Genomic DNA, 62095 nt, shown 5'->3' with positions numbered 1-62095 from the left:
TATGCGTGAGCATATATGATGCGTGAGCATATGTGATACGCGTGGGCATATGTGATACGCGTGGGCATATGTGATACGCGTGAGCATATGTGATATGCGCCACGTGCATAGGTTTTGGCTGTGTCTTCATGACATCCTGATTTCAAGCTTCTTGTCTATATCTTGTGGGTTGACCCGCCCTCCTCGATGTTAAGGCGAGTGCATACCTCTTCAAAGATTATGAAAGAAGTGATGCGTGCCTTCATACACTAGAAGATGAATAATCCATATTAATAATTTAGAAGAAACAAAAAGTTGTATAAATGGTATTATGGTAGTGACCTTGATTAGTATTTATCTTTATCTAACTAAACTAATAAAAGAAAATAATAAGGATGATGTGTCAATCCCACATTCATTCTTGGCATAATCTCTATTCTCATTCATTCTACCTATCAATGGGTTATGGAGCAAAACCATATTGACAAATGGGTTATAATTACCTTTCTAATTCTCTAATCTTTCATCTCATTCATCCTAACTATCCATTGGTCATGGGTCAAAATAATTTTGCCAAATGGGTTATAATTTAATTTCTAATTCTTTAATTTCTCATATTATTTATCCTACCTATCCATGGGTCATGGGACAAAACAATTTTGAGAAATGGGTCATAATTTATGTTCTAATTCTTTAATCTCTTATCTCATTATCATAGTTATCCACGGGTAATTGGTTAAAACAATTTTTGCAAATGTTGTATATAAGAAAAATCGAATTTGTAAATTTGAGATTCTATACTTCTTATTGTTTGTACTATATATTTTATCTTCTTTTTATCTATAATTTTGTTCATTCTTTCAGATAATGGATCTTTTTATCTTTATTATTTTACAAATCCCGTGTAATACACAGGTTCAAAAGCTAGTCAGGGATAAAATAGATAGAAAATCCCTACTAACATTATTTGAAGCGAAAACTAATCTCTAACTTTTAAAGGAAAAATAGATCTACCATGCGTCATGCGGATGTTCTTATGTTTGGCTGGGCGGGGGGTAAGCATGCGTGTGTTGACCTCACTGGGGTGTCCCCGTTAGTGGGGCTGAGAGACAGTGACTTCGTACCGGGACATGCGGTTTTGAGATCGGAATCTAGGAAGGTTGTTAAGCATGAGGCAGCGTGTTTGGAGAATCAGCACGTGTTCATTCCATTTGCCTTCGACACTTTTGGATCCCTAGCTCCCGAGGCGGTTTGTTTCTTGGAGCGGATGCAGAAGGTGGTCCACAGTTACTCGCAAAAGCCCGAGGAACCAATGATTTATATTTAGTAGAATAGGTTTTGCGATTCAAAAGGGGATAGCAGCGTAGCTTGTTACTCGCTTACCCATTATCTAGATGTAGCTCGATTTGTGTTATATATAAATTATTATTATCAAATAAAAAAATAAAAAAAATAGGGAAAACAACTTTCAACGACGGCCGTAATATATTAAGATGAAAAATTTAACACTTAATTTTCATAATCTTACACTTCTCATGAGGTTAAAATCAATAAAATTGGTTAAATAACTTTATAAAATAAGTATCAAATACAAAAACATATTATTTTGTCTCCAAGTTGTTACGTACGTGTATTTTCATTCAATAAAATAACGTATATATATATCATAGAATTGTAACTAAGTTTCAAAAGTGTTTCAATTAGGTCACTTATGCACATTTTTCTCAAATTAGGTCACTAAATCTTCAAATCGAGTCTCACCGATTTTTTTTGTGTAAAGAAAGAAATTAAGGATAAGATATGTGGGTCAGAATTTGCAATATATGTAGTTATATTTGAAAAATATTAAAAAAATTTAACTATTTTAAAATTCATAAATAAAAAATAAAATCCACGTCGCCACTCAACGTCAACACCAAATAAAAGATAAAAAAATTTCCTATTAGAAACAAAAAAGAAAAACGCTAAAAAAATATGTTAAAACCTTTAATTTAACAAAATATGATAATTGAGTGCTTAACTGAAACACTTTTTAAAATTAAGTGATTTAATTAGAACATTTTTAAAACTTGGTTATTATTATATAAAGTTGTCCCATTTATAAAATATAGAAATATGATCACCATTCAACATTCACCGATGCAATTATTAAAAGCAATAACTAAATATCAATAGTAGTTCATGGACCATTTTTGTAATTTATTCAATAAAAAAGTAAACTCGTCTAAAAGTATTGCATATATCACTTGTACGGTACAAGCTAACCGTTTATGTTTAGATACAAAAATGCAAAGTGGAGAATGAAAGCTTACTACTCTCTTCCTGTGACTAACACGCGCCTCACAAAGTCCTTGAAATATGCCGTTTATGGCGCGTTGGTTTACATCATACTATGTTCGAGCGAGTAGAGTAGCGTAAATGGGTAAAGCAAGCCTTTTTGCATATGAGTTGTACCGTACAGATGAATCCAACGCCTCAAAAATCGAGTTATGTCAACGTCACTCTATACATGTACCTTACGCAATTGCGTTGGTACCATCAACTCCCGACCAATTTGATAATAATTCAATAAAATAATAAAACTTATAATAAAAAAATGAATAAACATATTGTTGTTTTATATATGGCTGTAAACGGATCCAACCGAATAGAACGAGGTATTGTCTGTGTTCATCCGTTAAGTTTTTGTCGGACAAACAAATGATTCACGAACACTCTGTCGAACGAAAATTCGTGTCTGTGTCCATCCATTAAGGAATTGAGTTTGTCCATGTCTGTTTGTGTTCGTTGTAAACGGATGCTAACGGGCAAACAGACACTAATGGGCTCCAATAAACACTAATGAACAAACGAATACACATATATTAATGAACACTAATAGATAAATTAACATTAACATGCACTAATAGACAAACATACATAAACGACTCTAATGACAACGAACATAAACGATCGGATTTTTATTTCAAAAAGCATAATCGTTGACGGATATTCACGAACACTATTGAACGAACAAGGTCTCTGTGCACGTTCGTTTGTTAAGCTTACTGAACGAAAGTTTTTTGTTCATGCTCGGTTCGTTACATAAACGAACAAACATAAACGAACTTATTACCAAACGGACGCCTGGTTCATTTACAACCATGTATATAAAATAGGATAGGATATGATCTACTATAAAGGTAACAATATCTAATTTTGAAAATGTGTAAAAAGTTATGGGTTTGGGTTTACTATAAGATGCACATTAGGGTATGGTTATTTTTATCACAAGTTTTATTATTTTGAGACTATTTTAACGATTAAGGTGCTGTTTGTTTTTTCAGAGTCGAAATGTCTGCAGTATGCGGATCACATCTGCAGACATCTATAGCAGAAGAGGTGGATCAAACCTCTACAATCTGCAAGAAGAAGATTGTTTGTTTTTTAACATATGCAGTCTGCTAAAACAACCATTCAACATAAACCAAAAGCATACAATGTCATCGATATCGATTCATGCAATGTAAACATAAACCAAACAACCATTCAACATAAACCAAATAAAGCAAAAGCATACGATATCAACATAGCAAAAAAAAATTTATAAACCCAAAAATAATTTTTGTAACAAATTATAATAAAAGTTAACTAATAAAAATTATAAACCCAAAAATAATTTATGTAACAAATTATAATAAAAGTTAACTAGTAAAAATTATAAACCCAAAAATAATTTATGTAACAAATTATAATAAAAGTTAACTAGTTTAACCCAAATCTAAAAGAAATGAATATACACATTATTAAATTGATAATCAATCACCAGCTACATATAAAAATCAATAACCCCCAAAATCAGCGACTAATGTTCAGTCGAAGTCAAACGCAATTCAAAACCCAAATCCCACAAAACCCATTTGACCTAAAAACCCAAATTCAACATCATCTTCATAAATTAGAAGCACACAATGATTCTTGTTTAAGGTTTATACAAACTTGGATTATGGAAGGGTGCGGCGGAGGAGCAGCGAGGTGGCCGGCGTAGGTTTGCGGCAGCGACGTGGACGGCGATGAACGACGAGGTTGTGTGGTGGCTGGAGGAAGCGCGGTGTGGGGCGGTGACGGGAAGAGAGGGGTGGAAGAGAAGGGTTGGTTGTAGTTTTGCTAGGGTTTGAAAATAATCAAATGTGAAAATGATGAAAAGAGGGTTGGAAGATGTGAGAAGTGGCTGGTCCAAGTCTGCGCGAAGGAGAGGCCGCTCAAACGTTTTTTAATGAAATGTCTTCCGAAAAACAAACAATCTGCAGACCTAAACATCTGCGCGCGTGGTCTGCGCCGCGCAGACAGAAGAGGTCCAGAAGAGCTTTTCTGAAAAAACAAACACCCCCTAAGGTAATGTGTGTGACAAAAGTGTTTAAACTTCTAGCACCCACTTGCCAAGAGCTGGGATCACTAGTCTAATTAGTCAGAGGTATGGCAAAACCAGTAAAATTCAATTATACACGTATACAAAAGGTTGGTCATTGTGTATCTCAAGAACATCTCATTGGGCTCGTAAAAATGGGTACGTGATTAGGGGTATTTAAGTGTGTTAAACCCATCAAACTATTTGGTGTGCTAAGGCCATTTTCCTACGTTTTTAATGGTGTTTTGTACAATAGTGATGGGATAATTGACCTAATGAGTAGGCATGCTCATGTGAGCCAAGTTGGTGGTGGGATCAATGTCACGGGGTGCCACGTATGTGGTATGAAGAGTTCGCTTGAAGGTTTGCCAAAAGGGTAATACACCATGTCGTGGATGAGTATTGGACATTGCAGGATGGAACTAGGTACCTAAAGGGGTAATGGCTTGGCTAATGTGATCAAATGGATTTTCATTAAGGATAGTGAGTGACTAATCGAGTGGAATATGGTACTTGAACGCATGTGAACTACTTTAGCCATGAAGCAAGTGTAAAGCCCAATAATTTGAGGTGTTGTCTGGTGAAGAGCATTTATGCGTAAAGGATCGAGCATGCTAAAGGTGATTTGCACAATTAACAAGGTTCATTTTCACTTGAAAACGTGTTTAACACATGGTTTATTGTTCAACAGATTTATACATTTTAATTATTGCTTTAATTATCATGCGTAATTTTTTAAAGATAATTTTTAGTTCATTTATAGAGACGATCACTTGTCATGTCCATCATTTTCTTCCCACATGCTACAATCAATGGGGACTTTTTACATATAGAAATGGTTTGTTGTGGTAACAAGTACACAAAGGAATTTTAAATGTCTAGGTATGTTAGCCTAACTATAGGACTTTGGTGTATATGTGGATTTTTGTTTTTACTTTGACGAGGATGAAACGCGATCGACATACTTACAAGACCTCTACTTAAGCTGATTGACTATAAATAAAAATAGACGTCAAAAGTATAAACGATATAATAACTTTAATAACAATATAAGTAATTTTGACCCAATAACATGATGTAATAATGTAATTAACCGTTAAAACCAATATTGTAACACGTATCAATCGTTGAGTAGCTGCCATATCCTTTCTAATGTATCAAAGCTAAGTAGCTTAATGGTAGATGATAAATAAGATGTAAGGCCATTTTGTGTTAGTGTAAGTGGTAAGTACCATTCATGTGCCTAACTTTGCAGTTCAACATAGTCACTTATTGCAATTAAGCAAATTAGGTCACTGGAAAGTCTATTCTGATCATCCCCAAATTGTCAATTTCTCTAATCAAATGGGTTTTAATGAGCACTTTTGCTTAATAACTCATGTGTGTTCTTGATCAAATTGGGGACATTTTGAAGATTGACATTTTCCCAATGATCACACGGAGGAGAAAAAATCGAGCTGGTGGTTAAACCGGCTCATAGGTAGAACGAAGAAGACGGTGACGGTTGACTGGCCTTACCCTTTTGTAGAAGGGAAGCTATTTGTTTTAACGCTTAGTGCCGGGTTAGAGGGTTATCATGTTAATGTCGATGGACGGCATATCACTTCGTTTCCTTATCGAACGGTTAGTAACCATTTTAAACAACTTTATTTGTATTTTAGAAAAAAAAAATCTTTAATTGGAATCAGTTGAGTTTGTTATAGGGCTTTGCGTTAGAAGATGCCACGGGTTTGGCTTTGAACGGGGACATTGACGTGAATGCTGTTTTTGCGGCTTCGTTACCGTCAACACATCCTAGTTTTGCCCCTCAACGACACCTGGAAATGTCGGATAAATGGCGGGCCCCGCCTTTTCCCGACGGGCCTGTTGATATGTTTATTGGTGTGTTATCAGCTGGGAATCATTTTGCTGAACGGATGGCTGTTAGGAAGTCTTGGATGCAGCATAGTCTTATTAAATCTTCACGTGTTGTTGCTCGTTTCTTTGTTGCATTGGTATGTGAAGACACAAATAACACGTTTAACGTTTTAATGTTGCTATTATTATTAATATTATTGTTCTTCACTTCTTTTAACCTTAAACGAGTTGCATTTTCCAGCATGCGAGAAAGGAAGTGAACATTGAGTTAAAGAAAGAGGCAGAATTCTTCGGGGACATTGTGATTGTGCCTTACATGGATAGCTATGATCTTGTCGTGTTAAAAACCGTTGCAATATGTGAATACGGGGTAAGTTATGATAAAATTGGTCTCGTTTCATATGCTAACAGGGTACTTAATTTTTTTTATTTTAATAAATTCAGGTTCGTACGGTATCTGCCAAATATATCATGAAGTGTGACGATGACACGTTTGTGAGAGTCGACTCATCTTTAAACGAAGCAAATAAAATAGGCGATGGCAAGAGCTTATATATTGGAAACATGAATTATTATCATAAACCTTTACGAAGCGGTAAATGGTCCGTCACATATGAGGTATTGATACTATTCTCTGTTCTTTTAATAAAAGTTTTATAACAGATGGTACACTTTTAAGATGATTTAAATATTGTTAATGTTATCAGGAATGGCCAGAAGAAGATTATCCACCGTATGCAAATGGGCCCGGCTACATTATATCATCCGACGTTGCTGATTTCATTGCAACCGAATTTGAGGAACGTAAACTGAAGCTATTCAAGATGGAAGATGTGAGTATGGGAATGTGGGTGGGACAATTCAACAGCACGAAGCGTGTTGAATACGTGCACAATTCGAAGTTTTGTCAGTTTGGTTGCATAGAAGATTATTATACCGCACACTATCAATCTCCGAGACAAATGTTATGTATGTGGCACAAGTTACAGATTTATGGCCGCCCTCAATGCTGCAACATGAGATGATGAGATGACACCCACCGTGACAAAGTGTGGGCCGATCAAGAAAAAATGTGCTCGTTTCGGGATTCTTTGATTATTTTATTTTTTAATATTATTCCCTTCTTTCTTAGATGGGTGTGTTAACTGTTTCGATCATACGTGTATGGGGAAGTTTTGGTACGGGTCGTTGTAATTTAATGTAGAACTTGTTGGATCTTAAATTAAGTACATCTTTCTCCTAGCACATGATTAAAATTGGTAGTTTTATTTACGGGCCAGTTTAATATATGCCGGGTTGGTTTGCGTGGATTTAGTGCGTCCCCAGTGTGACGGTTTTACCCGGTTTTAGGATGCTTAGGTGGCTGTTTTAGGCGATTCAGGGGTTCAACTGGTCATAGGAATTTGTACTCATAAGTTCTAGTTCCGTCACTGATAAGATTTATAACATTTACACGCTTGGTGACGAATTTTGCATAATTTTAGAAAGTAAGTGGTTATTTTATGAAAATTAAATTATAGATTACTTTCAAACATCAATATTTCCACAGTAAAAAGAGACGTCAGTTTGAGGTCAAAAACAAAAAATTACAGAAAAACTCACAAAATTTGATGATAATTTACTTGATAATAATACATTAATTAACATGAGTGTAAGATGTTATCATATAGCCTCTAAAAGCTCAACCCAATGAAAAGCAAGAGAAGCAACAACAGACTCGTGCACGAACCCTTCAACACGTTTGCGCCCGAACCACGAGGTGAAGTTGGAGATGGTGTCAAACCCGAACCCGCGGTCGTAGTTTCATATGCACACGTGTAACCACAACGGCTCGGGGGAACAACTCTATACACGCCACTAGAAGTTAACAAATACACATCCTTGTTATTGTCTTGACCGAACGAAAAAAGATAACCCAATGCAGGAATCTCACTCCCGGGTACAAGATCACATGGGACCGGAGAATCCTTAGCACAACCGAAAGTAATACCATTCGTTGTAAAGTTCCCGCTATTCACCGGTGTTTCGAACCCGGCCCACATATTATGCGCGTATAGATCCCCAAACAAGTAACTGAAAAACAAAAAACAGAAAACAAAAACCAACATTCAACATTTGTAACATTTGACTTTGAAAGTCAAAAAATTTCATCAAAAGTCAAACTTTAGTTTACCTTCCTTGTAAACACGGATCGGTTGTGGACCGATAAAAGAACCCGCCTGTAATGGAAGCCGAGCCTTCGTTCTTGTTTACATCCGAATGTTTATATCCCATCACCGAAAAAATAGGATTTATGGAGCTTGCAGATGTGTTTCCACCAGGAGTTCTTTCAGGAGTGTATATAGTTTTTCCTTCATAAACACGCCACCCGTAGTTCCCGTTTTTAGTTATCGTATTCACTTCTTCATATCCGTTCTTCGACAAATGAAACGATATTAATCGGCTTTTGTTTTTTAAAATTGTAGTGTTGTTTGATGAGAATGGTTTGAAAATTAAATACCTGGCCTACATCTCCACACATGAAATAAGATGGTCTTTCTGAGTCAAAGCTGCAACGCCACGGGTTTTGTAATCCTAAGGCCCAAATTTCGGGCAGTAAATCATTGTCTTCGGTATACGGATTGTCACTCGGGATAGAATAGTTTCCCCATAACCCGAGGCTCGTGACTTCTGATTCACCTGGATTTAAAGTATTAAGTTTTGATGATCTGCAGTATGCAAATTGTATAGTTTGACTTTTGAGGTCAAACTATTACTTTTGTTGACTCTAATTTGATGCTTTTTCATTATGACTATAAAAATTTATTTGTTTTTGCTTCAGTTTTAACTTATGTTTTATGCTCTTTATAAAAATTTACAAAATTGTAAACTTTAAGAATTCAATTTGAAGTCAAATGTTTGCCTGTTTGACTTTAAAAGTCAACTGTACATTTTAACTGTTCTGACTCATATTTGACTTACTGGGTATGTTATCAACATCAAATCTCATAATCTTGCCAAGCAGTGACTTCTTGTTCTGTGCAAAATTATACGGATCACCCGCACCACCATCCCCCATCATGAAATACAAGTACCCGTCCGGTCCAAACAGAATCTGTCCGGCGTGATGAGACGTGAACGGAAGTCCCATCGTAAATATCCTCCTCACCTCCACGGGCGAAGCCGTTGTAATCTTAAAAAAAAAAAACAAAAAAACGTATGCAGTAAAATCTCACTGACAGACAAACCATTTATTAACATAAGAATCCGTAAAAAGTAATATTACTTACTACGGAAGCGCGTGAGGATGACGTCACATTAGCCGAGTATTCGGCCACCACACTCTGATACTGGCACGGCTGAGCTGGAGTATCCGAACCCAGCTGCGACGGATCACAATTCACGTCCGAGTTGCACGCACACCGACCCGCGCAACTCGGCGTTTGCGTTTTATCGCAATTAAACGAAGCAAAAAAACGCCCGTTTTGCGCAAAATTCGGGTGCAAAGCAATCGACATCAACCCAAACTGAGTATCAAAATGAACCTCATCAGTCAAGTCAAGAAACGGGTTGGACTCGTCGAGATCCAACCCGCGTCCAGACCCGACATCCGGAATCGTAGCTAACCAAATTTGACCTTTCTGGTTCGAGAAAAACGCGCAGCTCGAACCATCAGTATGAGCCACCATATCCAAATAAGAACCATTGGCTATCTTTTCCAAACACATACCGGTTGGAGGCGATTTCGTGCTATTCGTAGTACTATTCAAGCTCACTTTTTCGCCATCAAAACAAACCGAATCATTTACCCGAGGCCCGCCAATTACGTTACAAAATTCGGACCCCGATGGCCAGATATCACTAAGTTTATTACTCGAATTCGACGACGAAAAAGGCGAATATTTTATAGATACATTTTGACATGTATCCCATACTTTTTCACAAAAACTATTATCATTTGAAACACTAGAGTTGCATAGGACAGGAACATGTGGTGCAACGGGTCGTGTCGTAAATAAGTCTGCTGAAAACGGGTCACATCGCTGAAAATGAATAAATGAAGTTTAATAAATCTTTGTTAAATTTTTTTTAGAACGACAGCTATATTATAAAAAAAATAGCTATGATACATAAATAAGACGGTCCCATAAGTCCATAACAATAATATATAAGTTTATACCGAGCAGAGGATGGATTTAAGGACAGAAGCACAGGCAGGTTGAGATATGTTCAAGGAATCAAACTGTTTCTTTATATTCGAGTCATCTGTCGAATCGCAGCATGAACTGCCATTGTAATTACAAAACACTAGTGGTGTCTTGGGTGTTAATGGTGCTTCTGTTACAATATACAAAATATACAAACAGTTTAATATTTGTTACATATAAAACTATAATCATCAAAATTTTAATAAAAACAACTCACTTGAATTTGTGCATAGTGAAAGTGAAAGAGCAGGGTTGATTATTAGTAGAAACAATGTTATAGATAAGAATATGTTTGTACTCATCATCATCATTGTGTTCAAGAATATCATATGATTCTAATGAGACATTTGACTAGTGTATATTTGTCAAAGAAAACAGAAAGATAAAGATGGGATGGTGATGGCATCAAAAGTTGAATCATGTAGGAGAGTTCATAGTTGACTTTTGCATTAATTCTTTTTGGTTGAATTTGATATTTGGTAGTTGGTATGGTTGCAAATTTCTTACTCTGTCTTGTTGACCATGGTACCTCATTTGTTTTTTGTTTTAAAAATATTAGTGATTATCATTTTCTTAATATCATCGATTTCAACTAACGAATTGACTGCTAACGGTTCTATCTTTTAACTTATTTGTTCTCAACGGTTTACAACTTACAGAATCCTAACGTCATTACTTGCAGGTCGCGGGAAAAACGTTTTTGGGCGGAAAAGTCACATTTTTTGCTGAAAAACTCAACATGAACATCACCTGAACACCGCCACCACCAACCATCCGCCACCAACTGATTCCGACGATGATTCTAGAGTTCCGGCGACCTCGATAATTGGGGTTTTACTAGAAAAAGGTTCCTAAAGTTTAAATCCATGGTTACAAAGATGTTTGGGACGAAAATGTTGAGTTTTCCGGGAAAACAATGTGAGTTTTTTGGCCAAAAACGTTTATCCGGCGACCTGCAACTAACAAAGTTAGAATTCTGTTAGTCATAAACCGTTGGGAACAAATATGATAAAAGGCAGGATCGTTATCAGACAATTCGCTAGTTGGGACCAGCAACAACCAAAATATAGTAGTTGAGATTAATAAAAAACAATACACAATTATTTTTTTTATCATTTGTCATAAATATTAAACTATTTTTTCTGTTAACAACACTAAATTATCTACGGCAGGATTTGAACCTCTCAACCTTCAAAGACGAAACACCTGTTAAGAGTTGTTCTTATAAAAGACATGTTAAGTGATTGAAATTTTTGTCTTAATATGTAACATTTGGTTATGGATAATATCGGACCAAAAAGTTGAAACAATGGGAAGTGTGAAAACACAAAGGATTAAGGAGATCTTGGTTGGTTTTTTGAGTCCTGTGACAGCATTCATTGTCTATACTTGCATATGGATAAAAGGTATTAAATAATAAAAACACCGGCGATATTCAACTCATTGAAGGAGACATCAAACATAAAGAAAACAGGTGAGATGAATTATGATGGTTGCAATAATTTATACAAATCTTTCTGTGTAAAATTCAACCCTTTGTTTTTTTGATAATTTGGATCATTTGTATTATTGTGAAGTTAAATATATTTTACATCTATAGTCATGATATACATAAGATAACACGCGATATTTATATAATCTCGCTTAGTTTACTTTTTTCTTAGTTTTTAAAAAATACATTGATGGAGTGATTTGGTAATCGCATTAAACAGCACATTTATAAACTATATTTTTTAACTAAACAATTCAACCATTTACGTTGAACATCCTTACCTTATGTTAACCTAAGTATTGAAGTTATTCTACCCAAAACCATTGTTTTTAACAACATAGTATATAACATACCTATGTTGAATATGTTGAATGTTTTACCGAAAGATCATGACATTGTGTATCTAGAACGCAAAACTAGACTTCCCCAACTCTTTTTTGTTAAGTGACATGTTCAGTCGCCCTCTTAAATTAAAACACTAACTATTCGTGTTATGACTGAATTACCGATATCAATAATAAGAGAGATACAGAGTCTCTAAATTGTAGGCGTGTGAAATGCATAATGAATTTGCGCGAATAAAAAAAAAGAGCGACTACCTCGTATTTGACTGGTTATTTTCCAGTTGACTTGACATACAAAGACATTTTTTAAACAAAATAGAAAATATTTATGAAAACCAAATACAAACATGTGTATTTACTGATACAGCTTTGTTAAAAAAATCACAAATGGGCATATTTGTAGCTTGTAAATAGATGTTCTGTTTTGAAATTAAAAAGGTTATCCATTTATTTTTGAAACAACAAAAATCTCCAGCTATGAAAATTAGACGTGAAACCAACTATGTATTAGTCATATCAATAGTGTCATAAATATGCCTAATAAACATGTCTAGTCATAGATATTTTAAAGCATGTCTTAACTTCACTGCATAATTAACAATTATAAGACCTTGTTAAAAGATTATTTTAATTTAATAACACAAACCAAAAACTAAATCTCAGTTGAACATAAAAACCATCTATGCGACTCGAAAGAGATGATTAAACCATAGTATAAAGTTTTGAAAACATAATGATAAGTCAAAATTTCAGAAAAAGAAAATAACTAACATTGGTGAATTTTCAACATAAACCAACTGAAAACCGAAGGCTACTTGCTATAGCAGTTAACACTCCTTAAGCTTCTGTGATAGGGTACTCAAACACAACATCTTTACCCGAAAGCTTCCTGTATAGCAGTTAACATTGGTGAACTTTCAACATAAACCAACTGAAAACCGAAGGCTACTTGCTAACATTGGTGAATTTTCAACATAAACCAACTGAAAACCGAAGGCTACTTGCTATAGCAGTTAACACTCCTTAAGCTTCTGTGATAGGGTACTCAAACACAACATCTTTACCCGAAAGCTTCCTGTAGACCCCGCTGAATGTCTCCAGCTTGTACTCGGTGTCATTCCTAGCCTTTGGGTCCAAGAAAACCTGCACAACGTATAACCACCGTCAATACAAAAACACGACAGATCACACGCAAATACACACAGCATTCTTGTATACTATATTAATATATCAAATTGAATAGCATATCACATCCACCTTAATGATTTTGGAACCATCGAGTCTGTAACGAGTACGTTTTCCCACAATCTCAGCAGGATGCACCACATCCTCCAGCATAGCATCATGGACCGCAGTGAGGGTACGGGATCGAGGTCTTTGAGCTGCAGAGCCTTTCTTTGGGGGCTTAACAATACGTCTGGTGGCAATGAAAACCACATCCTGTCACATGAGAATATATTATTATTTAACAAAATAAATTATATGTACTTGAGAAAAATGAAGACTGCAATAACAATATTTGATGAAAGTACCTTGCCACTGAACTTCTTCTCGAGCTCTCTAACAAGCTTAGTGTGGATCTTGCGGAAAGGTTTCCTCAATCGGTACGGAACGTAAACCACAACAGCCTTGCGGTTTCCAGACACATCAATTTGGCTGCATAAAAATCACAAAATAGATATTAACACAAAAAAGATCAAACAATATGTTCACTCAAAATAAATGGATATTTAGTAATTACTTTGCAGAGTTGATGTACAAGTCCTTCAAGTCACTCTTGAGCTCTTGGCGTGTGTTTTCCAAATCAAACAATGCCTGCAGTAACATCATATACACATATAAACAAAGTGAATACTAAAAATAATAAGAGCAATAATTGAAAGAATAAGAAAAGAAAGTAACCTGAGCAACACTCTGCTCAAACTCGGTGGGTTCGACGTCCTTATCCTTTTGGATCTTCTTCATTGAGGTATACATCTTGAAGATCTGTAACAAAAAAAGGAATTATTGTCATGAACATAATTGCAAGCTCTAAGTCTCTAACAATGTTAAATTATTAATTTTCATAAAATTACAATTTACAAAATCACAATAAAAGTATTATAAACACAATAGCAAAACATTTGGTTTTTCAAGTAAATGTAAGACTACAGGTATGTTTGGATGGTTTTTTTATGAGCTTCTAGCGTCAAGTTTTTTTTTTTTTAAAAAGCTCCTAGTCGATTAAAATCCTTGTTTGGTTGAAGGAGCCTGAAGCTTTTAGATCATGAGAAAAAACTTAAAGCTTAGCGTTTAGCGTTTAGAAAAAGCTACAAGCTTTTAGTAGTTTAAATTACTTAAATAACCTTCCAAAATAAATACATTTAATATTATTTTTTTTAGTTATGCTCGTTTTGGTCATTTTATACACTTTATTAAAAGCTCAAGCTACTATGCCCCAAGCATCTAAATATATCTAACATGCTACAGCTACCAGATGCCAGCTTCAAGCCACCCGCTAGTTTTGCCAAACATACCATATATCCACATAATGCAAATCAAAAGCCACTGAAAACACACAATTCATGTGTCCTATACAACCAAAAACTAATTTTTATTCCGGTTTTAATCAATTGCCATCTTGAGAGTAACAGTTACATGTATTGATATATGCCTTTAAACAAATAAATGAAAATAAGAAACAAATACTTCATTTTCAATAAATTAGGCATCTACTTAATGTACGGAACACTATGAGAAGAACAAAGCTTAAGGCTCAACCGTCCTTCACTCAAGGCTCCACAGCTAACAGCAATAATTAAAATCATATCACATAAACCAATAGCTAAACAAATATTACAAGAATCAAACACAAATGAATGAATGAATAATATTGTATTATTTAAGCTTAAAAATGAAGAAAACAAACAAAATGTGTGAATGATTTACGGAATTTGAATCTGAGATGATAAATAAAAACAATGAAAGCTTACGTTGAATCGTAGGGTGTGAGGAAACCCTAAGCAGCTTGGGGGAGTTGCGTTTGAGCGAAGAAGAAGGCTGCTGCTATAGGCACATAACAGAAGGGTTATGTATTGCCTGCCCTAGTTCAATTTTTAGGGTTACAGGCTTGGGCTTAAACTGTAGACTAGGCCCAGTTGTGTTTTCACAAGCCTAAACTATTAATATTATTTGTATTATACTGGGCTAAAAAAATTGTACAACCGGTTGAATTAGAGGTGCATAAATCAAGTTTTTCAAATACCCTGGTTCGGGTATGTAATCGGGTTCGAGTATGGTCGGATATTGGAAAATCGGGTATTGGCAATAACCGGGTCGGGTTCGGGTCCGGGTATTGTCTCTAAAAACCATACCTTATGTATCGGCTTCAGGTCGGGTATAGAAGCAGGTATTCTAAAACTGGGTATTGAAAAAAAACCTTATTTCGTTTTTTTTGGATTTGTTTAGGTATTTTTCGGATATATATTGGATTTTTTAAAGGGTTGCACCTTTTAGGATTATTTTTCCGGGTATTTTTCGGGTAATCGGGTATTTGAAAAACCCGGTTCCGGGAATTTGTAAAACCTAGTTCAGGCATGGAACCGGTTCGGGTTTTCGAGTATTACCGGGTACAAATCGGGTCTGGTTCCTAGTACGGGTTCGGGTATTAAAAACTCGGGTATAAAAACAACCGATTCCGGGTATTTTTCGGATCCGGTTCCAGGTTCGGGTTTTTTGTGCACCTTTAGGTTAAATAATTTATCTTATAGTTATCTATAAATGCAACTTCTAACTTCAAAAATAACACACATGTGATGCAACTTGTTAAAGGTAAATTACATTTTTTTTGTTTAGAGAAAGAAAATTATGTGTATTTTTAGTGGTCTGTCATATTAACTACCGCCTTGAAATTTGTAATGCTTTGCAACTTGTGACAATATCAGTGGTTTATATTATAAATAGTGTGGTTTTGTGAGACAACTATAAATATTAAATTGTTATTTAACACATATATAATATTTTTGTGGCATATATCTTGCATATATTATTATTATATTAGTTTAACACTTCTATATAAGAGATCGGCTCCTGCATAATAGTGCCAACTGCTAATAGTGGATATTTCTTCGTGTTGAGTGTATGGAGAGAGCCAGAGAGGGGGTGTAATTACCCAACACATCTTTATTATTACGCAACATATGCATAATAGTAATGCAGTTATGCAGAGTTATAAATGGTTCATCCGTTTTATCACAATTATTGTTTTATCAAGGGTTCAGGTCTACTTAATAGTTTGTCGTCATTTTCGAGTAACTTGAGATAGACGTGAACAAAAAACCGGTTTCGGAACCGAACCGGTGGAACCGACCCGGAACCGGTTCCAGTTCGTACCCGATGGACCAAATACCCGGTTTGGGTATTTTTCTACCCGAAAATCATACCCGGTTCCCCTATTTGTATTTCCCAATCGGTTCCTACCCGGTTCCTAATTGTACCCGGTCCGGTTCCTACCCGAAAAAACCGGTTCCGGCGGTTTTTTAAAAAAAAAGTCAAACACAGGTCAAACTAGCCATTGGAACCGGTTTTTGAGACACAAAAGAGCCGTTGTAACCGGTTCCAACGGTAATATAGCCGTTGGAACCGGTTCTTGATGCCCAAAACCTATATATAAGTTGTTTTACATTACTTGTTTCACCACCAAACTCAAAAACAAACTAAAATACTTCTCCTTTAGCAAACCCGACCATCCAACTAAATATTACTATGGCACCCATCAAAAAAACTAACAAGAAGGCTAAGAAGAGTGTTTTTATTGAACCCGTTCGTGCTATAGATGACCCAAATGTTCTTGCGGTCGTCACCCATAACCGCAACCAAGACATATGGAAGAATTGGGATTTGGTTGTCAATGTCGAAGGTGATCAAAAGGCTCGTTGCAAACTATGTGGAACACAATTAAAGCACGATTCCAACTCGACTTTGAGAAAGCATATCGAGAAGCCATATTGCAAGGTCTTGAAAGGGATTGGCACGACCGATCAAGTTGACTTGGGTAAAGATGGTACACTATTTCGTTACAACACGACTCAAGTTCAAGATAGAATGGCAAAGTTCATTATTCAACGAGGTTTGCCGTTTAACCACTTTGATGACCCGGATTTGACGTCGTTGATTCGAGAAACTCTACAACCGCGATACACACATGTAAGTCGTACTACCTTAAGACGTCATTGTATCAAGTTGTGGGAGTGTGCTAAAAAAGAGTTAATCGAGTTTTTTCATTCTTTACAAGCGATGGTTAGTTTAACTACCGATGTTTGGTCGGCACCACATGGGTTGCCCGAATCATACATATGTGTTACCGCTCATTGGGTTGATCCGGTGACATGGCAATTGATGAAACGAACCATCGCTTTTGAAAACTTCCCGTACACACGTACCGCCGAAAAATTGTTTGACTTGCTTGATGAGGTTATAACGACTTACAATTTGAGAAATAAAATATTTTCGATTTCGTTTGACAACGCATCAAATAATACCAAGGCGGCCGAAAAATTTATCATTAAATATTCACCGCCTTGTTTCGGGGATTTTTTTCATGTTCGATGTGTTGCACATATCATCAACTTGGTTATTCAAAAAGGTCTCGACAATGAAAACATTTGTGACGATTTAAAACATTTTAGACTTATGTTACAAGATGTCTTCAAAAGTGGTAAAAGAAGACATCTTGAATATAAGAATTATTGCAAGTCGGTTGAAAGAAAGTATTTGGGGCCGAATTGGGATGTTCCAACCCGTTGGAACTCAATTTGTCATATGCTCAAGTATGCGTTCGCCCAACGCCAAACTCTACAAAGTTTTCATAACAATCTTGTTGACGTACGAGAGGCCGATATGCTTCCGGAAAGTGTTTGGTTCAATGTCGGTTTTTTGTTGGGGTATCTTGACGTGTTCAAAAACTCAACAACAAAGTTATCGGGAGTCTATTACCCTACTAATTGTTGGGTTTTGCAAGAATTATACTACATGTCTTATACTTTTAAAGAGTTTGAGGAGAAGAACAAACTATTTAAGAATATTGTTGCGGTTATGAAGGAAAAGTTCTTAAAATATTTTGAAAACATACCGCCGGTCTTCACTTGTGCCGCCGCTTTAAACCCATATTGGAATGTTCATGGGGTTGAGAGAACGATCGAAGAAATATTCGACAACATGGGTATGCACGAGATCGACCCGAAGTTGTCGACGGAAGCGTGTGAAAAGTTTAACAAAAACCTTCAAGACCTTTATGACCATTATTTTCAACTTTATGGTCCAAGCACGAGATCGTCTTTTGTTAAAAAAACAACGACTAGTAGGCCGAGCAAGGACCTACTTATAAACTTGATGAATGGGATTCGTGAATAGGCATCTAAGAGGCAAAGAGGAAACACACCAACTAGCGAACTTGGTCGATATAGTGGAGCAAACTATGTTGAGGGTGCAACGGTCGACGAGGTTCGCAATATTGATTTGTTGGCTTGGTGGAAAGGAAAACGAAACGAATTTCCTATTCTATTCGCCATGGCTCGTGATTTGCTTGCCGTACAAGCCTCAACGGTTACTTCCGAATCGGTTTTTTCTCTTAGTGGGAGGGTATTATCAATGCGAATAACAAAATTAACTCCCGAGTCTCTAGAGGTTTGCATTTGCCTAAAGGACCATTTGGATGCGGTTGATCGTGTACAACACAAGGCGAATTTTGAAGAGAAATACCAATAGAGCGTCCTATTCATGATGAGGAGGCGGAGGACGGGCTTTCTTCCGATAACGAAGACGAGGGTGGAGACGAGAATGAAGACGAGGGTGAAGACGAAGAGGAGTTGTAATTTTTATTTGTTTTAGTAAAACTATTTGTAACAAGTTCAACTAATATGTAGTTTTGATTTGTTTAATAATAACTACTTTTATGTTGTTTATTTCTTATTAGTCATGATTAATTTTTTGTTACTTTTTTAATAACGACGAACATTTTATTTATTTAAACACTAACTATTACAAACATTATTAAAACATAAACGATACTAAACATAACAACTTAAACTTAAAAACAACGTTCGTCGTTTTAATCCGGCATTCTACAACGATTAAGCGTTGTCACCGGCGGTAGATGCTTGGGTTGTAGAGCCGGACAACTCTCCCACTTCCGCTTTTTTAGCATCCAAACTTCTTTTCTCTCGACAATACTTATTCGTATATTTTCGTAATGTCGAGTTGGACCCTGCTTTAAGAAACTTCGAGCAATATTTGCAACGAGCCATCTCTTGTGAGTCGGTCATGAGACACAAATCGTGATGAACCCAAACATCGGGGCATCTAGTTGTTTCGATCACCATAACAACGTCGTCATTAGTTGACATTTGTTGTCAGTTTAACCTTAATTGTGATTGAGAGCGTGTTATATAGTTTGGGAAGTGGTTTAACTAACAACATACAAGACATTGCTATTTATAGTATGTTTTCAAGCTTGATATAGTAAAAAAAACCGGTTCCAACGGTCAAAAACGGCTATATAGCCGTTGGAACCGGTTTGTAACGGCTAGTTTATTTGAATTTCAAAAAAAACCGGCGGAACCGGTTTTTACGTAATAACCGGTCCCGGTTCCTAATAGTTGGCATTTCGAAGCATCGGTTCGGGTCGGGAACCGAACCGGTTCCTGACTGGAACCGGTGCCATTCTCTACCCGGTGAGAAAAAACCAGGTTCCGGGTTTTCTAACACTACCTGATTTGTGCACGTCTAACTTGAGATATACACAAGATCATTAGAGCATTCACTTCTCATCCCCAATCCCTATCTCCGTCTTTAAAAATTAAGAAAATCACTTCCATAGTTCCATCCCATTCCTCGTCCCTATACTCAACCCCACAGTTTGAGGGAAAGCATGTCCCTCAAAGTTAAGGTTCACTATTCAATATTCATCCTCCAAACTCACCATATTCAATTAATTGTGACACATACATATTATTTAAGTTAAATGAAAAGAAATACAATAAATAATAAAAGAATAACTTAGGTATGGAGATGGGAAATAAGAATGAAAATTCATAAAAAAAAAAGTTCATATACATAACCACGAATTGAGTTGTTCAATTAAATCAGAAAAGTTGTTTGGACCAGCATCAGAAAAGACAGAAAACTAATTAAAAAAAATAAAATCCTTTTACAGTAAGTTTTTCTAGCTTAAAGTTTAGCCATGGTGTCTTGACATTTGATATAATTCCATTACAAATCAAGGAACCAGTTAAAAGCCTTAGATGACAAAGAGACAACAAAAAACATATCTCATCTCTAAAATCACCCCCACATAACCAAATATGTTGTGTCCGTCTATCAGTTGTCAAGTGCACCAAGAGCTTTCATGTCCTCCAAAAATGCCATGTAAGAATCATCTACACTCGGAGGCTTGGCAACCGATGAGGATGGTGGTTTCACAGTTGACGGTTTTAAAACAGTTGGAGTTGGTGCAGGCTGGGAAACAACAGTTACTGATGAAACAGATGGCTTTGGTTTTGCCTTTGGTGTGGTTGACTCTCTCCTCACCCGAACCGATGCTGGCACCTGTAATATATTTTAAATCAACTATAATAAAAACAAAAGATAAATAATAATAATAATAACTAATAAGTAGGAGATTGATTTAACTTACCATGGCGGTTAGTTGTGGTGTATGTTGAGCCAAAGGCCTCTTAACAACAGTGGATGCAGCAGATTTGACATATGAAGGTTTTTGAGGTACAGTTGGTCTATAAAACTCTTCCATTAGATGAGGTGGTGGTGGCCCGGGAGGAAGCGGCGGTCTCATCATTGGAGGGGGTCCGAACGGTGGCCTTGGCATCATTGGCGGCATCATTCCCATAGGAGGGGGTTGTTGGCCAGAAATTCCTAGCGGTGGTGGCCCTGGAGGAGGCGGCGGGAAATGAGCAATCCCTAGCGGTAGCACCTCTGTCGGCATAACCTGGACCATTCCCGGTCCTGGAACTGGCGGTGGTTGCCTCGGAGGAGGTGGCGGTGGAACCATTTTAGAAAAGTCCTTGGGTTCCGAACCACCTTCATTTCCGGTCAAATTTGGCGGCAGACCTGGCGGTGGAGGCGGTGGAGGAAGCTTAGTAGATGCCGGGTCATCTGACTGACTTTTCTCCCTGTCAGCTCCTGCCGTTCCAGGTGGCAGTGGAGGTTGTGGCATAGGAGGAGGTGGCGGTAACATATCCAGATCTGATGTGGCAGGCTTAGCTGGCATTGGAGGCGGTGGGGGTAAAGGAGGAGCATCTTCTATAGACTCTGATTCGCCGCCAGTTTGTGGCAGTGGTGGTGGTGGAGGTGGTGGCGGAACTGATGAGCCAACATCATCTGAGTCATCAAGCGCTCCAGCACCGCTTGATGAACCTTCCACTAATGGGATTATTGGCCCTAATGATGACTTGTACATAGGTGGCTTTCCGGGTGGTGGAGCACCAGTTGGATTCCATTGAGGATGATAATAAACAGAATCCTGCAAATTAAATTATTTAACTCGTGATGACATTAGCATATGATTTACTAACCAGAATCAAGGTAAAATTTACCTCAGGTTGTGGATGCTTAGCTCTTTCTTCTTCCTCTGCAGTCCGTCTTCGAGGAGGGCCGAGGTGACTGCAAGAACAAATTATAGACTTCAATTTAAAATTTAAAATATGTATAAGTTAAATAACTTTATATATAACTTTTATAATAGAAATGAGATCATGTATGACAAATTAACCTGAACATAACAGGAGCTTCGCCTTTTTCCTTCATTTTCTCTTCATATTCCTGTTGACAAATATAAAACAGACCATGTAGAACTTATAATTCGCTAAATTATGTAATGTAAAATAGTTACTGTAATGTTTTCAAATAATTATAATTTTGAACTTTTACCTTTCGTTTCTTGAGAACGAGATTCAATGTGTCCTCAAGTTGTCTCTTTTTATGTTTTCTGGCTTTGTCCAAAGCACCATCTGCCTCTGCACCAATCAATAGCAAGCAACTATGAGTCTTCAACTAGTGACCAAAGAATATATAATACCAAAAAAGTAACAGAAACATGTAAAAGAAATAATCAAGTTTGTTTCAACCGTATGACTCTGGCATTGTTGTTTTAATTGCAAAATAAAGATAATTGTATATATCACTAAGTCAAAGACCACAATATTAAATGGGAGAAGAAGAATATGAAAAAGATCAACAAACGCCTCAGTAACTATATATTTATAGTAAGAAACTACTGTCATGTCAAGATCCTGGTCAGAACGATTCAACCTGTTACTAAGTTCAACTACTTACATTACCCCATGAAACACTTCAAATCCAACTTTTAGCCAACCATTTTTTTATTAAGACCCTGATGTTATTATCCAATGTTAAACCAGTAACTAGCTAATATCGTTTTAGACAATGTGCATCAATTAATATATAAGCAACATTCAAATCTTTAACCAAAAACATCAGTTGAATTTGAACTTACTCATTGCTTCCAACTTGTCAATTTGCTCCTTGAGCGTTTCCGGATCCTTCTTCAGTATCCCCACCTCTCTTACCTTCTTCCTTTCCTTCTTGTTCTGGTATCAATAAGCACAACCGAAATCCACATTAACAAAAAGAAATCACAACAATGTAACAAGCATAAACCAAATTCCACAAAATCCTAAATATAAAATAATAATAATAATAAATTGCTGCTTCTAATCCTAACTTTTGTGGACTACAAATTTTCAACATTTTTATCACCAAAAAACAAATATAACTAAAGCAATCAATAAGCACTTATGTTAACCCTAGTTACCTCTATCCCTATGCAGTCAATCTCGGCAGTGGCAAAGCTTGGACTGAGGCACCGGGGGGGGGGGGGGGGGGGGCTCAAAATATATACAAAATTTCACAAACGAGGGGGGGCCGGACTCAAATTTTACGCCAAAAAAGGCTAAACTTACACTACGTATAAAAATTTTCGACCGAAAACGGGTGAATTTACACTACTGCGCAAAAAAACAGGGGGGGGGGGACCCCTGGCCCCAATGAAGATTCGCCCCTGAATCTCGGTGATATCTCGTTTATCGGTCCTCATGTGAAATATCGGTCAGAATATCGGTACCGATAATATCAACAATATTGACCGATATTCCCGATATCAGTGTTTTAAGTCTTAATTTTCAACTTTTAGTGTTTAGCGTTGGTGTTTTGAGTCCTAATCAGTTCCTACTTGCTACAATTGTTTTGCAAGTTGCAAAAGGATAATTTGTTAATAGTAGAAGAGTATACTGAATTGTTAGCGTTAAAGTGATATATATATATATATATATATAAATTACGCATGATATTAAAGTTACCGATATCCCACTGATATCTCAAATATCCGATATTTTTCCGCATTAACTGCTTAGCTCTATCCTATAGTGCACATCAATAAAGGAATAAAACTGATACATAAAGTAAAAAAAAAAAATCTTAACTTATGAATTAGGGCACAATAATATTATGACGCTGTAAATTAAATTAGGGCAATAAGAGGCAAGCACGAATCAATTACAATTAAAACATAAACAAATCAAAATACAGACTTACTCGTTTCAATTCTTTCTTACGAAGCTCCTTACGATAGGCATCGGTAGGGTTCATAACTTTGCCTCCTTTTGTCGTCTTCATTTTGATTATACAATTACAATCAAATTATAATTATATATCCGATTGAATGAGGCAAAGTAGAATAATCAAATAATATATTCGATTGTTTTCCGTCAATTATATAAATCAAAACCCTTGATCTGAACCCCTCTTTCGATCTTCACCTTCGTGTTTTGTTTTCTGTTTGTTTCTGGGTTTCGTTATCTTATTATTATTATTATTATTATTATATAGGGTGTGTATGGGATTCTTAATCAAGGCCAAAAGGAGTTTACAGCGAAAAGGAATTATAAACATTTGACTTTTTGAAAAAGAGTTTGTATAAAAGTGTTTGGATTAGCTTATGTTAATAAGTTGTTTTTTAAGGACTGTTTGATTTAGCTTATTCATGTAAAATAACCAAAAAGGACATTATTTTAAAAATTAATAAGATGTTTTTTTAAAAAGTGTTTGGGATTGCTCTATTATATATTTTTTTTCATCTCTAACATATTGAACAAAAAATACTAAAGATATAACATAGAACTCGTTTTCAAAAGTTTAATTTCTTGATTAGACCATAATAATATAACGTTCAGAATCTTAAAAAAACACCAAAATGCACAATAATAACTATAATAATGTCATGCTACATCACGCGTACGATTTCATTACTTCTTGCGCAATAACATCTCTTATCGCTGCCATAAGCATAGCATCATCACCCGTACGATTTGTAGCCGGAAAATCTTCATCGTCTTCATTACTAGCACCATCTTTTATGGGATTGTAAGATTCTTGTTTGGCCTTCCTAATAAAGTTATGAATCGCCATCGACGCTAACACAATACTCACTTGGTGATTGTATGTGTAATTAACGTGCATATCTCTCAATAATGCCCACCTAGCTCTCCACACTCCAAAAGTTCGTTCAATTATATTTCGCAAGGATGAGTGCATATAGTTAAATGTCTCTTTTGCTCCGCGAGGAGCACGCATAGCACTAGTTTGTCCACGTCGAAAATCCGGTATATGATAACGAATGTTCGCACCTTTGTATGGAGTAAGATACCCTTTAGTATTTGGGTATCCGACATCAACAACGTAATATTTATCTACAAATAAAACAATTGTTAGTCGTTTCAAACAAATATTAAGCACATACAAATTGCATTACTAAAATTATACTAACCACCCGTTGGATGTGGAAACTTAAGGGCAGGTCTCTGTAAGGCTTCATTGAAGATTCTCGTGTCATGTGCAGTCCCCTCCCATCCGGCCCATTCAAATGTAAAGCACATGTTAAAATCACAAACAGCCATTATATTTGTGTGGCATACCCCTTTCGACCAATGTACTTTGGTTGTTCGTTCAATCGAACCGATGCCCTCACGTGTGTCCCGACAATCGCGCCAATGCAATCCTATAAATACAACAAGATATCATGATTAAATCATTTGTAAAAAGAACTAGAACATTAAAAACATCGAACATTAGATAATACCTTGAAAATTGGATAATACCGATGATTATTTAATATATATGCGGGTACATCATCATTATAGTTTGCGTCAGGCTTGATGATTTCAGCACTCATCCTAAGCACGGCTTCCAAAACTTTACAGAAATGTCGATGAATGTTTTTCCCGGAATGATTAAAAGATTCTTGGACAAACCTATTAGTACACCCATGAGCTAAAGTCATCAAGAAAATTCCGACCGACTCCTCAGTAGACACATTACGGGTTTGTTTCAATCTGTATCTAGTGACAAGATCTACACATAGTTGTCTAAAAACGGTTTTTCTTTTGAATAAAAACATGCACTGCACGCAAATACCCATTAGAACCTTCTTCAAAGCCGGGAAAAGTGATGACAATGCTCATGCAATCTTCCATTGTTGGAAAGGAAGTATTTGGTAGAAAAGTTTGTATGCTTTTTGTTGATATGGACGGAAATCACTAGTGACGAACCGATATCTCGAATCTTGCTTGGATTAATTGAAACTAATTCAATAAACTAAACTATGATCCTATTACAACAATCTCTAAACTAAACCATTTTGCATGTTAACAACCTCTACATGAAAACAAACAGGTTATATATATTATCTATATTAATAATTATCAATGGAAATAACAAGCATGTTAATAATAAATAAAAACAAACCATTTTGCATCTTCATTAATATAACAAGCAGGTTAATAATATATAAAAACAAAAGAACTTACCTTTATTTTCTCATCCCACCACTCAGGCGATGCATCGATTGAGCTTCTCGTCCCACCGATTCCAGTTTCAAGCCTCATCGATTGTGTATATGGTTTATATATAGTGGGGGGTTAGGTGGTTGTTAATAGAGAATTAAAAGAGAGTGAAGAAACACTAAGTGACCCGGTACAGATTATAGATAATCTGGGGGTTAAGTAATGTTTCCCACGGATGAGGTCTAACTGAGAAGGCTGTTCTTCAGGAGACCTGCAAAACAAACACCGTAAGCTCGTCACTGAGAAGGGGGGAGTTCCTCCTTGTGACCACCCTCCGGCGTGAGAATCAGACTAGGTTGCTCTGAATATAAGTGTATATTAAGAGATTGCTAGATAACTGGATAGCAGATGATCTTACCATTCCAAGATATTGGAGTATTTATAGCCGAATGTAGGTTTCCAAGAAGGTACAGCCGGCTGAATAGTATTCCTGTTCAATCAGTGGACTATGCACAGGCCATACTGGTTGGTGGGTAGGTTACGGCCAACAGTAACAAAGTCGGCTGCACTATTCCACCAACTGTAGATTATGCACGTCCCACTTACTGTGGATTGTACGCAGGCCATGCTGGTTGGTGAATAGGTTACGGCCAACAGTAACACTATTCCACCAACTGTAGGCCGCGCATGCTCCTCAGTAAGGGTTGGTGAGTAGGCAGCGGCTAATAGTGACAAACAGTACTAGAGGGTGCTCCTCCTCGCCCTGTTGTCGATGAGCTGTCACCCTGTGATTGGCTCATGGGCTGTTCTGGTCAGATCGTCTGTCCTGTCCATACCTTGGTAGGCATGGTACAAAAGATCTTTCAGAATCAGACTGGCTCATTTAGGCGGGATTGTTCCCGCCTTGCTCATTCCTTCATGTGACTACTGAAGTAGCTAGTGTCTTGTGCGTGTAGCCCTGCTGTCTGCGGGTAGCCTTCCCTGATGGCTTGTATCCGCAACTGCGGGAACAGGCGGGGTACTTCACCATTGGGAGGCTTTCCCTGCGTGTTCAGCTTGTGTACTGCGCGTAAGATCCTATGAGCATGGTGGGTCCTGCGGGAGCAGATGGCCTTTGCGCAGACGTCCCTGTTCAAGGTGAGTCTTGCGGGACCAACTGGTCTCTGCTGGGACCTACCTCTTCAAGTCCCCTCAGTCCAATGTTCTTCTCCTGAATGTTTAATAAAGTGAGGTGAACTTTTGGACTTTAAGCAAGGGGTTTTGAAAAGGGTTTCTAGTTTTAAGGTTCTCCGTGGGGATTCTTCCCGCGGGTTTCCTAATGTCACTTGCAAAAATTCCCGATTTTTTTGCTTGATCTTTGGGTATGATGCGGGTAGGTATGTAACCTTCTCGCAAGTCAGGAGCGTTGAGTCTCACTTGTGTGGATTCTCCTTGAGGTTTTAGTGGTTTTGAACATAGTGATCAATTATGTTTAAACCACCAATTCCATCCTGGAGCCTCAAACAATGTATTTCTCGACGTTCCCGCTATGCGGGGATGTTATTTCCGTTTCCACAAGCATTGCCCAGAAGATCCTTCCTGGTTTCAATTCCCTGCCGGGCGCTAGGTATGTGAAGGGTTTTGCCTTAACACTGTACCCGCGCTCGTCTTACGGTTACTTTACTTTCAAGGTACTCCTGGCGTCAATTCCCTGCGGGTGCTAGGTACGTGAAGGGTTTTGCCTTAACACTGTATCCGCACCCGTCTTATAGTTACTTTGTTGCCGGGGTATTCTTGGCTTCAATTCCCTGCGGGTGCTAGGTATGTGGAAGGTTTTGCCTTAACACTGTACCCGCATCCGTCTTATGGTTACTTGGTTGCCAAGGTAAGGGGTATTTTCCCGCTTACCTTTGAATCTTTTTGAATTTTGAAATTCAAAAGGTTGGTGAGGATAAGAACAGTCCAAACATCTGAAACGTCGTGTGACGGTTTCTTCTGACTGTGTCAGGACGTGCAGGAAGTTATGGTGACGTGACAGAACATGGTCATTCCAGTTGCTTTTTCAGGCGCGTGGGCATGATTTTTCGGGCGCGTGGCCGCGAAATTACTGGCACACGTCCTTTCAACAGCCGTTGCCAGCTTGCTTTTTGCCACGTGTCATAGTTTCATTGCACCTTTGATTTCTCTCTCCTCCGCATTAAATTCACCGCATTAATTGCGATTACTATATAAAGGGGGAGAGGGTTATTTGCAATTCACACTTTTCACTCTTCTTCTTCTTCTTAGTGATTTCCGGCAAATACTCCCCTTTTTCAGGCAAGCATTTTCCCGAAATCACTCTTCTTTCTGCAATAATGTCCTCTCGTGATGCTGAAGCTATAGCTGACGACAAGGGTACTGCTGGTGAGTGCCAGTGTGCTCTGCCCGGCGATCAGTACCGGTATGTTGTCAGGAAGTTCATGCTCGATCATCTCGAGCCTGAGTTTCCTGAATCCCACCAGACCGTGTACGATGCCCCCAGTGGCAAGATCGGGGTTTATGCTGCATTTTTTGTCTATGGGAATCTTAGATTCCCATTGACAAAATTTGTTTACCGTGTCCTTGAGAGGCACGGTGTCCATTTGACCGAGCTGCACCCCATGGCGATCGCCAAGATTCGCCATTTTGAGTGGGTGTGCCGGATTTTGGGCATCGAGCCCCATGTGGACCGCCTGATGACCTTCTATACCTGGAGGTGCATCCAAGGGTGGTACACCCTGACGACCCGTATTAAGGGTCTGAAGATTTGCGACACCGAGCGCAGTCTTCGTGCGTGGAAGCAGGAATTCTTCTACATTTCTGCCCGCGCCATCCCCCTTGCCATGAAGTTTAAAAATGGCCAAGCGATACCGAGCCTTCACGCCCCCAACTACCAGGAGGCGGAATGGTTTTCGAAGATATCCCGGATCCAATCTCCGGTTTACCGGTTTGCGGAGTCCGGGATGGTCATGTTAGGGATGAGCCGGGTGTGGAAAGATGCATCTCTGGTTCCCATCCTCCTCGAATACGGTTTGAACTCTATTCCCTATGGTATGTCTTGTTTTTCTTTTTTGATACAAGTTTGTCTTCTAACTGTTTCTTTTCTTTCAGAGGGAAATGATTTGGAGTCGCTTCTGTTTCCGCTGGAAGCCGACGGTCCCGCGCGGATGGGTACTCGTGCTTTGGACGAGGGCGAGTTGCCCATCCTGGAGCAAACAGCGGATCGGTTTGTGGAGGTCTATCCGCTGGGCCACGAGATCCTGAGCCAACGGCGGCCAGGTAAGGCGATATTCCTTCCTCAACCCCTTAATGCTGTACCCGCTGTTGGAATTCTTGACCTGTCTTCTTCTGAGGAATCCTCAGATGCTCCTCCATTGGTGCGGAAGAAGAAAGCTGCTGCCGGCGGGAAAGGGAAGGAGAAGGCCTCCACGGCTGGTCCGGTGGTTCTATCTGACTCGGAGTCAGATAGTGAAGAGGTGGCGGGGAAGCCCGGTGGTGAGAAGACCACTGTTCCGGAGGCTACGACCGTTACCTCCGGAGAACCAACGAAGACGACGGTGACCGGTACCAAGAGGCCGGCTCCATCGTGTTCCTCCCCGCCCGTCCGTACGTTCAGGGTCAAGAAAACCCGTAAGTACAATCATAATATCTTTGCAGATTTATTACTTCTTAAATTTAACACTCTTTGTGCAGGCGTGTATGTTGACGCATTCCGGGGTGAAGCGCAGGGGAGTACCTCCCCGCCAATGACGGTAGGCTCGGTCAGCCTTCCTGAGGCGTCGACCCAGGCGCCTGCGTCTGCATCCGCTGGTCCAGTTGCTCGTTCCTTTGAGCCAACTGTTCCGGCCGAGATGACGTCGCCGCCGGCCGTGAGTGCGATTTTTACAGCATCCTTCACGGAGCCGGCGGTTACTGCTGCTGCTGAGGAGGCGGCGACCGCGGCGGCGACAACAACGGCGACCACGGCGGCTGCCACCATGCCCGCGCCACCGGCACCTACGGCCGGACCATCAGGTACGCGCAGGGCTTCCCACCGATCTTTGCCCTCTTCCCGTCTGCCTGACCTGTTGGATGGATTTCCTTTAGGTTCAGGTGATGGGTTTGGCGGCTATCGGCCTGTCATTGACCCTACAGGTGCGTAGGGTTCTTTTCTTTTTCCCTTATGTTTTTTATCTTTTCCTTACTGCCTTTGTTTCTTTTGCAGTGTCGGATTCCAATGAAGTGTATGTTCCGCGATGGAACATACGCCGAGGAACAACCCTTCGTACCCCTGTGGAGTGCGTGGACTGGGCTCGCCACGCTGCTCCTCATGGTGCGTTGGGGGAAGCCATGGCTAGCTACCAGGAGGGTAGGCTAACCAATGAGCTTCGGGTTCTCCAAGCCCGGATGCAGCCGCGCGTCGAGCTGCTTTGTCGTGAAAACGACAAGTTGAAAGCAGCTCGCGCCAAGGACGTATCTGAGGCGCGTGCTCTTCGGGAGGAGAACCAACAGCTGGCGGCAGCTGCCGCCGACAAGGAGAAGGCCTTCAAGGCCCTCGAGGTTGAAGTTCAGGCGCGACTCGAGGCCCGCTCCAAGGCTGCCCAAGCTGTGAATGAACAGCTTCGGCTGGCCAGGGAGACTGCGCGAAACGCAACCGAGAGGGCTGCCAAGGCTGAAGCCGTTGCTGAGCCTTTGCGTGTGGAGAATGAGGAGCTCAAGGCCAAATTAGAGGCTCTCCAACGCGCTCATGATGCCTTGGCAATGGAAGATGCCAAGAAACTCCAGGAAATCCTGGACCAGAGGGGGGTGCTTGACCACACCGAGCGGAAGCTTAAGGGCGTCGAAGAGGCTGCCGCAAAGGAAGTTTTACTTGCCAACCTTAACAAGAGCGAAGCCGAACGCGCCCATAACGAAGCTCAAGCTGCCCTCCAATGGCTTCTTCGAGAAGCGTTGCCTCAGGTATGTTTATCTTTATCTTCTCGCTTTTCTTTTGTAAGAAAAGGTTTTAATACTTGTATTTTTTCTTTGTAGGTTGTGCGTCGGGTCTTTTCAGAGACCTCTTACGATGATGCTATGACCGCAGCCCTCAACGCTTCTCATGAGGATGGGGAAAAGGCCGGCTTCCTGCTTGGTCTAGGGTTTGTTGAGAAAGGCGTCCCGCCTTCCAACTTCCCTTTGTTCGATGTGGATACCGAAGCCATTTATGACCAAGCATTGAACCAATACGCCGCCTTCCCGCATCCAGTGGTGGAAAAGGTGGACGAAGTAGCTGCTGCTGATGATGGGTTAGCTGTCCTCAAAGCGTTCCTCGAACCACCCCGTTCTTCTGACGGAGCGGGTCCAAGTGGAAGCGGCCCTGAAGCTTGATCCTGAAGACCCCTTTCCATTGCTAAGATAGACTTGTATAGATTTACTCTTTCAGGCGGGTAGTAACCCGGCCATTCTTGTAATATATCATTGAAATATAAATCTTTTTGCGGATAAGATTGTTATTTCCTTTGGATTCCTTGCTTTATAAGCTCATGACTTAGTTTAAGTTAGCAATTTTCCAAGTTTTTTAGAATAAGTTGACCTGTTGAACGTGGTTGATGATGGGTTAAAGTTTCGCTTCCTCCTTCGTGATTGTGCGGGTAGAACCGTCACTTGCACTTGGTAGGATGGCTAAATTTTAACCGTCATCTGACCTGCGTGTAGGTTTTCCTCATTTTTCCTCGAAATTTCTAAGTATTTAGGATAAGTTAACCTTTGAACGCGGTTGATAGTGGGTTAAAGTTTTGCTTCCTCTTTCGTGATTGTGCGGGTTGAACCGTCACTTGCACTTGGTAGGATGGCTAAACTTTACCCATACCTGACCTGCGTGTAGGTTTTCCTCATTTTTCCTCGAAATTTCTAAGTATTTAGGATAAGTTAACCTTTGAACGCGGTTGATAGTGGGTTAAAGTTTTGCTTCCTCTTTCGTGATTGTGCGGGTTGAACCGTCACTTGCACTTGGTAGGATGGCTAAACTTTACCCATACCTGACCTGCGTGTAGGTTTTCCTTATCCTTATTTCTAAGTATATATATTTTTTTTTTTTTAGGATAACCTTTGAACGTGGTAGATGATAGTTTGAAGTTTTGCTTCCTTATTTGTGATTGTGCGGATAAGACCGTCACTTGCACTTACAAAGATGGCTAAACTTTACTTACATCATACCTGCGTGTAGGTTTCCCTTATTTTTAACGTTGTGTTTATGCGGGTTTTGCCGCCTTCCACACGCAATGACTTACTTCTCCTCATTTATGCGGTAAATACCGGCACCAGTGGGGAGTTCATAAGGATAAAGGTAAACACATTATGAAAGGAGAATCATTTCCATTAGAAGTGGCTCTTGGCCTTTTCTTTACAAGTTTTGGAATTGATCTACATATAACATTTGCGTAATTGAGCTCCATTCCATGTTCTTGGGATGGGAGTGCCATCGAGCCTTTCGAGCCGGTATGCGCCCTTTCCCAGAACCTGTTTGATAACGTATGGCCCTTCCCAGATCGGGGCCAACTTTCCTGGGCGTTCTTGGTTCGAAGCCTCGTTGTTACGCAGTATGTAGTCTCCTTCCTTGAAGTTGCAGAGTTTTACCCGCGTGTTGTAGTACTTTTGCATTTGTCGTTTGTAGTTCTCTTCACGCACTGCGGCTAAGTCTCTGCGTTCCTCGGTTAGCATAAGATCCAACCGTCTTTCCGCATCATTGTCTTCTGGCTGACTCAAGACCCTTGGTGAGGGTAGACCAATTTCGACCGGGACCATGGCTTCAGTGCCATAAGTGAGGCTGAACGGGGTTTCTCCCGTACTGGCCTTCTTCAACGTTCTGTTTGCCCAAAGGACGTGCGGAAGCTCGTCCACCCAGCCGGATCTGTGTTTCAAGAGTCTTTTCTTTATTCCTTCGACGATGCTTTTATTTGCTCTTTCCACCTCACCATTTCCTTGCGGGTGTGCCACTGAGGTAAAGGTGTGGGTGATTTGAAGTTCTTTTAGCCATTGTTGTAGCTTTTTGTCAGCAAAGTTGGTGCCGTTATCGCTCACCAAATTCTGTGGAAGTCCAAAACGACAAATTATAAATTCCCAAATAAATTTTTTGATATGCTTTGCGGTTGTTTGGGCTAAAGGTTTTGCTTCTATCCACTTGGTGAAGTAGTCGATGGCTACCACTAGGAACTGAACATTTCCTGCTGCTGTAGGAAATGGGCCTGTCACATCGATGGCCCACTTCTGAAATGGCCACGAAGAAGTGACTGGAACCAGTTCGTTTTTCGGGCGATGCGTGTTAGGTGCGTAAAGCTGGCAAGACCTGCATTTTCTGATGTATGCCAGTGCATCCGTATGCATCCCTGGCCAAAAGTATCCCGCGTTGTTTAGCTTGGCTACAACAGCGCGGGGACCTGCGTGTACCCCACAGATGCCTTCGTGTACTTCCCTTAGGAGGTAGTTGGCATCTTGGTTGTCCACGCATCTCAAGAGTGGGCCAAGAAAGTTACGTCTGTAAAGGATGTCATTGACGAGTTGATAATTCAGTGCTTTACAGCGTAGTTTTCTTGCCTGTGTTTTTGACTCTGGTAGTATTCCTGCTGCAAGGTAATTTATTATTGGTGTCATCCACGTTTCTGTACTGGTTTGGATGACACAAATTTCCTTGTGCGGGACTGATGGCGCTTCGAGGAGTTCAATGCGGATGTCCTTTCCCAGGTGGGTGAAGGCTAGTGATGCAAGCTTGCTTAACGCATCCGCAGATTTGTTTTCGCTGCGCTTGACATGTATGACTTTACAATCACTAAAATCACGCATAAGGGTTTTTGCCTGGGCGAGGTACAGGGCTATGGTGTCGTTCACAGCCGTGTATGTTCCATTTATTTGGTTGGCCACCAGCATGGAATCCACATGGGCTTCCAAGTTTTTCACTCCCATCTTACGCGCAATTCTCAAACCGGCCAAGAATGCTTCATATTCGGCTTCGTTATTCGTACTTGGAAAGTCCAGCCGAATAGCGTAAGTATATTCTTGGCCCGCTGGGTTGGTTAATTTTAACCCTGCGCCTGAACCCTCGTTACTGGCTGCTCCATCAGTATAGAGTCGCCAGACATCATTGACGTCCTGTGCTAGGGAGGGTTGAGTCTCCTCCTGGCACTCTTTCTCCCGCGAAGCGGGGACTTCTGCAATAAAATCGGCCAGGACCTGGCCTTTTATGGCTAGTCTTGGCTTGTACTTAATTGCATATTCTCCCAATTCAATTGCCCATTTGGCTAGACGTCCCGATAATTCGGGTTTGCCTAGAACGTTTGAGAGTTTGAAGTTGGTGAGAATGGTGATTGGGTGGCCCTGGAAATATCGTCTTAACCTGCGTGAAGCATGTATAAGTGCTAAGACTAATTTTTCGAGGGTAGAGTACCGGGTTTCTACGTCTGTTAGTACACGGCTAACATAATAGATTGGCATCTGGACGCCCTTTCGTTCTACTAGCAGGACTGCCCCGGTTGCTCTATCTGTTGCGGAAAGGTATAGGATTAACTCCTCTCCCGCTTGTGGTGCTGTAAGTGTTGGGAGTTCGATCAGGCGTGACCGAATCTCCTGAAAAGCTGCTTCCGCTTCTGGTGTCCAGCGGAAGTGCGTTTTCTTCAAGCAGTTTCTCAATGTTGACACGAAAGGAAACGACTTATCTGCATGGTTTGCCAAGAAGCGATTAAGTGCGACTAGTCGTCCATTCAGTGTCTGAGCCTGTTTGATGGTGGTAGGTGATTCCATTTTAACAATGGCTTCGACCTTTTCAGGGTTCGCTCTAAAGCCATCTTTAGTAACAATGACTCCCAAGAACTTCCCTTCTTCCATCCCAAATGAACACTTGCTCGGGTTGAGCTTCATGTTTATCTTTCGGAGCATGTTGAAAGTTTCTTCAATGTCTTTCAACATCGCCTCAGGCTCGAGGCTTTTGATGACCAAATCATCCATATAGACTTCCAAGTTTCTGCCGATTTGGGCATGAAACTCTTTGTCCATTAGTCGTTGGTACGTGGACCCTGCATTCTTAAGTCCGAATAGCATCATTTTATAACAAAATGTACCATCGGGCGTCCGAAATGCGGTTTTGTCCTGGTCATCAATGGCCATGTGGATTTGGTGGTACCCCTTATACGCATCCAAGAAGCATTTAAGGCGGAATGGTGCCAACGAATCCACTTTGAGATCAATTTCTGGTAACGGATAACAATCTTTGGGGCATGCTTTGTTCAAATCTTTGAAATCTATGCACATGCGCCATTGTTTGTCATTCTTCGGTACCATTACGGGATTTGCAACCCATGTTTGATATCTACTAACGCGTACGATGCCTGCGTCAAGGAGTTCCTTGACTTGGGTTCTACACGCGTTAGTTTGTTCAGGCCCCATCACTCTGCGCTTTTGTACGATCGGCGTAACAGCCGGATCGCATTTGAGTTTATGCTCCGCCTTACTTCGGGGTACACCAGTCATGTCAGCTGGTGCCCACGCAAAGATGTCAGCGTTTTTCTGCAGTAAGCGTTTGAGTAAGGTGCGGGTGGGATCAACGATTGTTGGTCCAATGGTAACGGCCTGGTCGGGGTATTTGCCATTGAAGGCCCATTTTTCTGGTTCAGTGATGGTTGGTTTAGCCTTTTTCGGTTTGGGTTTAGATGAAACAGATGCAATGCATACCTGGGGAATGCCAGAGATCATTGCTACACCCTCAGCTGTTGGCCATCCCATCATGCCATGGACTGAAGATACCACGGCGTTGAATCTTGCCATCCCGTCTCTTCCGAATAGGATGTCGTACGTATGATGTGGCTTTTTCATTACGACAAAATCCACGTCTTCTGTGCGTGAATGATTCCCATCAGTAAGAGTAACGGGGAAAGATAGGATACCCAGGGGTGTTTCTGTACTTCCGTCAAACCCTTCCATTGAAGCGTAGACCGTTTCCAAGCGTTCTTTGTCTTCATCATCCAGCTTATCAAAGAACTGTCTGTACATCACTGTCGACGAAGCGCCGTTGTCAGCAAGAGTGCGTGAAGTGATGTAGTGCCCCAGCTGGCTTCTGATGACGATGGGGCCTTCTTTGCTGGGGCCTCCTGGCACTCGCGGGAAGCGCACCTCAGCTTCTTTCCACGCGCATGGTTCTGCCACCCGTCTTTTTCTTCCTCTGACCTTGCCATGAACCATGTTGATGCTGATATCGACGGGCTTTCGTCCGTTACCTCTGTACCGGTTGTCATTCCTTCCTCCCTTCCTGATCGATGCCACAAGATGTGCAAGCCTTCCGTCCTTGACAAATGTCTCAATAATATCCTTCAAGGATGTGCACTCTTCAGTACCATGACCCTTTGTCCCGTGGAAATCACAGGATTTGCTTTGATCCGCATTAGGTTTCTGCCGGATCAATGGGGCTTTAGGCCATGGCAATTTTTCCGTGGCAAATATCTCCGTGACGCTCTTCGTGAGTGGCGTCCACCGGTGTTTTCGGTTTGAAGGGTGTGTGTTGTCCCTTCCGCCAACAAGAGGGCGAGAGCTGGATGAGGTGTCAAAGTTTACCCTTGACTGCCAAATACCTAGCCTCCTCTTTTTGTTCTGCCGGGCGATCCGGACATTGTTCTCTCTGGTCCTCTGCGTGTAGAGGTGTGTACTCTGGGGAAGATCTCTTCCCAGTTGCTTTTCCGTCTCGGCAAAGCGCTTTGCCGCCGTCATGATGGCATCCCAAGTTGATGGCATGCCATCCTTACCCGTCAATGTGCGGATAAGTTCTGGGTATTCGGCGCCTTGGATGAAGGCGGCGCGAACCAGATCTTCACTTATGTTGCCGAGACTAAGCTTTTTGGAGTTGAAGCGAGTGATGAAGTCTAGTAGAGATTCATCCTCCTCTCTCACGCAGTTAAGGATCGTTCACTGCTCTTCAGTGTACTTCCTCTGTTGGCTGAAATGCTGGCTGAACTTGTTCTGAAAGTCCGCCCAGTCATATATGTGGTGGATCGGTAAACGATCGAACCATGCCCTGGCCGCTCCGACCAGAGTCATCTGGAACATGTAGCACCACGTGGGTTCCGTCCAGTTGCTGACGGTAGCCCCCGCAATGAACCTGTTCAAATGGTCGTCTGGGTCGGATAGACCATCGTAAGTGCCAATGTTGGACATTTGTTTGGCAATTCTCGGGGCGATTGCTTCCGCAATGTCCCTTGCGAACTTTGACTTCCCTGCATTTGTAGCAGTTGGTCTAAAGGTTTTGGAAAAGTCACGCGGGTTTCTCTCCACGATTGGTTTAAAGGCTTCCCCAAAATTCCTTTTTGGTTGGACGTCCGTTTCCTTACGCTTCCCTTTCGCCTTATGGCGAGGGTTCGCGTCGGTGTCGGACTCCAACTCGTCGTCTGAGTACTCGCAGTCACTGCTCATATTGAGGTGTTGGCGAGTACTGGCGAATTCGTCAGCCTGTTGAACTGAACGCAAGCGTTCGTCCAATTCGGCTTGGAATTCTCTTTGCCGTGCTTCGGCCCATGCCTTCACTTGATCTAGTGTTTGGCGAGGAACCTTCGTTCGTTTTTCCAGTTGGGTATCGGAGAACCCCAATGGAATATTTACTCCACTTGCCCCGGCTTGGGTAGTCGGGGTAGTGTTCGTAAGGATTGTATAACCGCCGGTGTTTCCCCCAGTTGCTGGGGTTGTTACCGGGGTTTCTTGGTCGGTTACTGGCCTTTGAACCGGAGTAACGTTAACCATTTCTTCAGAAATTGTGAAAAAACTAAAGTAGTTCTAGCTTTTATACACGGATGGCGCCAATGAAGAAACACTAAGTGACCCGGTACAGATTATAGATAATCTGGGGGTTAAGTAATGTTTCCCACGGATGAGGTCTAACTGAGAAGGCTGTTCTTCAGGAGACCTGCAAAACAAACACCGTAAGCTCGTCACTGAGAAGGGGGGAGTTCCTCCTTGTGACCACCCTCCGGCGTGAGAATCAGACTAGGTTGCTCTGAATATAAGTGTATATTAAGAGATTGCTAGATAACTGGATAGCAGATGATCTTACCATTCCAAGATATTGGAGTATTTATAGCCGAAGGTAGGTTTCCAAGAAGGTACAGCCGGCTGAATAGTATTCCTGTTCAATCAGTGGACTATGCACAGGCCATACTGGTTGGTGGGTAGGTTACGGCCAACAGTAACAAAGTCGGCTGCACTATTCCACCAACTGTAGATTATGCACGTCCCACTTACTGTGGATTGTACGCAGGCCATGCTGGTTGGTGAATAGGTTACGGCCAACAGTAACACTATTCCACCAACTGTAGGCCGCGCATGCTCCTCAGTAAGGGTTGGTGAGTAGGCAGCGGCTAATAGTGACAAACAGTACTAGAGGGTGCTCCTCCTCGCCCTGTTGTCGATGAGCTGTCACCCTGTGATTGGCTCATGGGCTGTTCTGGTCAGATCGTCTGTCCTGTCCATACCTTGGTAGGCATGGTACAAAAGATCTTTCAGAATCAGACTGGCTCATTTAGGCGGGATTGTTCCCGCCTTGCTCATTCCTTCATGTGACTACTGAAGTAGCTAGTGTCTTGTGCGTGTAGCCCTGCTGTCTGCGGGTAGCCTTCCCTGATGGCTTATATCCGCAACTGCGGGAACAGGCGGGGTACTTCACCATTGGGAGGCTTTCCCTGCGTGTTCAGCTTGTGTACTGCGCGTAAGATCCTATGAGCATGGTGGGTCCTGCGGGAGCAGATGGCCTTTGCGCAGACGTCCCTGTTCAAGGTGAGTCTTGCGGGACCAACTGGTCTCTGCTGGGACCTACCTCTTCAGAGAGAATTAAAGAGATTGAAGTTAAAGATGGTTGTTAATAGAGAATTAAAAGAGAGAATTAAAGAGATTGAAGTTATGATGCAGGTGGGAGATAAAAGTTAAAGATGCAGGTGGTCTCTGATTTATGAAGGTGGTCTGTGATTTGTGAAGGGTGTAATGGGAATGTTACACCCACTGGGAATCATAATTTTTCAAAACCCTCTTATTTTGTCTTGGCCAAAAGTTAAAAACCATAAGTCCTTATTGTTTGCCAAACACCTTTTACACATTATTAACTTTTTAAAAAGTTAATAAGTTATAAGTTGGTGCAAATAACAAATCCCAAACACCCATATAAAGCCCGGTTGTGGACTTGAACCCCGGGTTTTGGGCCGGTTCATGATTTGAAACTGGTTGGCACTTAAATGGTTGTAAAAGTCCCGTCAAGGCGCTGATTAGTTGCTAGTCGTTACTAGAGGTGTATAAAACTGGGTGTTTTTTTTACAAACCTAACCGGTTTGGTTTAGAAACCGGTTTAAGCATAGAAGTAATCAACCTGATCAAGGCCGGTTTGGGTCAGTTTTAAACCGATTTAACCGGTTTTGAAACTGATTTGATTGTAAAATACCCAAACCACTATACGAACCGGCGGTTTAGTTCGGTTTGAGAACCGTTTTGGTAGAAACAGGTTTTAGATACAGAGCGGTCCGGTTCGGTTTCCGGTTAACCGGTTTTTCTGTACACCTCTAGTCGTTACACTACAGACTAGTTGCTGTTTGATCATTATTTAGTCAAAATCGATACAAATTGAATATCTAAAATATAAAATTTGGTATAGACATGTATTTTTGAAAAATAACATATAAATTTAAATAGGATTAATCGTTAGTCGTTATCCCACCGCTCAGTTAGTGCCTAATGATTTCTACAACCCTGCTTAAAAACATTCTAATGTCTCAAAACTCTAAAACGATATCGATACAAAATGAATATTTAAAATATAAGTGTAATCAAATTCGAACTAGTGTGGATTATTCTCGTTCAAAAGGTTTGGATCCGAACTGGTTTGGGTTTAATAGGCTTTGACTTCGTTGATCAAATTTGAATATAACCGGTTTATCCACCTCTACTTGATGTACGACATGACTCGAAGCTAATGATCAATATTTCAATGGTCAAATAAACATAATTGGTTAGTTATAAATCAAACTTTTATTTTCAATCGTTAGGTTTATATTGGTTATTTAAATGTTATGTAAAGGTTTTACGATTCAAAATTGTATTGTAGTATGTATTAAAGATGCATTTTTGGGGTTTGTGCCAACAACAGTTTTAATATTACTAGATACAAAACAAAACATGATATGACTACTTTGTGGGCTAACGCCCCTCTACAAGTAGGAGTTTAACCTCTTGAAACACCATGTCGTGGGCATTAAAAGGGGCGTCGCGCCTTCAGTGGGGATGCCAGCCCGTTAACTAGCGTTAATAAGCGGGTGAGGTTCATGGAACCTCAATCGATTATCATTTTTTCCATCTCTCTTTTATTTAAGTTTTTAATTAGATGACGATGTGAAAGTTAAAAAGTGAGTTAGTTAAAAATCAGTGCATGCGTAACAGTGAGTAATTATTCTTTTTAGTTAAAACACAACATTTAGCATAATTGAGTGTAGATGATGATGGGTTTGCAAAATTTGGTGCCAATGTCTTGTTTAAGCAAGTCAACCACTTAACAGTAGGTAATATTAAACCAAGAGTAACACTTCATTTATTTTTACACAATACTCTTTACACTTTGATTCAACTACAACCTCCCATCTCTTCTAAGTACAACCTGTTCATAAAACCTTCTTGTCCGAAAAAACAACCCCATAGCAACCATAAACCCTAAAAACGTACTAAACGCCATAATAACAAACGATAACCGAAAACAATGAGTTCCACTACAGTACTCGGTCCCTCCACGAGCCGCTTCCCTATCATAAATATACCCAATCACCCTCACAGAGATAACATACGATCCAATCGGGCCCGCAATCGTAATCGTGTTAAATATCGTCCCAAAATGCAAAACCCCGAAAACCTCAGAAGCTATTGTCGGCATTAGCGACCACTGCGAACCGTAGCAAACACCCACCAAAACCGACCCCACATAAAGAGCTCCGGGCAAACCAGAACCAATCACACAGTGACCAACACTCATAAGCGCCAAAGTGATGGCAATGAAAACGGGCCGGGCCCATTTCTTATTATTAAGAAAGTAGTCCGACACATAGCCCCCACCAAACCGGCCCACAAAGTTCCAGATGCTCCATAACGAGACTAGCGTACTCGTTTCAAACGAGGTGTACCCGAGTGACTCGCCTACTTGGGCTAAGTTGTTTACAGTGGCTAGGCCCGTACCCATACCAGCTAAAGTTGTAACAAACAAACACCAAAAGTTAACCGTGCAAATCGCTTGCAATAGATTCTTATCATGTTCTTGATTACTCGAAACATTATTCAGTAATGGGGTTGTATCTGTATCCGCTTCTTCAAAGTTATGGGTTGACCGTGGTTTGACCGCAATATAGATAGGCGATGCTAGCAGAATAACAAGCAAGAAGAAGATAACCATGTTTGCTGGTAAACTTAAAGTAACTGCTTGCTTTATGATTATTATTGAGAAGAGATATGCTGCGACAATAATGGAAAAGAGCGATAAACCGTTGAGGTTTTTCTTTTCATCGACTTCATTTGTTTCATAGGGTCTCACACTAGACATAAACAGCAACGTGTTTATAAATGGGAGCAACGATAACATCAGAATGTAATGAGTTGGTCCAGCGTTGAAAACTGTTTGATATATTTGAAGCAGTATAGCTCCACTCAAGCCTAGAAAACCCTGTTCAGATAAAGAAAATGTAAGAAACCTAGAAAGTAGAAAGCTCTATGAGAATAATAATCAAACACTTGGTGTACATATCATATTGATTTTTGAGATCAGATGGCTCACACTTAACGTTAACATTCAGCCACATTGTTTGAAGCTTTCAAAGAAAAACTAACAAATATAAAAATGATACAAGTAGGTGCATAAACAAGTCGAGCCCGAGCTCGACTAGGCTCGTTTTGACTTACGAGAGCCCGGCTCACTGAGAACTCTTTTTCTAAATCTTGAACTAGCTCGTGAGTCATTTTCCAAGATCGAGCTCAGTTCATGAGTCGTATTTCAAACGCAGGCTCAGCTCGTGGGTTGTTTTTCAAGCTCGGGCTCAGCTCGTTTATTATTTTATATTAACTTTTATATATGTTTTTAATTATTTTGTTATGTTTTGAGAAACACCTTAAACGAGCCTAAGCTTAGATCGAGCTCATGTAAACGAGCCAACACTAGGATAGAGCTCGGTTTCGCAGTGCGAGATTCATACATAGAAGTTTAAAACACATGGCTACTTAAGGCTCAACGAGCCTAAACGAGCTTCCCATACAAGGCTCGAGCTCAGGCTCCATAACCAAACGAGCTTTGTTTGAGGTTTGGGCTCTGATCGAGCTCGAAAAAAGGTCGACTCGTTTTGACCTTTTTATGTATCTAATCACAAGAATCTCGCGAGCAGCTCATTCGCACCCCTAGCTACAATTATTAACTTAAAAAAGCAATTTCTTTAACCAAAAAGTTCTCTGAGTCAATTAATCAAACACTTGGTGTGCATAAACACAAACCTTCATAATGCCAACAATGGTACCACTATGATTAGTAAAATTAATAACCCCAGTAACCACATTCCCAGTATTCAAAAACGTGACTCCATGAGCAGTCAACAACATAAACAAACACATAACAATCACCGGCGGCCTATTAATCAAACCAACAACCGAACCCCACATCAAAAAGTAACCCACAAAGCACTGAACCGAACCAATCAGCAGAACCACCCACGGGCCACCAAAAGCAATGGAACTTGACGGGTGTGCAACCGCTGTGTAGGTTAGACCAGACAGAACACCAAAGTTTGCACCGATGTCTTTGAATACTGAGACTGTGTCCAGAGTTGACTGGTCGTAGCGTTGACTTGATTTGAGAGATGAAGAGTAGAATGAGAAGGTGTAGAGTGAGCCGCTGGTGCATTGGATCCAGATGCTGGCTACTGTTGACATCCATTTGTTCTTCACCGCCATGGTAGAAGATAACTGTTCTCAACATGATTCATTTCTTTGTGTTATGTGATTTGGTTCGGTTCGGTTAATAGCCTTGACTAGATTAACCGTTCGGTTTTTGGTTAATCAGTTCGGTTGGTTAATACCAAATTCAAATTTTTGGTTAAAACTTTACTTAGAAATACATAAAATGGATATATAAATATGTACGATGGCGGTATAAATACACAAAAATGGTGATATGAAACATTAAATATAGCATAATAATAAAAATTATATGAAGATATGAGTTGTTCGGTTTGATTCATTTCGGTTAACCGATGGTAAAAAAATTTAAATAAATGATAAGTGTTCATTGGTTAATTCGACTAATTTCATATTGGTTTCGTTGGTTTTTGGTTAGGTTAACAATTTGGTTATTGTTCACCCCTATTGTGCGGCGAGTTCCTTCGATTTGTGGTGAAAGATTCGGTTATTGTTCGCCCATATTGTGTGGTGAGTACCTTTGATTTGTGTTGGTGAGTCGACATGAATTTGGTTGGTATTAATTATGTTCGTTACGGTACCGGCAGTAAACCCAACAAATAAATTTCTCAAATTAACATATAAAAAATTAAAATTAGGGTTTTGTTGTTGAAAACTGATCGAGAAGACAACTGACCAAAAGTATTGATTTACGATTCGTCAATTTCAAAATCATTACAAACGAGCGATCGATTTTAGTGTTCTTAACTGGCCATGGATTTCAAGCGGTTAGTGGTGTACCGGTGTTTCAATTCAAATGAGCAAAGGTCCAAATTTTAAAACGACGTTTATTCAATCGGTAAAACTCGCATGTTGGTATAACTCGAGTGTTAACTCAAAGTTTAAATTCGGGCGTTGGTAAAGCTCAAGCGTTACAACGACGTGTCAACGTGAATTCAATCATTATCAGATATGTTCGTTAATGTATAAATAACATTTAAAAAATACACATAATTTGTAATGCGTGATCTTATAGAATGTTACAAACTAGGTGACTAACTCGGCGCGTTGCGCCGGGCTGGTGTTGTTTGGCAGTTATACATAGTGAATGTAGTTTTCGTGTATGTGTGTTCCAGCAGCGAGTCAATACGAATTCGGTCGGTATCGGGTTACGTAACTTAAACTAAACAAAAAAAATTAATTTGGTCGTTGAAACACCATATTTAAAACGCCGTTTATTTGGTCGCTGAAACACGGACGTTGCGGCATCGAATTGACGCGAATTCGATGGGTATCGAATAGGTTTGTTAAGTCAGTGAATTCAAAGAATGGAAAACAAACAAAAACAAGACATAAAAAACATAAAAAGAAACCAAGGAAAAACATAAAAAGAAACTAAGGAAAACATAAAAACATAAAAGGAATATATGAAATAAACATATTTAAACAAAAAAACAAATAAGAAAAGACAGAAAAAACATAAAAAGAATTCAAGGAATATATTCAAAGAATGGAGAACAGTTATCTTTAAAAATTTGCTTTAGATATACCTTGAACCTACATAAACTTTTGTTTAATTTTCTTAACTTTAATAAACTCATCAACAATCAACATGTCAAGAGGTCACAATTGATTACATGTCAAAATGATTAAGATAAAAATAAAACTAAACTAATAAAATAATTACAAAAAAACTTTTGTGGCATCAAACCTTTCAATTATACTAATTAGATAATGATCCGATGATGTAATAAATGACATGTAGGTTATTTTTTCGTAAAATGTTGTTAAATTAAAATATATTTAATATATGTCTTTGCTTTAGAGCATTCCCAATGGGTTCTTCATATCCATCTTCATTTCTAAAATTTAGAAAAAAAAATCTAAATAATCATTCCAACCCATTCTCTATCTCCAAACTTCATTTATAAATTTTAGTAAAATGATATAGGAAGCATTAAAATTTAGAGTGTTGTCACAATACTCTATTTCCAACTACCCTTCTATAAATATATATTATAAATCATTTTATATTGAAAATGATAATAAGACAAAAGAATATAGAGATGGTAATGGAGAATGGGTTTGGAAAAGGTTATTAGAAAATGATGTATAAATTAAAGAAATTATATTTTTTAGTTAAATAGATGGAGATAGAGAACCCATTGAAAATACTCTTAGACTGCAAATTTTACGTTTCAAAAAAAGAATGTACAATTATCACTAATTCACTTCTATGATTCATATATGCAAGTAAGCATACAATCATCGCTTTTTCATCAATGGCTTCCTTTACAATCATGGCTTCTTCTCGCTAGAGTCGGGCTGTAGTCGATGCATCTCCAACAACCTCTGATGGTCAAATTTTTTACCAAGATTATATACCCATGTCCCATTATGTCTTTTTTTCTTTTAAGCTTAAAAGATTTCATACTGATTTGTACGTTTAATCTCTACGAAATAGAGCTCGAAACGAGCCGACCCCAAACTCAAACCTAGTCCATGGATAAGTTCATGTTTGGTTTGGCTCATATATAAAACCAATAAAAAAGAGAGTTACAGACTCACTTGCACTGTTTACACACGTTGGTAGCTTTCTACGCGTTCCATGAACATCCAAGGACAATAATAATAATAATAATAATAATAATAATAATAATAATAATAATAATAATAATAATAATAATAAAATTTGATACTCCAATAACCATTCTTTGCACGCCCCAACAAGACATGCTCTTGGTTGGAGAGGGAAATTTTGGGTTTGGACACAACTTAGTGTAATATTTCGGGTTTTCATTTTTATATTCTTGTAATTATACCCGACCTGTTTAAGGGTTCGGGTCACTCATTTAATAAAACCGACACATTTATTGAGTATTTTTTATTGTTTTAGTTTTATTATTTAATAGTTTAAATATTCAAACTTACAAGAACTTGACAATTTCCACCCAAACTCAAACTATAACCCATTCTCGTTCCATCTATAAACTCTGGGGACCTAATATGTAAATTCTGGTATTAAAATAATATTTTAAAATAACCCTAACCCACCCCCTAGTCCGACCAGCCGATCCAAACCCCAAAAACCCGACCCGCGCCCCCCATTGTCTTCAAAACTTTCAATTCCCGCTCAATTGATCAAATCGAATATGGAATATAGCATATTCGGTCGTATAATCCATTAACCGACATCCAATTTTAGTAAACACGCGTTAATTCGTTCATAGTTTGATCAATTAACCATTTTATACCAAAACAAACCCTAATTTGTGATCTTATATAATACACTCGTTACGAATCAATTAAACTTGCAGAAACCACCTCCTCATCGTCTATAATAATTCCCCTAAGCTCAATTCCGTTTTAAATCCCAACCCGTCACCTAACTCAACCCCTTTTTGGCCGCAACTAGTTCGATCTATCTCACCATCTTAACCACTGTTATAATTCAATTAAAAGGTACGGCTAGAATCGAGTTTTGTCATAGATCAAAAGCCCTAACCTTGTTTGATCGAACATGGATCAGATTACCCAATTGGATAATCTAGGGTTCTTATGCTCTTTTAATTGTATTCTTATGTTTTCGTTTCTGTTATGTTAATTAACAAATGGATAATCTAGCTCAGTTGGTTGGTCCGCGGGTTTGAACCCGACCCAGCCCGTTTTTAACATTTTTTTTCTTCTTTTCTTCTTTCTTTGTTACTTTATTTCTTTTAACATTTATTTTTAAATATCGACTCAACTAAACATTAGAAACCAAGACTTTGAGCCATTTTTCCGTCATCTTAAAACCGGTTTTGTTAACTTTTATTATTACTATTAATATTTATTATTACAAGTATTATTAATATCACTATTATTACTTATAAATTATTATCATTATTATCACAATTATTATTATTATTTTTAATTTAAGATAACGACAACAACATTAACATTAATAAATATCCTTATAATTAACTAAAATATACCTAATAATATTTTAATCTTACACAACCTTATCGAATCTTAAACCCGTCATAAATCTTAGTATTTCGCTATGATTTTATCTAATTCTTATTATCATTAACAACTAGGAATATTTGTCTGTGAACCTAGAGGAGTTTGATCGCTTTCATCCTAGTTATTTTTCTTATTCTCTCTCCCCACTTAGTCCACTCATTAAACATAAGTAAATTCACATCCCCATTATTTTACAGCTTTACAATTGGGGGCGTTATGCGTTCAAAATCAATCTGTTGTTTTCACTACAATTCCGTTATATGCATAACTGAAATTGCTCGATTAGTTGTTATGTGCGAATATGACTATGTGTTTATTTATGTTGGTTGGTACCTCATCCTCATCCTCATTAGCATGATCATACGCCGTCGAAGTAAACTGTTATCAATGCGATTCGGTTGAAAAGACAACTTTTATTTATTGTTTACTAGTTGTAGTAATTTACGATTATTGCATGGTATTGTCATTTTATTATATTATATACTTGAAACTGTGGTTTACTTGCTCAACTTTATGTTGACAAAAATATATATTTTCACGCATAACGCATGTAGCTTTATCGGATGAATCAAGTATTGGAAGTTAGATGAGACCTTAGGTTGCTTGATGAATGAAGAACACTTTTAATTTAAGTTATTTATGTTTCGAATATTTAAATGTAACGGTATTTCTTTTGAGACAATGTTTGTGTTTTTAAATCTTGATATATGAAAGAATAATTTAGATATTGACATGTGTATTTTACTTAGTGTCTTCTGAGCTATGATACAATCAATGTCGCGCCCCGGCATGTTCCGCCGTAGGTAGGGATGTGACACTTAGCGTACAAGCCAAAAGACGACTCAAAGATTATAGCTCCTGGTTTCAATCCCGAAAATAAGAGGGTGTTCGGAATTCCTTTTTTTACCTTCTTATAGCTTATAATTTATAGGTTATAACTTATAAGGTGTTTGAGAAAATTAGGTTTTGTGAGTGCATAAGTCATAAGTTACAGCTTTGTAACTTATAACTTATATAAATCAAAAGGAGGTAAAATAAGGAATCTTAAACACCCCTAAGTATCAATTTTTTTCATGTTAAAGATTTTAATATACACTTAACCAGTGCCCACCCTTTAATTTATATGCGTTGTTATTGTCCTATATAAGTGTAACTTTACTTTTTTTACTTTAGTAGGTATGCAGATATGAAAACCCATATTCAGTGACCACATAATATAGTATGCATATATATTTATTTTTGGTGATATGAAAAGTGAAACCACAAGAGCTTTTAAGTGAATGTAAATGGGTATGTGGGAGTGTGGGAGGAACCTCAGGAATTATTGTGAAAGGAGTGGTTGTTAAGAACAATAAATAAACACTCTGTTAAAACAAAATATAAAAAAAACATTATGCTAAAATACAATCCTAAAACAAAATAGGTACAACACAATTTGTGTCACAATTTATAAAACATAATAACAAAAACCTATAACACAATCTATAAAAACTCACTAGTATGTTTTAAAATTTTTATATAGCAATATGGTACTCGTATTAAAGAAAACAAAATGCTTGTTATTATGGAGAATTTTTTTATTATAAAAGATGTCGTATAAACAATTATGTACATTTTAAAATGATTGAAGAATTTGACATATGCATTGCATGTAAAAGAGAAAGTTAACAAATTCTTGTAATTATTTTTTGTGCCCTTTTTCTTTGTGTGACACCCGTCAAATTTGGTCAATGATCGTACAATTTTCTTTAGGCTTAATTAAGTATACACATGTTAAAAGTATTACTCTCTCCGTCCCATTTTAAATATTCATTTTTTCATTTTTGGTTGTCCCAATTTAAATGTCATTTCTATACATATAAATTCAATTTTTAATTGTGCCCTTACTATTAAATGTCATTTTTTTGCCAAGGAAGAAAAATGGTTTTTAGCCATAATAACTTAAAGGACATTATTGTCATTTTACAGCTCATAAAATAAAATAATCAAACATTTTTAATTTATGTGTTTTGGGTCCCATGACATTTAAAATGGGACGGGGGAAGCTTGATGTATGCAATGGTTTTTATTTGATTAGTTTAATTATAAAAATAAATTGAAGATATGTTGATGTGAGGTATTATTGGATTAGAGATGTTACTATATGCATGGTGTTCCATATGCATCAGCAAATGGAAGCTTGATGTATGCAATGGTGTGTACACGACCTGATATTGCACATGCAGTAGGTGTTGTTAGTCGGTTCTTGTCAAATCCGGGTAAGAAGCATTGGGAAACAGTTAAGTGGATCCTTAGATATCTACGGGGTACTTTCAAATTGGGTATAACATTTGGAAATGGGGATCCGATGCTTGTTGGTTACACGGATTCTGATATGGTAGGAAATAGGGACCACGTGAAACCCACTTCTGGATATTTGATGTTATTTGCAGGGGGAGCCATGTCATGGCAGTTAAGACTGCAAAAGTGTGTTGCTTTGTCTAATACCGATGCAGAGTATATGGCAGCAACAGAAGCATGCAAAGATTTATTGTGGATGAAAATATTTAGGCAAGAGCTGGGCTTTATGCAACACCGCTACATGGTTCTTTGTGATAATCAAAGTGCAATTCATCTTGCACAGAACTCTATGTATCATAAGAGAACAAAACATATTGATGTGAGGTATTATTGGATTAGAGATGTTACTGAAGACAAGTTGTTTGAACTTGATAAAGTTCATATTGATGATAATTGTTCCGATATGTTAACCAAAGCTTTGGCAAGGGAGAAACTAAAGATATGATGTTCGCTCGCCGGAGTGGTGAGTTCTTTTTCATAGACAAGAATTGGGAGATTTGTTAGGGTATTTTTTTTATCCATGAGAAAGCCCAACAAATATTATCCTATATGGGTTATTCCTATTAATATTATTTAGTAATAAATGAAAAAGAAAAAAAACAATAATTATTATTTTTGTTTGTCATCCGTATGGCAAAAGAAAATAAGGGGTGATGTTTTTTTATTGGGCCGTGACCCACATAGCCACAAGATTCTATTTGTTTTGGCCTTTACGTAGAGGACAAGAAACAATAACATATAAAAAGGTTTTTGGTTTGTGATCATTTATTCAGCCGAAAAACACAAACAAAAGTCTTGGGGTTTTTCTTCTTTTGTCGACACAACAAGTCAAGAACAATTTTTGGTTGCTTCATTATTTTGGTGTTTTGTCAAGAGCTAAGAGACGTTCTAGAGACCGAGTATTTTCTCGTTAGTGTTATCTCTTACTCGTATTCTTTTAGTTTGATTCCATATACTTGAAGATTGTCTGTTCCAAATATATGATGATTTGTGTATGCCTCTAGTTTTATCTAAAGAAGACTTTGTATTATTGTTATTGGTGATAGTGGATTTGAAGCGGTTCTAGTAGTCTCGTGGTTTTTACTCTCGCCTTGAGAGGTTTTCCACGCTAAAATTATTGTGTCCTTTTACTTTTAAATTACCCTATTTTTTAGCATCCTCATTAGTTCATTCGGGTCGGGATATATTTTGCCAAACGAAGATTAATTCTGCAATTTTTGTATACCATTCGTGACTAAGTAATTGTTTTTCCCAACACTTTCAAACGTTGTTAAAAAAATATGAAAATGAGTACTTCAACGAATAAATTGTTCATGTTTGTTACCATTTATTTATATCCACCCACTTATAACAGTAAACGGACCTAAAAGTTGAACAAAAGTGAACACAAACAAGCCATACAAACAAGTATGAATATATACATACATGTATATTTGGATATAATCGAACCTTAATGAATAGATTAACAAAGATAAAATCAATAAATACCACCACTGTAATATCCGTTCATATAATTAACCGAAAGTGTATATATACAACACACGTTTAACTAGGAATCGTTACACAAGTGATAATTACACCACGGTTTAGAACACGAACTGCAACAACTATTTATTGCTTCTAGTCAACCAGAACCAAAACAGAAACAAAAACAAAAACAAATTCCTTTGATCAACAATCTATTGATTGCAATTGACAAAGAATAAACCAACGAATAGTTATGTTTTATTGATAACAGACAAACTAAAAACTCAATAATACATCGATGATAGGTGTATACCCATCAGTTATAATTCTACTATATATCAAATACACAATTTGACCTAAACACAAATAGGATTAAAAATAGATAAGACTAACTTATTGAGATAAGACTAACTTAGCAATTATATAATAAACTAATTATTATTTAAAATCTCCTCCAAACCACCCCATGGGATTTACTGAACCGCACTTAATGAAATAATACTGCAACGCTTAATACGCTTATCCCCTCGTGTGTCGCTACCCCTTTAACAACTTCAACCATTTTTTAGCATAAAAACCCTTTGTCCTAAGAAACAACACGAACGAAACAACCACCCCGACAACACAAACCCCACCAAATATGAAGTATGAAAGCATAAAACAATGTATCCCATATGAAGTATGAAAGCATAAAACAATGTATCCCGTGGCACGACCCCCCTCTTGCTTGCTTGTCGTAAATGTTACCTATTACTTGCACGGAAAGTATGTACGAACCAATAGGGTTCGCAGTGGCAATAGTGTTGAAAATAGTCCCCATATGTTTCACCCCAAATATTTCCGAACTAATTGTAGGCATTAAAGACCATTGTGACCCGTAACAAAAACCTACAATCAATGTCCCAATGTACAAATTCCCACTCGAGCCGATTATTAAGTAGCCGATAGTCATTCCTAATTGCGTGAATGAAATAAACAACGGTCTCCCCCATCCGTATTTATGCAAGTAATAATCCGACACATATCCTCCACCAAACCGACCAATAAAGTTCCATATACTCCATACAGAAATCATTGCTTGAATCTCAACCGTTGAGTAATCAAGCGACTCGCCTATTTGAGTTATGTTGTTGATGGTTGCTAACCCTGACCCTAATGCGCAAACCATGGCTAGGAACAATAACCAAAAGTTGATGGTACACATAGCTTGAATTAGATTCATTTCAACCGAGGCTACAGGTGCAGCCTCAGGAGATGTGATCAATGGAGTCGTGGCAGGGGGTGGTGGTGGTGGTTTGTTTGTTTGAGCGGTGACGACGATTTGTAGAGGGGATATTATTATGAGCAAAAGAATGGTGGTTGTGAGGATGTGAACCCATGATGGGAATGTGAAAATGTTTTGTAAGATGATTATAATCATTAGATATGCGGCTATGCTTAGTGAGATTAGCGAGATGCGGTTCAAATGAGGTTTGTCGTTGGTCGTGTTTGAAGGGTTTGCATGCACTAAAGACATTAGTGTGAGAGGTACGACTGTTGGAAATATAGCAAGCATTAGTACGAAGGTGGTTGGTTTGCCGTCGAATAGCGTTTGGTAGATTTGTATTAGTATTGCTCCACTTAGCCCCAGAAATCCCTGCAATTAGTTAAAAATTCAATGTAAATAGTTTTATACAAAAATGATTCGATAGTTAGTAACTCCTGCTTAGATTAGCTAAGGGTGTCCTTAGTTGGACCCTTAGCTAAACATATGAGACCATGGCACGAAAAACCAAATGTGAAACGATATACACTAGGTATACATTAGGCTTCTAATGGAGTTACATGCCCATAAGTATCGAGTTTTGCATCAAAAAGCAAGATCATGTAGTTGTTGTCAAACTTGAATTCTGACTTCCGTCATTTAGAGCTCCAATTTTAGTGTTATGATTTTCTTCCAACTTTAACAAATTTTTCATCATTCTATTTTTAGTATAAAGACGTGTGTTTAATTTTACATGCTTATTTTGAAAGAAGAGATCAAGGGCCTTAGAGCATTCCCATTCAATTCACAATCTCTAAATCCAAAAGTACACGAAAAACACTACATTATTTTTTTTTTAATTAAATAATACTTTTCTATAACTTTATCATTTGTATCCATTCTCTCTCTTTCACTCACAACTTTCAACAAATATTAAAAAAATATAGGAGTGGACAGTATCTTTTCAAATATTCAGAAAAATCACTGTATTTTTATCTCATCTACTCACAACACTCTAAATCAATTCCTAAATTATAAAAATTTCACTCATCAAATTTGATGGTTTAAATTTGAATGCTTTTATAGACTCTGACATAAGAGATAAGACCAAAAGTAAACAAACAATTAGAGGTGTTTGGGTGAACTTCTATAAGTTGCTTATTTATTATTTGTTTATTGAAAAACAAAAAAGTGTTTAATAAAGATTCTTAAAAGTCAAAAAGCTTCAAACGTGAGTTTTTCAAAAGTGACTTTTATTCTTACAAAACAAAAGGCAAATTAGCAATTATTAAAGCTTACCCAAACACCCCTGAAGGGGCTATAGACTCAACATAGAGAACCCCACAAACTTTAAACAGATATAAATAATGACGGTCCCAATGTACTATACGTGCATTGAATTTGTACTATGAATATCGTGTTACTATAACTAACCATGCATTTTCTTTTTATACAATACCAAAGATCCAATCATATGAAAGAACAGCTTACCCTCGTAATCCCAACACTAGTTCCACCATAATTTGGGAAATTCCGAACAGCCACAACAACGTTCGCAGTATTAGAAAACGTCTGCGCGTGCGCTGCCAGGAACATAAACAAGCACATAACCAACACATGAGGCCTATTAATAACTCCAGTAATAGACAACCACATAAGAAAATACCTAACAAAACACTGAACTGCTCCAACCAAGGAAACCAACGAGAGTCCGAACCCGCGATGGTTATGATCCGTAACAATATCACAGAGTAAACCCGATAAAACCCCGATATTGGCACCGATGTCTTTGAACACGGATACGGTGTCTAGAGTAGATTGATCGTAACCTTGACTCGATTTGAGGACGGTCGAGTAGATACCGAAGGTAGACGAGGCTCCGGAGCTGCACTGGATCCATATGCAGGCTACTGTGGCTAACCACTTGCTCTTCTCCATTGTTATTAAGTTTGGAAATGGAAAACAACGTTGTTTTAGAGGCCAGGGGGGGACAGCGGCTTGGCCATGGGGCCTATATTTATTTCATATGACTAAGATGCAGTCATGTCATTAATACAAAGGGCGTGAAATTTGTAATATAAATATATTAGGTTATAAACCCGTGTACTACATGGGTTTAGGTACAAAACATTTTAAAATAAGAATAATAATTTATAATAAAAACATACAGCCTATATTTAACATGTTTCATTAACAATCACACATTAATCTCACTTGAGTACATTTCACTTAAGTATGCATGTACTTTTAAGCACTCATTTTAAGACCTAAAAGTAGTAGCAAATTTTAAGTGTAATCGAATCATCTAACACTCGTTTAAGTATATATATTAAAGTCTACCTATAAATATCATTTGAATATAGACAATTGTCCGTACTCAAACGGGCTTGGCCCTATAAGTTCTTAAAAATTAATTAATTGGATTGTACATTTTCTTTTATTATAATTGCCTCCATTAATATTTCAATAAAAGCAATGGGTTACTTATGGGTGAGACATAGATCTAAAACGGAGGCGATCACGTGAGAAAAGTAGCGAACTTTCAATGTTTTATGATATGGGGTTGTTTACTTATGTGTTGTTGTATTGTCATTTTGCTTGTGTTAACAATGTATTTGGATTCGTGGCCCCAATTAGCAACTTGCTATACTGGTTTGATGTTTATTGAATGTTTCTCATTCAAAAAAATAGAATTCCAATCATTTACATTTGTAAACTACATTTAGGTTCCTTCAGTTTCTCCTAAGGCTCCTTAACACCGGATCATCTTCTCATCACCTAGAAATTAAGGCATAAGCTTTAGGTTCATATACTTAAATGTAAACCATAAAGAAGAAATGTATAAAAACGCTTGTCAACGCGAAACAGGCAATGTCATGCTCAAATGTTAAATGGTCTAGGATTGCATTCCCTATCTCAAGATTGTCGTTAGTGTTTCAAAAGTCTATGGAGTTTACTTTGTGAGGCATTGTTGATGACATTATTTCACCAGCCTTAGTACCTACAAAACACAGGTATTTACAATGTCAATAGTATTTGTTAAGAATTGTTTACTTATGAAAACTATCACAAAATACAAATTGAAGGTGTATCATATATCTTTATCAAAACCAAATAAGATATTATTAAATCGGATGAATAATTGTAAAAGTTTAAACCTTTTCAAAAAGGAATGAAAATTATAGCCATGTGGTCATGAGACCCACTCTGCACCATAAAACAACACTTTTTGACTTTACCTTTTATGCTCTGCATTGACTTTTTAAACCAGTGATGATGGCACCTTGTGTAAGCTGCAGTGACTCCTTATGCTACACCTTGCAATAAAAATACGGGAGGGCGGGGGGTAAGCACTAAAAATATAGTAAAAGCAGATAAATCACAAGATATTTGAGGAAAGTTCTAATAGTACTAAAATTGTAAGTCATATCAGCTATGTTAAGAAATACCTACCCATGAAATTCAGGAGCAGAAAACCACCATCCTCAAGCGGTGGTTCAAGAATCAGTAACCGTTTGGATTATCCACATCTTGTATTATGTAATGTATAAAAGTAGTGTTACACATAATATGAAGCAGGTAAAACCAATAAAAAAGCATGAAAGAAAACAGGTTTCGAAACTGATCTTTAAAACATATAGGTTAATTATTTTTAAGCATAGATAAACGTAAAAACCGCAATTGCCGATATTGTTGTCCACTTAAACCCAGCCACCAGCCTATCAAGCCCCCAATTGCATTAAGCGTTTTAAGTTCAAAAACCACGGCTACACCTGCCCCTTCTCAGACAAGGAGAGCTAGAAAAACTAGAGTCAAAGCAAACTGGTTTGACAAATCACCATAAGCCAATGACTCGTTGATGGTACTAAGTAGATGCACTCGGTGAAATTTGATGGATGTATGGTCATGTGGAGGTTGTACGAGCATACCCTAAATATTATTGGACTTTGTCATATATATCCCTAATAAAAATATTTATTGACTAAAAACCTTCGAGCCCCAATAGTGTATCCACAGAGTCACTATCCCCTTGGTAACACGTAAACTATAATTCCCGTCTAGTATGTGCATTGGCCTCTTTTACTAACTTTGATAATGCTTCTTTGGCATTTTACAATACATAACTTTCTCTCTCTTTTGCTTTGCGGACCAACTTTTGAAATACTTATAACTTTCATAGCACACTTTTTTTCTCTCTTTTTTTCATTTTTTTTATATCACCCTAAAGTATATAACTATTTCTAAGCTCGTAAAAAGATGGACATGTGGTGGTGTGCTGGTTTGAGTGCATCTAAGTCTTATTATCTCAAAGTTTTTAGATTATGGTAATCCTCCCTAAGCATCGAAATTCGGTTTCACCGTTTTTCAAAATTTTAGAAAAATAAAATTTGCTAAAGAGGACTATCAAAGCTAGTTGAGCCTGCTGACACATCCCAAATTTAGTGCGTTATCTTTTATTTAATCTCATATATAATAATAGTTTTTAAAAACCGATCTCAAATTTTTCTATCATTTTCCATTATTTGCAAAAAAATTCCGGTAAGTATTCGGGACAATTTTTTTTTGAATATTTTTTTAAAACCTTTTTTTATTATTATTATTTTTAAAATTTTTGATTTTTTTAATATATAAAAACGTCAGTTTCCCATCCCCACACTTAAATGTCACATTGTCCTCAATGAGACAGGAAAAATACAAAAATTAAAGCACATTCAAATATAAGTAAAGTGGAATAGACTCCCTGGTAAATATGACGATGTTGTCTCGCGAGTCGTGTCTCATGCCCTCCAATTCGAACGAAAGTCTCACACTCTGGTGCTCTCTATCAAGCTGTCACTTACGAACGAAAGTGGCAATCAACCAACAAATAGTCTCCCCACACTTGAATCAAACCATGTATCATCAATCATCCAATATCCTAGAGCAACCTGAAAGCAAACCAAGAAACAACCAGCACAAGAAAACAAGAAAAACCCAAAAACAAAAATAAAAGTAAAGCGAAAACATTCTACCGGGTTGCCTCCCGGGAAGTGCTAAGTTTTCAGAAGAGTCTTCAACCGGACTCCCTCCTGAAATCTCAATCAGAAGGCTTTTTTTTATCCAACCCCGGTTTAACCCGTTTAGTTCCACCCGTCCAACATTTTTAAACAAATAGCACATAGTGAAACTTAAAAGCATTTTAAAACATTCAAACGGGTCGGACCACCAATACTTAAACTTACCTGGACCAAACCTAATACGTGACATATAATGAGGAAAATGGTTATTGATGACCGTCGTTTGAGTCATGTAAAAACCTAATTAACCTAAGTAGCTAGGATAAGTAAGGTATCGTATCCATCAGGAGTATGTGGTCAATGTGAATCGTGTAAACAAGATTATGATATTATGAAGTAGCAAGTTTTAGTGCTGATCACACAAGCAAATAGTTTAGTTTAAAATTAAGCAATTAGTATATGAACAAGTTTTAATCAGTTAACAAAAACAAATCACACCCGGGACTTCAAGTATGTAACTAACGGTAATCTCATGCAACCTAACAGATTAATCATTAACGGTTAACTACAGACTGATCAACTAGACAAAACCTTAGGCAACAATAATCGCTTTACACACGGCACTGGTTATCAAACAGTCCCTGCCAGTGTGACTCAGTTAAGGGCAATTATATGCTTTGTCGTATTCAACCTAGTCAAACAACCCTATGATCAATTATTATAGCAACTGGTAACTAATCGTTCAAATCAACGTAAACCTAAACAGATTGAACACACAGAAATACCAAACATCAATAATTATAGATTAACCATAAACAATTATACATAAACGTTCTTAGTCACATGAGAAAACTGAAAGCAATATAAACTTTACATCCCGGATATGATTCGAAGAGGATTAGCCTCTCATGGTAGCCATTAGATCTTCAATTGATGATTGGAATTCGTTAGGCATCGATCGAATGATGTTTGTTGATGTTTCTTAGCACCCAAAATCGTCCCAAGATGTTCCAAAACGGCCAAGAGAAGTTCTCCTTGAGTTTGGGTTATTTATCCCTTTTTATACCCTTAAAAACTCGTAAGTTCGCGTCACTTATCAGTACCCGACGTAAGTTACTCCCTACCCGGCGTAAGTTACGTCGGGTCTTGTTTTCCTACGCCAAACACCATTGTTTTATAAGTTGCTTACGCCCTTTATGTAAGGTCCTGGAGTAAGTTACGTCAGGACCAGAGTAAGTTACGCTGAGACCTAAAATTCCATATTTTCGTCTTGTTTCTGATCCAACACTTGTATAACAGGCTTAGGCTCAATTCTTCACATTGATTAGCTTCCGTTTACTCTCCGATCATCCAAAGACTTCATCCCATGCTCGTACAAGTCCCAATTTAGCATATTTAACACTCAAAGACCTGCAACATATAAACACGTATGAAGTACCATTGTGCGCATAATAAACTAACTAAAACATATAAAATAATACAAATAAGTACATGATTTACACCCGACCATCAGTTATTATTGAATTTTAGTGTTTTCCTATAACTCTTAATGTACCATTTTTGAACCCTAAAAATGTGGTGATCCAATCACTTTCTCTCCATCTTCTATGGCTTTGTCGATTTCGGTGGCGATCCACTATCTAGTTCATCCACATACCTGCTAACCATCTTATGATGTGGCGACTCAACTACCACCATATTATGATCCTCATCCGTTGCCATTTCCTCTTCTTTTTTGTTTGGTGCAAACTTGATCTCCATTGTTGGCTTCCCCATGATTAGTGTTTCTAAATAGATAAGATCGCCAACAGGGTCAAATTCTGCATGTTCGTAAAAAACTGGTAAAGCCACCAATTCATCACCAAACTCATCCTCCCAAGATGGTACATGCTCCTTCTCTTCGTCATCTTCCATCTGGTCAAGTGGCTCCACAACGACATATTCACTCAGAATCGTGTAATCAGGTAGCTCCAACTCCTTCTCTTCTATCACGCTCTCATCATCATTATTCCATAATTCATCATCTGTTTCATAGACGGCTTCCTGCTCCTTGTATGAAAAACTCTCATTTTGAATTCTAGCACTTATCTCGTCTAATCTAGCTTCGAGTTCCTCTATCTTACCGAGTCTTTCTAATTCTAACAACCTATCAAACCTGGCTTCTATTGCCTTAATCTTTTGGAGTCTTTCACATTCCTTTTGTTCGGCTCTTTCCAACATCATCTCTTTCCAACATCTTCGGTATAAAATACTCCTAAACTGACTCGATCTATAAACATATTAACTAGACTCGATAAAATAAAACACAAACTAAATTATCGTAAACACGACTAGACGCGCTAAATCTATGACACGAACTCACAAGACACACCACAACTCAAGACACAAAAGACCAATTAATCAATTAAGTTCATCAAAGCTAGTTTCGCTATCGCCTAAGTATCCCCGGCAACGGCGCCAAAAACTTGATAGGAAAAACGCGGTCTATAAAAATATTAACCTAACCTAGATACTCTAGTTTTAAAGCCTAATGCTAGACCACTGGACAGGAAAGTGTACCTATCGACTGTAGTAAACCCTAATGAAGTCCGGATATTGAATCCAAAGGATACTAGCTGTTAGGACCCAAATTTTATAGTCGGATCTGTGGTCAGCTCGGGATCGTGAATATGCTCGGGATCCCAAATATGTTCAAGATTCTCGAATAAGTTTAGTATCATGAGTATTAATGCTAATAAATATATATTTCTTTCTTAGCGTTGATTTATAATTGTATATATTAATTGTTGATTTAGTCCATGCGAAATACACGGTTGGTGGTTGCATAAAACATGTGGAATGAGCTATAACCGTTAGGATTAAGGGCCAAGTAATGGTTAACGGTCAAATATTGACTGTATGCTGAAATCTCACACTAATAGTTAATATTAGCACGTGGGAGAACTCTATTATTGTCAGGAATCATTTCTATGTATAAGGATCCCGGATTTAATAACAGGGTTTCAGTATTCGGTATCCCTGATAATTACTAACTGTTGTATTATCCTCGAATATTTGAGGTTATTTCGCAGGTGGGACCATGTTTGATGAGTGACTCCCAAAAGAATCGGTCAAAGACGTGGGATGAACGTTGATGAACGTGGATATACTCAAGAAGAGTACTCCAACGGCTATATTGAAAGACTCTTTCAGCTCCGGGATACTCGGAGAGTTAGTTAGGGATTTTCAGTATAAATAGGATGTTGTAATCAGTTAGAAAAACACATGTAACACACACTTCACACTGAAAGCTACCAAAACTCATTGTAACACTTAGTATTCGATCGATTATCAGCTCCAACACTTGTAATCAACCTTTTATTTTTATTAATAAATAGACGGTGATAGTTTTCACCGTCCGGGGTTTTTTGTGCCGAAGATCCTCAAGATCGAGGGCCTTTTCCCTCGAAATCAAATCATTGTGTTCACCATATTTTAGATCTAGCACTCTACCTCTCATACGAATTTGATCACTAAATTACTTTGTTAATTTTTGACCGCAGCACTAGCGACACCTAAACTAGACTCTGACTAATAAATTAAATAAATTGATTTTATTGAATTTTGTCTTTTTTTATTATTCAATATTAAATAATATAAAATAAATAATACTTACTCTAAACTAGACACGGACGAATAGAACTAGAACTCAAATAGGGGAAACAACTACCTAGGTAAGGAATCCTACTAGTAAACTCGTAAACTCTCGGATTTGAATTTATGATCGGTAACCGGGTTCTAAAAATATGACACTTAAGGAATAACTAAAGTACGCTAGATCACCTCCCGATCTCACCAACAATACCTAAGAACCCTAAATATCATGTAAAGTTCAACGGTTTAATAGTTCGGATCACCTCCCGGTCTCACCTTACCTAACTATACTAAGGTACCCAAAGACTAAATCACCTCTCGGTCTCTCTAATCACAATATACCCTAAGGCCTAAAGGGATATTCTATTGGATTTGGTTATAACTCGGATCTGTAAGAATCTAAAGAAATCTAGGATAACTCACTCCCGGCAATCACTACCCAAACCCGCAAAAGACCAAAACAGACGACACTTAATTACCTCCCGGTCTTTTAAGTGACAGAATATAAGGTGTCTCTAAACTCTCAATTGCCGCTCATATGGAATACGTTAACAATAAACCATAAACTAGTTGTAAACACACAGTAGACAACCTAATATGCATCCATACATGAAAAACATTCACAGTGACGCATATGGAACAATAAATTGATGATAAATTAATACCAAATACGCATAAGTATCATAACCAAATAAAATAAAAACTTTACCAAAGCATGAACCAGTCAGTAAATAATTCAAAACAAAAAATAAAACGAGTCTAAAAAGTATTCATCCAAACCCAGGCAGTGTAAAAGTTTAGCCAATCATAATTATGAATGAAACAAATATAAAATATATATTATGGTTCATCGTAAAAAGAAATAAATATGACTGAGCTACTAGCCTGGTTAAATTAATTGAGCAGACTGTCAGCTTAAATTAATTCACTTTTTTTCTTTCTTGGCCGTGGATTTTTGTGACGAGCTTGCTTGCTTGTTTGATTTCAATTAATTCCGATGGAATTTTTCACCAATGTGGGCGCTTAGTTGCTTTTCAATTAATTCTGATGCACCACAGCAATAGGCCCCCCCCCCCCCCCCCCTCCCGGTTCACCTATGCCTCTTTATCAAATCTGCCTTTTATAAAATTCCTAGTAACCGACTTGAAAGCCCATGTTTTGAAAATTTAACTAGCTGAAGCCCATATGGTGTTTAAGTCCAACCTGCTGTGATTTCATTTTTTTTGAGTACCTGTCCATAGTATAAAAATTCGTCTAAATACATATTTTTTTGAAACTCAAAAACAAATTCCATCACTATATTTATTTTAAACAAATAAAACTCATGATCACTTAAACTAGTAAAATGACATGTTGTTATATTGATCATAATAATAACAATAATAGTTGATACAAGATTTTCGCTCTTGGTCTCTTGAAATCTTTTAAAC

At 38.3% G+C, this 62095-nt stretch overlaps 6 protein-coding genes across 6 annotated transcripts; 1 reads left to right on the top strand and 5 right to left on the bottom strand.

Annotated features, from left to right (window-relative positions):
* Nucleotides 1–5791: 5791 nt before the first annotated feature.
* On the top strand, nt 5792–7475 carry LOC143613412 (hydroxyproline O-galactosyltransferase GALT6-like; the record flags this gene model as incomplete). Its single annotated transcript, XM_077087120.1, has 5 exons — nt 5792–5989; nt 6070–6360; nt 6465–6593; nt 6668–6841; nt 6931–7475. Coding segments are annotated over 5 exons (1110 nt in total), but the record flags the coding sequence as incomplete, so codon positions are not given.
* A 405-nt stretch (nt 7476–7880) lies between these two features.
* Nucleotides 7881–10885, bottom strand: LOC143613408 (HIPL1 protein-like). Its single transcript, XM_077087117.1, has 7 exons — nt 10628–10885; nt 10383–10540; nt 9493–10245; nt 9185–9395; nt 8724–8902; nt 8397–8638; nt 7881–8296 (listed from the first exon to the last, which is right to left on the bottom strand). The coding sequence occupies exons 1-7, from the start codon at nt 10737–10739 to the stop codon at nt 7897–7899; spliced, it is 2055 nt and encodes a 684-aa protein (XP_076943232.1). The 5' UTR covers nt 10740–10885; the 3' UTR covers nt 7881–7896.
* A 2318-nt stretch (nt 10886–13203) lies between these two features.
* Nucleotides 13204–14239, bottom strand: LOC143613402 (small ribosomal subunit protein eS7-like). The gene is made up of 5 exons (XM_077087112.1): nt 14149–14239; nt 13988–14061; nt 13779–13902; nt 13504–13686; nt 13204–13389 (listed from the first exon to the last, which is right to left on the bottom strand). Exons 1-5 carry the CDS (start codon nt 14221–14223, stop codon nt 13270–13272), a joined length of 576 nt encoding a protein of 191 aa, XP_076943227.1. The 5' UTR covers nt 14224–14239; the 3' UTR covers nt 13204–13269.
* Nucleotides 14240–20419: 6180 nt separating this feature from the next.
* On the bottom strand, nt 20420–24080 carry LOC143613401 (protein EARLY FLOWERING 5-like). Its single transcript, XM_077087111.1, has 7 exons — nt 23851–24080; nt 22754–22847; nt 22168–22253; nt 22010–22059; nt 21834–21900; nt 20918–21760; nt 20420–20829 (listed from the first exon to the last, which is right to left on the bottom strand). Exons 1-7 carry the CDS (start codon nt 23929–23931, stop codon nt 20602–20604), a joined length of 1449 nt encoding a protein of 482 aa, XP_076943226.1. The 5' UTR covers nt 23932–24080; the 3' UTR covers nt 20420–20601.
* A 16578-nt stretch (nt 24081–40658) lies between these two features.
* LOC143613410 (protein NUCLEAR FUSION DEFECTIVE 4-like) lies at nt 40659–43071 on the bottom strand. Its single transcript, XM_077087118.1, has 2 exons — nt 42582–43071; nt 40659–41763 (listed from the first exon to the last, which is right to left on the bottom strand). Exons 1-2 carry the CDS (start codon nt 43035–43037, stop codon nt 40684–40686), a joined length of 1536 nt encoding a protein of 511 aa, XP_076943233.1. The 5' UTR covers nt 43038–43071; the 3' UTR covers nt 40659–40683.
* An 8258-nt stretch (nt 43072–51329) lies between these two features.
* On the bottom strand, nt 51330–53979 carry LOC143613411 (protein NUCLEAR FUSION DEFECTIVE 4-like). Its single transcript, XM_077087119.1, has 3 exons — nt 53527–53979; nt 51492–52428; nt 51330–51457 (listed from the first exon to the last, which is right to left on the bottom strand). The coding sequence occupies exons 1-3, from the start codon at nt 53971–53973 to the stop codon at nt 51330–51332; spliced, it is 1512 nt and encodes a 503-aa protein (XP_076943234.1). The 5' UTR covers nt 53974–53979.
* Nucleotides 53980–62095: the final 8116 nt, after the last annotated feature.

The sequence above is a fragment of the Bidens hawaiensis genome, unplaced genomic scaffold (assembly GCF_021521415.1).
Source record: "Bidens hawaiensis isolate Kalapana, Puna unplaced genomic scaffold, B.hawaiensis_p1.1 tig00037310_1, whole genome shotgun sequence".
Taxonomy (NCBI): domain Eukaryota; kingdom Viridiplantae; phylum Streptophyta; class Magnoliopsida; order Asterales; family Asteraceae; genus Bidens; species Bidens hawaiensis.
The sequence above is the reverse complement of the archived record's forward strand: the minus strand, read 5'-3'. Positions and strand labels throughout refer to the sequence as shown.

Coding starts and splice junctions, on each gene's coding strand:
- LOC143613408 (XM_077087117.1), bottom strand. CDS start 10,739: ATGATATTCTTGAACACAATGATGATGATGAGTACAAACATATTCTTA. Junction 10,541..10,627: donor TTCACTATGCACAAATTCAA/GTGAGTTGTTTT, acceptor ATATTGTAACAG/AAGCACCATTAACACCCAAG. Junction 8,639..8,723: donor TGTGTGGAGATGTAGGCCAG/GTATTTAATTTT, acceptor CATTTGTCGAAG/AACGGATATGAAGAAGTGAA.
- LOC143613411 (XM_077087119.1), bottom strand. CDS start 53,973: ATGGAGAAGAGCAAGTGGTTAGCCACAGTAGCCTGCATATGGATCCAG. Junction 52,429..53,526: donor CTAGTGTTGGGATTACGAGG/GTAAGCTGTTCT, acceptor AACTAATTGCAG/GGATTTCTGGGGCTAAGTGG. Junction 51,458..51,491: donor GGGGTCGTGCCACGGGATAC/ATTGTTTTATGC, acceptor CATATGGGATAC/ATTGTTTTATGCTTTCATAC.
- LOC143613401 (XM_077087111.1), bottom strand. CDS start 23,931: ATGAAGACGACAAAAGGAGGCAAAGTTATGAACCCTACCGATGCCTAT. Junction 22,848..23,850: donor GTAAGAAAGAATTGAAACGA/GTAAGTCTGTAT, acceptor TATTGATACCAG/AACAAGAAGGAAAGGAAGAA. Junction 20,830..20,917: donor CACCACAACTAACCGCCATG/GTAAGTTAAATC, acceptor AATATATTACAG/GTGCCAGCATCGGTTCGGGT.
- LOC143613402 (XM_077087112.1), bottom strand. CDS start 14,223: ATGTATACCTCAATGAAGAAGATCCAAAAGGATAAGGACGTCGAACCC. Junction 14,062..14,148: donor TTGAGCAGAGTGTTGCTCAG/GTTACTTTCTTT, acceptor ATGTTACTGCAG/GCATTGTTTGATTTGGAAAA. Junction 13,903..13,987: donor TTGTACATCAACTCTGCAAA/GTAATTACTAAA, acceptor ATTTTTATGCAG/CCAAATTGATGTGTCTGGAA.
- LOC143613410 (XM_077087118.1), bottom strand. CDS start 43,037: ATGGCGGTGAAGAACAAATGGATGTCAACAGTAGCCAGCATCTGGATC. Junction 41,764..42,581: donor CCATTGTTGGCATTATGAAG/GTTTGTGTTTAT, acceptor TTATCTGAACAG/GGTTTTCTAGGCTTGAGTGG.